Genomic DNA, 70706 nt, shown 5'->3' with positions numbered 1-70706 from the left:
TGTCCATTCAACTAGCCCCCTTATTTTAAGAGATAAAGAAAATCTGTTATAGGCGTTGTTGCCTTCCTAATTGTTAATACTAAGTCTTCAAGTTGGCATCAAAGTTCTGTGGTTCGGTATTCCAAAGTCGCAGAGTGTGTATAAAAGGATTATTAAATGAAACTTGTAGCATCTGTGAATCTATTCTGGGAAACTTACGACACATGTTGAGGTTCTATTTTGGTCAAATTTGATGAATACATGCTGCGTGAACCCCCTCGGAACCTGTTCAATTCTTGAAGGAGTTGCTGTGCTTAAATGTAGAAGTCCATTGTGTTGGTTAAGTTACATATCAGTTAGTTCCTATCTATATTTGTAAGAGGTCTTTAATAGTTAATTTCTTCTTAGCAGATATATTTTAACTCCACGCTTTTGAATTGCCAAATTGTTTTGAATAACATTCGAATATGTATCTGTGTTTAATGGAGCCTATTGTATCATGCTTTGTGTTTTTTTTTACTGTGATACCATGACTCATATTCTATTAATAAAACTAGCTGTACGATGCATCTTTATCAACTCAATGACTCATATTTCCACTATTCCTTTATGTTCTAGAGATTATATTTGTAGCTTTAATTTAGTTGCTTAGCCTCATTTTCTCTTATTGTCTGAAGTTGTGTCTGGTGTGAAAATTAGTCTTAGTGTGTTAAATGTGCTTTAGTTTCCAATTGGTTGAATAGACGAAAATGTATATTTATTTTTATCATCCTTCGGCATGCTATTAGACTTACAAGTGTATTTCTAATCTTTATTTCTCTTTTTATGCATGACCATCGCACATGAGTCCGAAGGATTCATCTTCTTCCGCATTCGGAGTCGGGCAAAAAGCCCAACAAAACCATCTCCGCCCAGCCCAATCCGCAGCAAAAACCCAAAAGAACGAAAAAAATGGAAATTCTGGGCCAAAGCCCAATAGCGTGGACAGTTCCCAGCAGTAAAAAAAATGGGCTGGCCCATTCGATATTTATTTACCTCTTTTATTTTATTTTGTGCATTTAATTTGTATTATGCAACTAACTTTTGTTTGTTTTGTTTTCTTAGTCTAGATAAATCCTAATGAATTAGTAGGTTTAGTTTTAGCAACGGGTAGTTAGTTTAGGGAAAACTAACAATCAATTCCATAAGTTTTATCCTCTTCTTTTCATGTTAAAACTATTTATAAGGTCTAACATTTATTTCATTTGGAATAATTTATTTGTAAAATGGCATGACTATATATTTTAGGTAAAAGGAATCATGTGTTATTCTTACTATCACATACCTTTTAAAATGACACTAATACGCAAATATAAACTCAAGTATGTTTCATAAACATTATTTTCAAGATTCATCCAATTATACATATTTTTTAGCCAAGCATAATTAAATAAAAAGATAAAGAAAATTCATCTTCTTTTGCATTCTATTTATAAAATAAGTTTTAGATTTTCTACACTACTACTCATATAATGTAATTTTATTCTAAGTTTAAATTGGCTAGGTCTTCTCTTAAAAATTTCTATTTATATGCGAATCATTATATTTTGCAAGTCTCATTTTTAAAAAAATAACATTATTAGTTAAAGCTTAGCAATATTTATAGTTTACTTTAAATAACATTCAAAATCTCTTTTTGTGCAAATTATCTTACGAATCTTGTTCTAAAAATAGCATTTTATTTAAAGCCTTATCATATTTCTAAATTTTATTTTAAACAGTGTTATTATATTTTAAAGCCTTAGTAACTTTACAAGACATTTTCTTAAAATTTAAGCACCTTATTTAACTCTAATTAATTAACTTAAGTTTGGTCGGATAACCGTAGTTAACGGATTCTAAAGGATGCCTAACCCCTTCCCTTTAGGATAATATAGAGCCCTTACCTAGAATCATATTGGTTAAGCAGACTATTAATTGAGGTTTAGTTTTAACTTTGCCTTAGTTAATCTCTAGGTGTCCTAATTCACCGTTAAATTAATTAGGTGGCGACTCCTTAAAACAAAAATAAATAGGAATCACCAATACGTCATACTCTTAAATCAAACCCGGTTAAAATGGGGTGTGACATGTGTCGTGAATCGGTTAGCGATTGCATAGTGATTGTCTGGTCCTTTAGGATCTACTGTTCTGTCTTGCTCGAATTTAGATTGAATATTGGCTTAGAACCCTTCTAAGGACATTTGCCTAAGTGTCGTGTTCGGTCCAAGTTACATCTGGTATAGTTCATGTTTCTGTTGGAATACCCCATGATATATTAAATATTGTGTTCAAATAATGCGCTATGTTGACTGAGATTGGAACTGGTACTGCTGGGCTGAAAATCTGTATTTTGGAGAGAAAAGAATAATTACCCCTTTGTATTTTAGTCGAGCATAATTATTAGCTATTGGCAGGAATGATATTGTGCTGCAAATCTACCATGTTTAGACTCAGTACCCGCTGTGTGTTGCTAGTGCATTTCTTTAAAACTCTGCCTGTGCCATATATGCAAAATGCCCTATTTAAATTATTCAAATGGTTGAATATGGTGAATATACTTGGTCTATATTTATGTGCATCATCGTGGGAGTGAAACATGCGTTGTCAGATTCCATGTACAGTCCAGTTTCATTCAAATGTGGGTTATGTTTATTTCTGAATTCATGTGCAGTAGGTATTCCTATATGTGAAATGTGTATACATGAAGTATACTTGAATATACACAATATGTACATAATCTATTGAATCGCCTTAAGTTTACATTTTTTTTATATACATAACTTTTTCATTGATTAGATATTAATTCTTTTCCTTTCGTTTTTTTGCATGATCACCGCATACGAGTCCGAGGGACTCGTTCTTCTGCCATATTCGGAGTTGGGCTAAAAGCCCAACAAAACCATCTCCGCCCAGCCCAATCTGCAGCAAAAACCCAAAAGAAAGAAAAAATGAAAATTCTGGGCCAAGGCCCAATAGCGTGGACAGTTCCCAGCAGTAAAACAAAATGGGCTGGCCCATTCGATATTTATTTACCTCTTTTATTTTATTTTGTGCATTTAATTTGTATTATGCAACTAACTTTTTGTTTGTTTTGTTTTCTTAGTTTAGATAAATCCTAATGAATTAGTAGGTTTAGTTTTGGTAATGGGTAGTTAGTGATAAGGGGTTGTGTACCTGTCGAGATATTAGGAGCTTCATCAACACCTGTGGAAGTAGTTCAAGCACCAAATCAGTTACCAGTGCTCGATACCAAAGCCGTACCATGGAATTATCAACAAGCTGTGATGGAATGTCGAGAAAAGGACACGATCACTGACAAGATTAAGACATCAGGAATGACAAGGTCTGGAAGATGCTATTCCCCAGAAGAGCTAGCTAGATTGGGGCAAGCTAAGGAAACCAATGTACCTCCCAAAAGGGTCGTGACAGAATTCGAAGTAGAAGAATTTTTGAGGAAGATTAAGGCCAGTGAGTACTCAGTTGTGGATCAGTTGAAAAAGACCAATGCCCAAATTCCTATTCTCTCTTTGCTTTTGAGTTCGGATGTGCACAGAAATGCACTCTTGAAGATTTTGAATGAAGCATATGTTCCAAGTGAAACAACTAGTGAGGCGTTAGCTGGGACGATCGAGCGCGTGCTTGACAGTCATCGAATCAGTTTCGATAATGAAGAACTGCCGCCAGAAGGATGCATGCATAACAAAGCTCTCTATATAACTGTCAAGTGTCGTAACATGTTTGTGGCTAAAGTGTTGATTGATGGGGGTTCTGGACTTAACATCTGTCCATTAACAAGTCTGAAGAAGATCGGATATAATGTTAGTGAGCTCAAGACAAGTGATGTGAATATTCGAGCATTTGATGGGGCTCAAAGGCGCCCTATTGGAGAAATAGAGTTGAAAGTGTTGATTGGTCCTGTTGAATTCATTATGGATTTTCAAGTACTGGATATTTCCACGACATACAACATGCTGTTAGGAAGACCGTGGATACATCTGGCTGGGGCTGTACCATCTACTTTGCACCAAACTGTCAAATTCGAGTGGGATCAGCAACAAATATGTATACATGGAGAAGGGGATACGTCTTTCTATCGAGAGCAATCCATCCCATTCATCGAGGCAGAAGGAGGGTTCGACGGAGCAGCTTACCACGCTTGGGAGATTGTGAATGTCACTAAAGTGGGTGAAGTCTGTCAAACCCAAGAGTTTAAAAGGTCATGCGCCGCGATTATGGTTGCAAAAGAAATGCTGAGAAATGGGTACCAACCTGGATTTGGGCTAGGGAAGACATTAAATGGGCGGGTTGAGCCAGTCGTTCTCCCTACGCAACAGTTTACATTCGGTTTGGGATATGAGCCAACTGAGGAAGAAGTGAAGAAAGCACGAAAGAATAAAAAGAAAGAGGTTCCATTGCCAAAACCTATTCCTACCATTGATCAAACTTTCTCAAAACCTTCAGATCTAATTATTGAGGTTGCCTATGATGATATCGTGGAGGGAATCAAGAACCTGTTCGTGGAAGAGGAAGATGATCATGCTGTGATAATCAAAGACTTTGCTGAAATATTGACTTTATAGGCTGTTGAGCCAGGACCTGAGTTGCAGAATTGGACTTTTATCTTAGCCCCAGCCCGCCGAGAGTTTCAGTAATTTAAGTTTAAATTTCCTTTGTAATAGGCCGGAGGCATCAACTAGAACACTTAGTTCCTTTTGTCATGCTGCCTCTATGTTTTGTTACGGCCTTTTTGAATTCAGAGTTTGTCATTTTTGTTTTGTAACGAACTACGTTTGGCCTGACTTCCTGTTGGATACGTAGGCAGCCCACATCGGGTTCGGCCACTCTTTTAAAATCATTTCAGTATCTTTGTTTATGGTTGGAACTACGTTTGGCCTGACTTCCTGTTGGATACGTAGGCAACCCACATCGGGTTCGGCCACTTTTTCAAAATATTTCAGTGTTTTTGTTGTATGGTTGGAACTACGTTTGGCCTGACTTCCTGTTGGATACGTAGGCAACCCACATCGGGTTCGGCCACTTTTTCAAAATATTTCAGTGTTTTTGTTGTATGGGTGGAACTACGTGTGGCTTGATTTCCTTTTGGATACGTAGGCAACCCATATAGGGCTCGATCCCCCTTTTTATCAAAAAAAAAAAAAAAAAAAAAAAAAAAAACTCAAAAGTCTTTATTTTTATCACGAACTACGTCTGGCCTGATTCCTTTGGGATACGTAGGCAACCCGAGGCGGGTTCGGCCCTTCTATTTTGAAATTTTAATATCTTCGGTTTGTCCAACCATTTTGGTTCCTATAAAATACATAAGGATTTTTATATAAGATTTTGGCCTTCCTACTTTTTAAATTCATATGTCCTAGTAACTTGAAACTGGGACAAAATTTTGAAATCGGTCAAATCGCTTCCAAAAACTTTCATTATAAGTTCTCACTTTTCAATCGTTTAGAGCCAAGTGTCTTCAGGACTGAAAACTGGGACAAATTTTTAGAAGTAGCATAAAAGTGGTCTTAAATGTTTAACAATTTTAAATAAAAGTCCATCCATATATTTCTAAAATGCGGATAAATTCAAAAATAGAGTCTTCCTAATCATTTTACCTATTAGAGCCACTAAGTATTTCCCTTCGAAATCATCCAAATCTCGTTATTCTTATTTTTGCAAAATACACTTTTATGACTGAAACTCCCCAGGCAAGGCAAAATATGGAATGAGGTATCGAAGAACGTGAACGCGACCGAAACAAGGATCAATTCAAAGGCCAAGTTCCCCGACCTGCACAAGTCAACCAATTTTCTTTTAAACTCACAATTTTTCTTTGATGAGACAGGTTCATTAACATGAATGTGGTGCATATTTGACTCTTCTTAAAATTTTAATTATGCACGTGATCAAAGAGTTAGCTTTCTTCAAAAGGCAAATATTCTTCAATGTGGATGTAAAGTCAGCCTGCGCTAAACGATGGACGTTGTTCCACTCTTTATGAAATTTTGATCGCAACAGTGGACATAAATTTATCTTCCCAACCAGGGACTGCGAGCGTAATTCTTTCAAACCCAGCTATTTACATATTCTTACCACTAACAGTTGTTTTAGCTCGTGGCATTTCTCGATGGATCAAGTGCACATAATCGTGGATTTAACCTTCTTCAAAGTGGATACTGACATTGGACACCTGTTATTGGTTTGAATTCCTCAACTTTGTCATCACTTTGTACATTTTTATTTATTTCAAGTCGCTAACAAGTTCTTTTAGAATGTGGTATTTTAATAAGATAACAAGATTGAAATCTTGCGTCGTATATTAAATTGTGGGGATAATTATGGATTTAACTTCCCTCACAAACGGAACACGGATTAAGATGTGGATATAAATGTGGATACCTTTCTACAATACTATTTTTTTTAGTGGACGTGGATTTACATTGTGGATGTGGACGTGGAAGTAGAAGTAGATTTATATCGTGGGAAAGAATGTGGATTCATATGAACATTGTGGACGTGGAAGTGGATTTATTTTTAAAGTTTGTGAAAGTGGAGGTGGATTTATTTTTTGTACAGTGAAAGTGGACGTGGATTTATATTTTTGCACCACGAAAGTGGACGTGGATTTATTTTTCTGCACTGTGGAAGTGGATGTGGATTTACATTTTTGTACCGTGAAATGCGGACGTGGATTTATTTTTCTGCACTGTGGAAGTGGATGTGGATTTACATTTTGTACCGTGAAATGCGGACGTGGATTTATATTTTTGCACTGTGGAAGTGGACGTGGATTTATTTTTCTGCACTGTGGAAGTGGATGTGGATTTACATTTTTTGTACCGTGAAATGCGGACGTGGATTTATTTTCTGCACTGTGGAAGTGGATGTGGATTTACATTTTTGTACCGTGAAATGCGGACGTGGATTTATATTTTTGCACTGTGGAAGTGGACGTGGATTTATTTTTTCTGCACTTTGGAAGTGGATGTGGATTTACATTTTTTGTACCGCGAAATGCGGACGTGGATTTATATTTTTGCACTGTGGAAGTGGACGTAGATTTATTTTTCTGCACTGTGGAAGTGGATGTGGATTTACATTTTTTGTACCGTGAAATGCGGACGTGGATTTATTTTTCTGCACTGTGGAAGTGGATGTGGATTTACATTTTTTGTACCGTGAAATGCGGACGTGGATTTATATTTTTGCACTGTGGAAGTGGACGTGGATTTATTTTTCTGCACTGTGGAAGTGGATGTGGATTTACATTTTTTGTACTGTGAAATGCGGACGTGGATTTATATTTTTGAACTGTGGAAGTGGACGTGGATTTATTTTTCTGCACTGTGGAAGTGGATGTGGATTTACATTTTTGTACCGTGGAAGTGGACGTGGATTTATATTTCAGTTCAGGCACCCACCTCCGAATGCGGGTATTTTATATTTCAGTTCAGGCACCCACCTCCGAATGCGGGTATTTTATATTTCAGTTCAGGCACCCACCTCCGAATGCGGGTAGTTTATATTTCAGTTCAGGCGCCCACCTCCGAATGCGGGTATTTTATATTTCAGTTCAGGCGCCCACCTCCGAATGCGGGTATTCTATATTTCAGTTCAGGCGCCCACCTCCGAATGCGGGTATTCTATATTTCAGTTCAGGCGCCCACCTCCGAATGCGGGTATTCTATATATCAGTTCAGGCACCCACCTCCGAATGCGGGTATCTTATATTTCAGTTCAGGCACCCAACTCCGAATGCGGGTATTTTATATTTCAGTTCAGGCACCCACCTCCGAATGTGGATTCAACTTTCAAAACAGAGGTTGCAAGTGTAACTTCTCCAACCCTGTCTTATTTACACATATATTTCTTTATTGCTAACATTTGTTTTTAGCTGTTGGCTTTGAACAATATCGAAGTTGGCATCACACATCAAATCGTGAAACTTTTTCTTCGGCAGCGAACTGGGGTAATTTGTCGGGAAGGATAATCAGACTTCCCGACACGGGTCAAAGATCTACCTCGAACACTCGTCTCTAATCACAAGTATTCTTTTGCATTCCAGCAATTGAATTCTCAAGTTTCTATCATAATACCCAGTGTTATCATAATTCAACACTGGGACAATATTTTGCAAGATTCAGGTGTCGTAATTATTCCAGAACTACACTCGACCTGATTCTCGTGCAGCCCGAGATATGTAGGCAACTCAGAGACCGGTGTTCGGTCATAATCCTCTCAAGTTTCCTTTAGCCGGGACAAAATAGGCTATTGAGTCAACGTCTTTGCCCGACAACTCTTTTCATCATTACCGGGCAAAGAGGGACAAGTTGTTGACACCCAATTTTGTCCCGCCTCTCCTCCGAAATACCTATTTACGCTTTTAATATTTTTAGAAAAATTAAAAAATATATATATTTATTTTTTACTATAATTATTAGTCTCTTATCAATATCGGCGTTTCATTATTATATTACAGTTACTTATTATTATTATTATTATTATTATTATTATTATTATTATTATTATTATTATTATTATTATTATTATTACAGTTCACAATTTTTATCATTTCAGTATTTTACCAGCTTACGCACACGCATCGCATTTATCTTTGCATAATTAAATAATAGTATTTATCTTACTGTGGATTTTTGAAATATTATTGCACGACTATTACAACGCCATTTTTTATCTGAGCATTAATGTTTGCATATTTCATGTTGAGCAATATTTTAACACAAGTTATTTAAATAGGTCTCTTATTCAAATTTAGAAGCCAAACTATTTCTTGCACTCGGTCCGTATTTTGACTTACCGGACCCAAAATTAAAGTCCGATTAATCCCTAATATCTTTTGGACTAGCCCATATCTTTTATCTCAATTTTTTAAAACCAGTCTATGTTTTTAATTCTAGCCCATTCTTTCAATACTCAGTCCAAAAATGGACCCAGTCCAAAAAGAACCGGGTCCGGCCCAATCTTGCTTAAGGGAAACCCTTTAGGTTTCCCCTTCTCATTTTTCCCTCATCTTCACTTATACTCCACCGCCGCTCCCTCTCATCTTCCTTTCCCGCCTCTCGCCGCCGCTCCCATTTCCCCCTTTCCTTCCTTCTTCTCCGCTCCCCACTCACCCTTGTCCCCCACCACCGCCGTTTCCTTCATCATCTTCATCCCCCACCACCGCCGCTCCTCTTCCCTTTTCCCCACCACGCCTACACCCGCTCCCACTTCCCTCTGTTCCCCACCATGCTCTGTTCCCCGCTCCTCTTCTCCCTCCATTCCTTTTATCATAGTTTTTTTGGATTCAAAAAGCCCTATAAAATGGGATTGAATCGTCTAGTTTAGGGCAGGATTTTTGGATGGGTGAAATCCCTCAAGAACAGAGGATCTTTGTTCGTTTCATAAAATTCCTCCAAGAATCCGTTTTCTTTTAGCCGTAGAAACCCCCTGAAAATTAAAGATCTTGAAACCCCAAAATTCTCCAAATATATATATATATATATATATATCAAGTTTTCAGTAGTCATAAGAAAATTCTAAACGTCGAACCGAGAACATTAAATCAATTTTATTTTTTTTTACTTGCCTCTGGGTCGCTCTTAATCCGAGCATACGCAAGTTCGAATTTCAAAGTGTTCGAGTGTAGATATCGAAACCTTCGCCCCACTTCGCTGCACTCGGAGAAGGTATCTTCTTTCCTTTAAGTTATTTTAGTATTCGTTTGAGCGTTTGAAACTGTTTTAGGTGGTTTGTTTGCTTAGTTGTATTTCAATTTCGTTAGCAGTTATTTTAGTCGTATTAAGCATATTTAGTCCCTGTTTAGTTCAGTTCTGTGATGGTGTTAACTTTATATGCAAGTTTAGATTAACCTGGTGCTTTAAGTTTACATTTGTCGACTGGTATGTCATTGGATTAATCATGTGTTGATTTAAATTAGGCGACCTGTTAATCGTGTTTGTGTGTATTAGCCTTTTTCCATGATTAGTTAGTCTGAATCTCATCTGATCAGGATCTAATAAGGACCATTATCATGCCTATTCTATTTGCTTCTACATACTGTTTAGAAGAGTGATGTTAATCCTCGCTTGTATTCTAAATCTGGGTTTGTTGGTTCACTGCTATGACATCTAATGAGTTTTATATTCAGTTATGATCCAGAAGTCTACCAATCCTGCCCATGTGGTTAAAATTTGTTATGATTGGTCAGCCTATTAATCGTTTATGTCAAATCTGGATTATTGAGTGTTGGATTTGATCATTATGGCTAAATATACATTGGGTAATGCATAAAACTTTTCCTATTTGACACCATGATTAAATGTATTGGTTGCCTGAGATATGTCTGTGCCAGTTTAAATTAAGTTAGAGTGAGCTGAAACTTAAGTGTTCGACCTACAAAAATGACTCGTCTGTGGTGGGTTGCTGGAGTCAAGAAATGTTCCTGAATTGTTGTTACGTTAGCTTTGCTAGTTGAGTAGACTGTTGCTCCCATTTTCGAAATTAGAATTAAGTGCACTTTGGTTTAAGTACAATTCTTTTCTTTGAAATCTGTGTTTGTAATTCCCATGTTCAGCCACTTTGAGGTGGTCAGTTGATGATTACATTTAAGTAGTAAATGAACTTAAACCCTACAGATTCCCTTTTGGTGTTACATTGTGCCATCAGCTGCCTCCCACTTCTGAGATTGGTCTTAGTGTACAAGCTTGAACATGCATTTTTATCTATGTTTAGTTCCAGTTTTCTTTCCTCGTGTGTCACAAATTGCAGTCTGGTCATCAGTTGATCACACATCATAAGTATTAGAGCTGAGTAATTTCAAGTTTATGACACCTCTTCATAAATCATTTTCAAATACAATGATTACTATGACACTCCGTCTCTCAAGCATGTTTACTTTACAGTTTTAAGCGCAAGCTATTTTTTATGTACCGTTATTGGGTTTGTTTTTACGTGGTGGTGTATTTTTTGTTTATTGTGACTTTGGGTTGAATAGCCTTCCTTACCCTTCTTAATTTTGCCGGAATGGTTAAATAATAATCCATATGGTTGATTGTAAGTAATAAACTTTGTTTGGTTAAGTTTCTTTTCTTGTTTGAGATCTCAGAACTATATGATAAGTCCTAGATTAGTCTTGATAAACTTGCTGCCGGATATTAATGTTTAAAACTGTTGAAATGATAAAATGAAACTAGATATTAGATTGTAGCTGGTAAAATTTGGATATTTCGTCAGGACATGAAGTTGTTTTATGTGCTCGTCTAAACCTTGCCTGATATGTTAAAACTTGACTAAGTTGTGACAATTACCTAAGAAATGAAATGATTTTTGCTACCACTTCGTTGAATCTGCTCTTTGGGATGCTTAACGGACCACTAAACTGTTCCTTCTCCATCAGTTTATAAAGTTATCCATCCCTGATTAAATCGTCTGAATTTTATTGTTGAACTTGCTACTCTTCAATCATTCTGCCATTGTGAGGTTGCTAACCAGTTCGTTTAGTATTAGAGTTTTCTATAAAAAAAATATATATATATTTTAAATCATTGTTAACACATGTCTTGAAACTAAAAAAAAAAAAAAAAACAAGCGTAGGAGGAGGAGTGTCACTTGTGTTAATACCTCCTCATAGAACCATTTTGCCTGAATAATGATTACAAATGCATTCCCTGTTCTGGTGCGGCTTTAGCAGGTCAAAAGTCAGTCATCATTTCATACACTTAAAATGAAAAGAGAGAGTGTTACTTCTACTTTCTTGTTCCCCCTTCTGTCATCATCTTATCCCTGTTTCGAATTACCAGGTTTGGTATGAAATCTTTTATTTGTTTGGCATGTTATGTCAATGCTCGAATGAATTCCCTTTTGACCCTCGAGTTTGGGAAATCTCTGCCTAATGTGAAATTTGCGTGAATGATGTTTCATTTAGTGTATGAAATTTTAGAAACAAGAAAAGGGGATTAGAAAACAGTAATTGCATTTAAAATTTGTTTGTGTGTCGTGAATCGGTTAGCGATTGCATAGTGATTGTCTGGTCCTTTAGGATCTACTGTTCTGTCTTGCTCGAATTTAGATTGAATATTGGCTTAGAACCCTTCTAAGGATATTTGCCTAAGTGTCGTGTTCGGTCCAAGTTACATCTGGTATAGTTCATGTTTCTGTTGGAATACCCCATGATATATTAAATATTGTGTTCAAATAATGCGCTATGTTGACTGAGATTGGAACTGGTACTGCTGGGCTGAAAATCTGTATTTTGGAGAGAAAAGAATAATTACCCCTTTGTATTTTAGTCGAGCATAATTATTAGCTATTGGCAGGAATGATATTGTGCTGCAAATCTACCATGTTTAGACTCAGTACCCGCTGTGTGTTGCTAGTGCATTTCTTTAAAACTCTGCCTGTGCCATATATGCAAAATGCCCTATTTAAATTATTCAAATGGTTGAATATGGTGAATATACTTGGTCTATATTTATGTGCATCATCGTGGGAGTGAAACATGCGTTGTCAGATTCCATGTACAGTCCAGTTTCATTCAAATGTGGGTTATGTTTATTTCTGAATTCATGTGCAGTAGGTATTCCTATATGTGAAATGTGTATACATGAAGTATACTTGAATATACACAATATGTACATAATCTATTGAATCGCCTTAAGTTTACATTTTTTTTATATACATAACTTTTTCATTGATTAGATATTAATCCTTTTCCTTTCGTTTTTTTGCATGATCACCGCATACGAGTCCGAGGGACTCGTTCTTCTGCCATATTCGGAGTTGGGCTAAAAGCCCAACAAAACCATCTCCGCCCAGCCCAATCTGCAGCAAAAACCCAAAAGAAAGAAAAAATGAAAATTCTGGGCCAAGGCCCAATAGCGTGGACAGTTCCCAGCAGTAAAAAAAAATGGGCTGGCCCATTCGATATTTATTTACCTATTTTATTTTATTTTGTGCATTTAATTTGTATTATGCAACTAACTTTTTGTTTGTTTTGTTTTCTTAGTTTAGATAAATCCTAATGAATTAGTAGGTTTAATTTTGGTAATGGGTAGTTAGTTTTAAGGAAGACTAACAATCAGTTCCATAAATTTTATTCTTTTTTTTCATGTTAAAACTATTTTATAATGTCTAATATTTATTTTATTTAGCATAATTTATTTGCAAAATAGCATGACTATATATATCGAGTTAAAAGAATCATCTTTTATTCTCACTATCCTAGAAATTTCAAAACGTGACTAATATGCAAATATAAAATTTAAGTATATTTTATGAACACACTTTTAAGAGCCACCCAATTATACATATTTTAGCCAAATATAGTTAAATAAAGAGGAAGAAAACTTACTTTCTTTGCATTCTATTTAAGTCTAGATTTTCTACACCGCCATATTCACATAACATAATCTTGTTTCAAAGTTACTAAAACGTCACTTATATGCAAATTGTTATATTTCTGCAAGTCTTATTTTCAAGAACATTATTACATTTTCATTCAAGGGTTTAGCATGTCCAAGTTTTTATTTTAAATAGCCTTTAAAATCTTCTTTTATGCAATACATCATATTTTCTACAAGTATTATTTCAAACGACATCATTATTACTTTCATATAAAGCCTTAGCAACATTTTAAGCTTTATTTAAATTGCATCTAAAATCCTCTTTTATGCAAACTATCTTTTATAAGTTTTATTTCTAAATAGCATTTCATTTAAAGTCTTAGCAATATTTATCAGTCCTATTTTAAAAAAAATGGCATTTTAAGTTTTCTTTTATATTATATTTTCTGTAAATCTTATTTCCACTAATACTATTTTCCATTTTTAAATTTAAACATTATATTTTACTCTCAATTAATTAACCTAAGTTGGCGGATAACCGTAATTTAACGGATTCTAAAGGATGCCTAACCCCTTCCCTTTAGGATAATATAGAGCCCTTACCTAGAATCATCCTGGTTAAGCAGACTATTAATTGAGGTTTAGTTTTAACTTTACCTTAGTTAACATCTTGGTGTCCTAATTCACCGTTAAATTAATTAGGTGGCGACTCCTTAAAATAAAACAAAATAAACAGGAATCACCAATACGTCATACTCCTAATTTTGACTCCGGTTAAAATGGGGTGTGACAGTATGTTGCTGTACAATAATTCCATTTGCTCCCTCTAATGGGTTGATACGCATGTGGCAATGAATCCATCAGGCTATATGGGCCCACAATTTTTTTTTTCAAAAATTGGAAAACGGATATATATATATATATATATATATATATATATATATATATATATATATATATATATATAAGTATTTTAAGTATGTTGCTGTACAATAATTTCATTTGCTCCCACTAATGGGTTGATACACATGTGGCAATAAATCCATCATTATTGATTTAATTGTTTGATTTTCTAAGCATTTTTGTATTTTAAGTATGTTGCTGTACAATAATTTCATTTGCTCCCTCTAATGGGTTGAAACACATGTGGCAATGAATCCATAATTATTGATTTAATTGTTTGATTTTCTAAGCACTTTTTTTTAACATTGTTTATTTTTTTAATATGGGACTCATTTTTTTTTAATATTGCTTGATTTTGTTAATATGTGATCCACTTATTTTTTTCCCGTGAGTTTGGATGTGTTAGGTTCCACTTTTTATTTTTATTTTTTATTACTGGTTGGTGTAATATAGGACCCATAATTTTTTTTTTAAAATATTAGTAGTTGTTTAAAATATGTGGGCCACAATTTTTTTTTTAAATATTAGTAATTATTTAAAATATGTGAGCACACAATTTTCTTTTTGAGCCCACAAACGGATGACAAAAAGTGCTTTTTACCCACCTTTCTATATAGTAGTAATTATATTTTTACGAGGGAAATTTTTTACTCACATTCGATAAAATAATATATTAATTAACTAGAATTAAATGATGACATTGCATGTAAAGACATATGTGTTATGTATTCAGTGGATTTACGGATGTGAGTGAGTTCTTATCAAAGTTTGCAGTTAGCAGTTTGCGTAATTAAAGGGTTAATTACCTCCATACATACGTACTCAATGTAAGGAAGTTTTGGATCTTTTCTCTAAACGGAAAAGTTCAAATTCATAGAGCTTAGTTATTAGATGTATTGTGGATTACATAATTGGTTTTTCCAAACCCTAAAACCATTAATCTTTAGTTTCCACATCCCCAAAAAACCTTTTAACAAATCTCCACCAAAACTGATTCAATATCTAAACAAAACCAAAAGAGTACTTCATTTGCTAAGTGAACCTGGAGACTTTAATTTATAACTGTATATTGTTCACTTTTGTTACTAAATATTTTCTTAAAGAAATCATGATATGAGTTCGTAACAAAAGCGTGAGTAAAGTCTATTTTTTATAGTAAAATTTACTCATATTCAATGTCTACACCAAATTAATGAATGGAAGACACACACTTTTATATACACTTTAATCGCTCAATCATGGTTAAACTACATATATTTTCACTTTACTTTTTAATTACTAAGATTACATTATTTGATTTAGAGTAGACATTTAGTAAGTATTAAACATTTTTGGCACTTTAAGCACACCAAGAGTATTTCATTTGCAAAGTGTTACCTTAGTAAGAATTCGCACAGATAAAATCGTTTGAAAATACTATATATGAAACTATTCTGAAAATAATAGCTAAATGCAATACTATGTAGTTTCTTATTGAAAAAAATAAAATAAAAATCTAGCGTTGTGAGTACATATGCAATATTTCCCCGGTTTGATAGTTCGAAACAAACCAATAGTTTAACGGGATTTGACTTAAGACAATTCATCCAACAGGAGCTTCACCTTAATTACTAAGTTCATCTTCAATTAACACCAAACGAATTAAATACTGGTTAAAAAAACCAATTTATATATCTTTTTTTTTTCTTTTTTTTTTTCTAATTATAGCAAAGAGTGCTTGATGTTTGAAAATTATTAGGCAAAATCACAGAATCTCAATTCATCAATTCTATAATACATATACACCTATAAGATTTCATAAGGTTAAGATATTTATATATATGATCGTTATACAGGGAATATGCTGACAAATACACAAATTAAAAAGACAACATAATCTTTTCAAACAGAGATAACGGAAGGTATTACAACAAACAGAACAGGTCTCGATTTAATATTCATGTATTTCAGCCACTTCACCATTATTTTACAATTATGCTTATCTTTAAAGAATATTGTTTGGTAAATTGATGATAAAAGTCCCACGGATTCAAGATCTATGACTATATCTTATTGATTAAGCTAAGGCAGGTGGAATTACTATAATATCAGCACTAGAATCATATGCCATGATGGGGTTTTCCATCAGGAAGTTTCCAAGAAGATGGGTGAATTTTGAAAACGGAAAAGGTCCAAAAATACCCCATCTATTGGTCCAAAAATATCCCTCCATCCACCTATTTGGTCCAAAAATATCCCTCCATCCACCTATTTGGTCCAAAAATATCCCAACCTATTTTTTTTTACTCAAGAATACCCCTCAAACTAACACCCTAATTTTAATGGTATTTTTCCAATTTTAAAATGCCACGTGGCTTGTTTTGATTGACCACATGTATTATTTAATTTAAAAATTACCCCACCCATTTAATCTAACCGTCCTCCTTATAACCTCTTCACGTTGGGCCATGCTTGACCGAACATTCGTCCTTCTCCTACCAAGACCATAGCCATTTCTCTTCTGCCAGGGCATTTCAACCTAAATTGTTAGCCACAACTCCATGACAGTGATCCATTACAAACAAGTTTACAAAAGGTAAAATGATGGACAGAGAGAAACATAGAACGCCCTCCATTTTAGACCTCAATAACAACTATATCCTCCTCAATATATGTTTTTGCATAATATCAACTATGAAATTTCCGAGTATTAGTTATGGATTAAATTTACCATACAAATAACAAACCGGAGAACCTAACATTTGCATATACACCATTTTTCAGTTGCTACTAAATGAAAAAACAAGATAAATTCATATATGGGTTTAATTTTTAAATTAAATAATATATATGTGGCCAATCAAAACAAGCCACATGGCATTTTAAAATTGGAAAAATACCATCAAAATCAGGGTGTTAGTTTTGAGGAGTATTCTTGAACCAAAAAAATAGGTTGAGGGTATTTTTGGACCAAATAGGTGGATGGAGGGGTATTTTTAGACCAATAGGTGAATGAAGAGTATTTATAAGCCATTTCTCATACGGTTGGGATATTTTTGTACCTTTTCCGTTTTGAAAATTTGAACAGAAGTACTAGTCTTGGTACTAGTTCTAGTACTAGTCTCAGTCTCATTTTCGACAACCAACTTTTTTGTCCAAAATTGATGGATAAAGAAACGAATGATTGGGGTAACTTTACAGATAGTCACGAAGCTTCTATTTTATTATACCGAATGAAAGTTACAAAATTATTATTTGTAAGAAAAAACACTCATTTAGCTTAAGTTTCCAAAAAGACAATTAACTAATAATTCTTTTATAACAAAAAAGTCATTCAACTGCCTAAGTATCATATTCAATGTTTTATTGTTTTCCCCTAAGATTTTTTTGTGATATTTAGACAAAATTGAGTGATGTTTTGGTAAGAAAGAATAACACAGTGACTCTCATGATACTTAAATAAAATTGACTGCATTTTTTGTTATAAAAAATAAATTACTGAGTTTAGCACAACAAAATTAAATTAAGTGACCATCCATAAAATTAATCTCAAGTTATTGCCTTTCTCTGACCAAACGACGAAGAGAGTCAAAAGGTCATCTTGTTGATTGGTTTTCGTGTTCCTCTCTTAACCAAACAACTTTTCTAATTTCTAATATTGAAGAATTCTTGGTGATGCTGATTGCTGTCCCACCATAATTCTTCAATTCCAGTTGAATCGTGGACAGCACTACTTTCCACATCAACTCCAAGAGTTGTTCGTTCTCTTAATTAGGGGCAAAAGAAAAAAGAAAATCCAAAAATAGTCGGTATGAAAGCATAATTTGCAACTGAATGATGAAAATCAAGATAAACGGCTTGTTTCTATATGTTTTTTTTTTTTTTTTTTTTTTTTTAAAATTACTTATGAATATCATTTGGTCAATTGGCTCTATTAGAAACATACGAGGGTTAATTCACAAACAACAAATTTTCAGCTTATGTAATTGGAAAATATTCATTGTCATGGAGTTTCAAATTTTATAGGCGAAATTCCAGGACATTATCATGTACTTTCACCTATAAAACTCTATAACAATAATTATATTTCAAAGACTGAGCAAGAAATGGTCAATTAACGCTAAAATCTGATAAACTGCTTGCTAGGAGAATAGAAAATACTAAACGAAGGAATACAATAAAGAGACGTATTGAACTTGGTAAAAATTAGAAGTATAGACCAGCTTTGCTTGAAATATCAATGCCGTATGAGAAATTTACTTAGAGACCAAATGTATCCAAAAATGGGTGTGTAGAAGTACTCTTCAAGTATGAAATCTCAATGCTGTATCAATTGTTCCTGATTTTACACACTATACATTACTGACAAATCAAATAAACCAATATAAATACAAAAGTGACATATTTTTTACTTAACTTTATAAAATAAAGACAACTCAAAAGTCAAATAAGCCAAATTAAAGACAAAAGTGTCACTAAATGAAAAAGAAACATCGAGAAAGACTTTTTGGAATTGAGGTGACATGGAACTCCACCTTAAATAAATGATTTTTTTTTAATATTCGAGTCAGCTTGTGTGTGCTATCTTCCACTTACGCAAATATTCATTAAGGCTTGAAAATAAGAAGAAGTTATTTTCTCCGCCGGAGTTTAAACATGAGATCTTATAATTTTCAATCCACTTCATTAATCACTAGGTCATACGCTTAAATGATAATTAAAAATTAAAGTAGTGTAAAGTTCAAATCTAATGTTTTCTCCTATTCACTCATTGGTCCATCCAAAAGAATGCTTCAAAAATTGCGTCAATTTTATTGTCAAGGTTCAGGGTTAAAAATTTGAAAGAATTTGTAAAAGATTTTAAAATACGTTAGGAAAAATAAATAAATAAATAAATAAACAGGAATACAAATTAGGTGCGTATGTACATACACAAACAATACATTCAAGATTCGCGTACGGCTGGCTACTTGTCTCCAACTACTACCACATAAAAGTCAAACTCAAATTAAGGACATTATGGTAAATCCATTATCCACTTCGATTTTAAAAATCATAACTGTTCCAAAAATGCTTTACATGTAAAATCAAAAACTACTTTTGTCTAGAGGTTTGAATCAAAAAGCAGTTATTATTCCAGTCTTTATAAGTGTTCTTCAGTCTTTCTTTTTCACTAAAAAAAGAATATTAACTTAATTGAATGCCTTTTGAAGCAAGAAAATTTTGAGCAGTGAGTTTCCAAGAATTTTCTTCCTAAGCATACTCTGTCCGATCTGTCAGTTACTTTGTCTCAAAGCCATTGTTTTTGTTCCTTATAAGAGGTACAGCATTTCTTTAACTCATTGTATTATTACTTGTCCCTTTCATTTTTGGGATTTACTGTTTCTTACTTGCAATTGGTAAGCTTCAATCTTTTTCATGTTGGTACTAGTGACATGATCTATTTTGATTCTTCTTTGTAAGGCTGTTATTCTTGTCTCATATGTAAAGTTGTTTGCTTTGCATGGTTTTAGTTTCCATATTGCTGCATAGCAGTTTCTGGGGTTGTTTATTTTCCGTCATTTCTTAGTTCTACTTCTGATCCATAGATGTATAGGTCTGTCGTAAAAGCTATCTAGTAATTACTTGATAGAGTTGTAGTTGGAGACTTGCTTCTTTTTACCTCTTATATGTACTTACTCTGTAATTTTTCTTCTATTTGGTCTTCATGTTTGCTCTAGGAGTTATTTTGTTTGGGAAAAGTCTAATTAGATGTTGTATCTAGCTTTTGATGATGTTAATTTAGCTTTTCAGTCTCTATTATTTGCCTAAATTTTATAGTTCCAGGGTTGCACAATAAAGTTACTTGTAATTCCTTGCTCATACTGTTATTTTCTTGTATGTTTTTTCAGAATGAGATGATTGAGGACAATTTCTGTCGAATTTAAGTTAGAGTGAGGATTCAATTCGCAATGGAAGAAAAACCGTTCCCTGCATGGTCCTGGCCTGTCGATCAGTGTCTGAAAGAGTACCAAGTAAAATTAGAGAAGGGACTAAGCACTTATGAAGTGGAAAAAAGGCGAGAAAGATATGGTTTGAATGAGCTTGAGAAAGAAAAGGGAAAGCCTTTGTGGAGGCTTGTTTTGGAGCAGTTTGATGATATGCTTGTTAAGATCCTCCTTGGTGCAGCCTTCATTTCATTTGTTCTAGCTTATCTGCATCAGGATGAGACTGGAGTTTCAGGGTTCGAGGCATATGTAGAACCCTTAGTAATCCTCTTGATCTTAGTACTCAATGCAATCGTCGGAGTTTGGCAAGAAAGCAATGCTGAGAAAGCATTGGAAGCATTAAAAGAGATGCAAGGTGAATCTGCAAAGGTATTCAGAGATGGATATTTAGTACCGGATTTACCAGCAAGGGAGCTTGTCCCAGGGGATATCGTGGAACTGCGAGTTGGTGACAAAGTGCCAGCTGATATGAGAGTTGCCACTTTAAAATCCTCAACCCTAAGGGTTGAGCAAAGTTCTTTGACAGGGGAGTCAATGCCAGTTACTAAAAGCACCGATTTCCTTGCTGTGGATGATTGTGAATTACAGGCCAAAGAGAACATGGTTTTTGCTGGAACAACAATCGTTAATGGTAGCTGTATCTGCATTGTTGTGAACACGGGGATGTGCACAGAAATTGGTAATATTCAAAAACAAATCCATGATGCGTCATTGGAGGAGAGTGACACCCCTTTGAAGAAGAAACTTGATGAATTTGGTAATAGGCTTACAACTGCTATTGGCATTGTTTGCCTAGTTGTGTGGGCGATCAACTATAAATATTTCCTTTCTTGGGAGGTTGTGGATGGCTGGCCTTCAAATGTCCGTTTCTCATTTGAGAAATGCACATATTATTTCAAGATAGCTGTTGCTCTTGCAGTGGCTGCAATTCCTGAAGGTCTTCCTGCTGTAATTACTACTTGCTTAGCTCTGGGTACAAAAAAAATGGCACAAAAGAATGCAATAGTGCGGAAACTTCCAAGCGTGGAAACCTTAGGATGCACAACTGTGATTTGTTCGGATAAAACAGGAACCTTGACTACCAATCAGATGTCCGTGTCAGAATTCTTCACATTGGGAGGGAAAACTACAGCCTGTCGAAGTTTTGGTGTCGAAGGGACAACTTATGATCCTAAGGATGGGGGAATAATGGACTGGAATTGCTACAATATGGATGCTAACTTGCTACTGATGGCTGAAATATGTGCAATCTGCAATGATGCTGGTGTCTTCTGTGATGGTCGTCTGTTCAAAGCAACTGGATTGCCTACTGAAGCAGCTCTTAAAGTTTTGGTGGAAAAGATGGGAGTACCAGATAACAAAGCGAGGAGCAAGATCCGCGATGCCCAGATTGTATCGAGCTACTTGATTGATCGCAACACAGTTAAATTAGGTGACCATAACTTTACTTCACTCATCTATCTATTTGGAGTACTATTTGCAAACCAGTGTATTGAGATTTTTTTTAAAAAATATAGGATGCTGTGATTGGTGGATGAAAAGATCAAAAAGGGTTGCAGCATTGGAATTCGACCGTGTTCGCAAATCCATGGGTGTTATTGTGCGGGAGCCAAATGGGAGCAATCGACTACTTGTCAAGGTTGTTTCATGTCATTCAATAGTAATTGAATCAGCGTAATAACATATTATAATTTGTATAACTGGTCTCTGAACTACATTAGACACTGGTGATAATGGTCTCTAAAATATTTTTCTTTATTTGTCTGTTGGCTTTGATATACTCAGTTTGCCAGAAAAGTTCTTATTTTGAGTCTAATTCTCGTACTCTTGTTGGCTTGCTGTAGGCTGTATATATCTAGAAAATTTCAATTGGCAAACAACTGAGTCTGCATTATCTTCATCTCTAGAAGTACGTTGTTCCTTTACAAGATGTGTCAGTTTAACTGCTTTTTAACGTTCTTCAGTTTCCAAAAGTGGAAAAATAGGCATCAACAATTTGAAGTGTTATCTGTCCTTTCGGCAAAAATTGCTTCTGTGGAGTTCAGTTCCACAGCGATGTCATTAGTCACTTGTTCACAAGTTGAGCTTGGTAATCTGTTGACGTCTGATTAAAACTTGTTTTGTCTAGGGTGCTGTTGAGAGTTTGCTAGAACGTAGTACATATGTTCAACTCGCAGATGGATCAACTGTTCCGATTGACGAATCTTGTCGGCAACTATTGTTGTTGAGGCATTTGGAGATGAGTTCAAAGGGTTTGCGCTGCTTGGGATTGGCATACAAAGACGATTTAGGTGAGCTTTCAGGATACTATGCTGAGACTCATCCTGCCCACAAGAAGCTACTTGATCCATCCTGCTACTCCTCCATAGAAAGTGATCTAGTTTTTGTGGGAGTTGTTGGTCTAAGGGTGAGTAGGTTTAAGTTTCCAAGAATAATTGAATCACTATCTAGAAAACCTTCATTTTCCTTATAGTTTGACTAAATGACTAAAATGCAGGACCCCCCACGTGAGGAAGTTCACAAGGCAGTGAATGACTGCAGAAGAGCTGGGATCAAAATTATGGTTATAACTGGAGACAATAAATCCACTGCTGAGGCCGTTTGCAGGGAAATTCAGTTGTTTTCTGATGGTGAGAATCTTAAAGGGAGCAGTTTCACTGGCAAAGAATTCATGGCACTTTCTTCTGAGCAACAAATTGAGATATTGTCAAAAGATGGAGGCAAGGTCTTTTCTCGTGCTGAACCTAGGCACAAACAAGATATTGTAAGGATGCTGAAGGAGATGGGTGAAGTTGTTGCAATGACTGGAGATGGCGTCAATGATGCACCTGCACTAAAACTTGCTGACATTGGAATAGCCATGGGCATTACAGGAACCGAGGTGAAATAAACTTTTCTCGTGCGGTCATTACAACTCATTTTGTGAATTGTTGCACGAATGCTCTCAGTCCAATTATTTAACTGTGTACTACCTGAAATACACTCTTGGAGTAGGAAAGTAATGAGGTCTTCTGAGGGATTGCTCGTTGTGCTGTGACACTAAGTTTATCATCTTAATATTCAGAAGTACCCATGATTGTGCACCTTGCATGTGAAGTTTTCCTGAATATGTTAAACTTATTGGTCATTTGATTAATTAGCTGATCAGAGAATAATATGTTTAGGTTGCAAAAGAAGCTTCCGATATGGTTCTGGCGGATGACAATTTCAGTACTATAGTCTCTGCTGTTGCAGAGGGACGTTCAATCTACAATAACATGAAGGCCTTCATCAGGTTAGTCCTTTAATTCAGGTAGCGAGTATATGATTATTCCTATATTTAGTCATGCTACTACTTAATTTCATTTTTATTCTTTGTGATGCAGATATATGATATCATCTAACGTTGGTGAGGTCATCTCGATTTTCTTGACTGCTGCTTTGGGCATACCAGAATGTTTGATACCTGTGCAGTTGCTCTGGGTAAATTTGGTAACAGATGGCCCACCTGCTACAGCTCTCGGATTCAACCCTGCTGATGTCGACATAATGCAGAAACCACCTAGGAAGAGCAATGATGCTCTCATAAGCTCCTGGGTTTTCTTCCGCTATATGGTCAGTTTGGATCACTACTGCTTTCCGTTTCCTCCCTCTAAATTCGTTTAATTACTTCTTCATTATTCTCCAATAGGTAGAAATAAATCTGCTTTATTTCTTTCCTTTTCGCCCCAAGTTTTTGCTACACTTTGTTCTCCTAAGTACGTTCAGAAAGTACTAGTGACTGAGGATGCCTCATTTGACTAGAAGTATCAACGGGACAGACTGTGCTTACTGCAGCACTTTCCTGACCATGTGGCGCACCCTTGTTATACTATATTAAGAAATCAGCTTGACGTTCAGCTTTTGAAATTCTCTAAAAGTAACATGTGCAATCAAGGAAAATATGTTTAACCATTTAGACAATTCCCTGCATTATCTTCCAGAAATGAAATGTAACATAAGCTGCCTAATAAAAGAAGTGGATGCACCAAAGAGAGAAATGAGATGCTCTGTTGTCTAAGCAACCAAGTATAACTTTTTATCACATGTTCATCTGATCTTTAATATAAATAAACTTCTTGACAAGCTAAGCTGCATCTCACATTCTGATTTCTGTGATAATTTTCAGGTCATTGGTTCTTATGTGGGCATTGCAACTGTCGGCATATTTATAGTATGGTATACTCAGGCTTCTTTCCTTGGTATTAATCTTGTGAGTGATGGCCACACACTTGTTGAACTATCACAGCTTCGCAACTGGGGTGAATGCTCGGCATGGACAAATTTCACCGTGAGTCCATTCAAGGCTGGTAACCGCCTGATTACCTTTTCTGACCCTTGTGAGTACTTTACTGTTGGTAAAGTGAAGGCAATGACACTGTCACTCTCTGTCCTGGTGGCAATTGAGATGTTTAATTCTCTCAATGCCCTCTCTGAAGACAACAGCCTGATCAAAATGCCACCTTGGAGAAATCCTTGGCTTCTTGTTGCAATGTCAGTCTCGTTTGGCCTACATAGCCTGATACTCTATGTTCCTTTCCTAGCAGATATATTTGGTATTGTCCCACTAAGCCTAAACGAATGGCTTCTAGTCATCTTGCTTTCTGCACCTGTTATTCTTATTGATGAAGTCCTCAAATTTGTGGGGAGGAGAAGAAGACAAAGAACTAAACTAAAAGCTGCATAATGTATTCTTCTAGGATATGCTCGATTTTATTGATTAAAGGTTGTTTGCTTTGAGCTGATATGCAAGTTAGGTGGGAATTAAATGTATATTGTTCAGAATTGAAATCTTTTTGGGATGAACTCTGGAAGCTTTATAGCTTTTGATCACATGCCTTGTAAGGCTTCTTGTTATCACAAATTCAAGGATTCTGAAGCAAAACTACTTGTTTTTCCCGTGATCCTTTCTAGGAGGGTTTCATGTATTACAAGTTCTAGTTTGTATATTCATTTATTATTGACTCCGTCATCTTACAGTAGATTTTGATGAACTTAAGCGACCTTTTCTGGTGTGGTGCTCGAAATTATATATCTCTCAGCCAAAGCTGTTGTTTTTTTCTTTATTTTCATATGAGGATATAAAATGAGCTTACATGTAGAAGTGAGGATTCATATAGCCGACCCCAACCAGGATCGGCTATATGAACCAGGAGGGAGTTGGACACATTTAGCCTTACCATTCCCTGATTTTCAGAAACACGTATTAGCTTAATTTGTTAATCAAGTTTTAATTACATTATCTTGTGTAATTCAAGTTAATCACTTCACTCTAGACAGAATAGTAAGGAGAGAAATGTAGGCCCAAAAACTATTCAGATTGTTGCTAAAATTCATTCAACAATAGAATCCAAATCAATATCAATGGTGCTTACATTAAGCTTTAATTTAGTTGTGACTAAATCAAGCATTGCATATATCTCATTTGATTTTGGATGGGATTTATCCTCTACTATAAACTTATGAATATCACCTCCCTCCTCAATGAAGCTGTACCCTGCTGCTTTTGTAATCTGGGAGGACTTCATCAGTTTCCTTAGCCTTGCAACACCATCCCATCGACCAGCTCTTGCATAAATATTTGAGAGAACAACATAATTCCCAGGATTCCACGGTTCCCACACAGAAAGGAATTCGGCTGCTTTCTCAGCTAGTTCAACATTGCCATGGAAACTGCAGGCACCAAGCAGAGTTCCCCATATAACAGAGTCAGGTCTCATTGGCATGCTTTGTATAAGATCATAAGCTTCCTGCAATTTCCCAGCCCGGCCTAAGAGGTCAACCATACAGCCATAATGTTCCAACTTTGGAGCTATGGAAAATCTTTGCTCCATCAAATTGAGGAGTTCCCAGCCCTTTGCTACCATGCCTCCATGTGTGCATGCTAAAATTGCTCCCACAAATGTTACATCATCAGGTGCATTTCCTTCTCCCTGTGTCAACAGTAGGACAATCATGTAAATTCCACTACAAAAGCTCATTCTTGCTGCTGTAATTCGATAGACACAATAACGAGAAGGAAGAACGGAGAGAATATTTGCAAAGGCTTACCAGCATTTGGTTGAAAAGCTTTAGAGCCTCATCACCTTTTCCATGGACAGCTAACCCCATGATCATGGTATTCCAAGAACACAAGTTCCTCCTCCTACCAATCTCATGAAACAGTTGCATTGCCCTATCAATTCTACCACATTTCGTATACATTTCAAGCACAGCATTGCAAACAAACATATTCTTAAAGTATCCATTCACTCTTGCATAAGCTTCAATCTTCTCCCCAACCTCCAGCGCCCCGAGATTCGCACAAGCTGGAAGAACACTAGCAATTGTGACTTCATTCGGCTTTACCCCTCTCTCTTTCTCCATTTCCTTGTAGACAGCTAGTGCATCCCCATACTTCCCATTTTGCGAATACCCTGAGATCATAGCAGTCCAGGAAATCACATTCCTTGAAGGCATAACTGAAAACAATTTAAAAGCTTCTCCCACATTTCCATTCTTGGCATACCCTGCAATCAAAGAATTCCAAGTGGGCACATCCTTCATTTCCATCTCATCAAAGAGCTTTCGCGCGAAAGGCAACAACCCCATTTTAGCATACATGTCAACAAGTGCAGTTAAGGTATAAATATCAAATTCAAAACCCCATTTGATGAAATGGACATGGAACATTTGGCCTTGAATAGGGCTCGTTTTGGTGCACGCGGCGAAGAGAAATGTGAAGGAGTGTGGGTTAGGGGAGCAGCCTTGACGGCGCATTTGAATGTATAGAGAAAAACACTGGCTTGGAATGCCATGCGAAGAATAAGCTTGAATGAGCTTGTTGTAAAGGAAAACAGTTGGTTTGGTAATATTGTCGAACACTTTGTGGGCGTATGGGATGTTTGGGATTTCAAGAAGCTTGGTGATCAAGAACTGGGTAAAGTCAATGCCATTTCGGAGAGTATGGGCGTGTATTTGTTTCAGTTGGTTCATGAGAAATGTTTGATGCGTCAATGCACCATGCAAAAATCTACCTTATAAGATATTCTTTTGAATAATTGCTATTGCACCGTTTGAAATAAAGTGGACAAATGAAAATAATAGAAAATCTACGTAATAAGAGATTTAAATGGGGTTAAAAGTATGACATTTATGAAATCAGTAAAACTTAGAGATTCCAAGCAACTGCAGTTTTGTGCTTTGGATATGAAGCACTCCCAAGTGCAGCTTAGTACAAAAAATAGAATGAAAGTTGGACATGATGACTCGCTAAGACCAAATTAAATTATTGATGAACTATGTGGCATTGACACACCTTGATTACGCTTACTTATTTAATTATTTTTAGACGGGAGTATAAATGTAGAAATATGGTCAATGACAATTCATATAAGCTGATGTTAACTTGTTTGAGATTGATGCGTAGTTGTTTTGTTGTAGGGACAGACTAACACTCTGTTTGGATGGTTGTTTCCCGTGGTTCATTAACGTACAATATGGTATGGTATAGTATGGTGTTGTATTGTATTAATGAACATAATGTTTGGATAGACTGTATCGTTTGTTGTGGTTTAATAACATTTGTATTATTTGGTTTGACTGTATCGTACTGTATAGTAACTTGTAAGTTTACTAAAATACCCTTAACTCTTAATTAGAAATTAGTTAATATATATCAATAAAACTCAAGTAAAGGATAAAATAGGAACTTTAAAAAATAAGTAGGTGTTGGGTGGGGGTGATGGAGGGGTGTGAGGTGGGTGGTTGTGGGATAAGGGTGGGGGTAGTGGGTGGTAGGGTGGGGGTGAGTGGTTGTGGGGTGGGGTTGGGTGGTGGTGAGGGGTAGTGGGTGTGAGTGGTGGAGGGGTGGGTGGTGTGAGGTAGGTAGTTGTGGGATGAGGTTGGGGGTGAGTGGTTTTTTGGGGTGGGGTTGGGTGGTGGTGAGGGGTCTGTTACACCCCATAATAATCCTTGCTACTTGAATTAAAACAAGAAAGAATGAGTTAAGAAGGTTCAAGGAAAATTAATCTAGTTAGCAAGAATATCGTTATATATGTGATTGCCTTAAGTATCCCGATGTGACATGGTAACCTAAAGGATTTGAAATCGCGTTATGAGTATGTATATGAGGTAATGTGAGTGACCTTTTAAAGTACTTTAGATATTTAGTAATGATATAGAAGATGGACAAAAGATATGAATATATTTTTGCGATTGGAGTTTCGTCGAAGATTCGTAAGTTCTCTAGTTACGTTTAAGGTTATTGTGATTCTCCGGACCCTTCGAGGCGCGTATATGAATTGTTATGGATGTATATGAGTGTGTATATGCATGTATAAGAGGTCACATGAGGTTGGAAGAGGATTAGAAGTTAAAGAAAATGAATCGGAACAACTTTAGTAAAATTTCGGACCAGATTTTTAGCCTATATTGTTGGAGGCATATCTCCTAGTATATAAGGAGTTTTAAGGTGTTTCAAAAGCCTAAAATGAAGTTCATCGAATCTAGGTTCCAACGCAACAAACCGCTCGTCAAAATGATATCGGGGTAAGGAGATATGGACGATGCAAGTTGGATTATTAAGTGGGGATTAAGACTTAAATGTTCACAAATTTTTCAATAGTGGCAATGTGGGCCCCACCCGAAAAAAAAAATGAAAGCATCAAAAATCTGAATATTTACAAAACATAGTGCAAAGATGACTCACAAGGAGGGGTGTACGTGTATCACCCTTGGAAACTATACTTATATAATAAGGTATAGTGCAAAAGACATTCTCCCAATGCATTTGTTGAAAAATCAGTTTTCAAGAACAAGAAAACCAATGTATGGATTTTCGGCCAGGTTGGTTTTTCAAGGAGAAAAACTGATTTTTGTGCTTAATAAAAAGATTCTAGAGTGAAGACATTCAATAATGTGTAGTAGTTGGTGGAGAAGCAAGAACAAAACAAACCAAAAGAAGAGTGAGTTGTTGAAGGAGAAAGTCACGGCCAAGTTGAAGGAAAAAAAATAATAATTCAGTTTTGTTGTTCAATAAAATTCTATGGAGAAGACAAGGATAAGGAGGAAGAGAAGCAAGAATAAGTATAAGAATTTAAGACACAAATTGGATCCAAGTATTCAAGGTAAGATTGGTCATTTCTTTTACATTTTAGAATGAGTTGGATGCATTGTGAATATGTATAAAATGGTGCATGTTGGTATTGAATGTTGTTGTTGAAATTTGAAGTTAGCCGTGCATGATAGGCTTATGTAAACCAATGTTTAAATTTCTTGTACATGAATTAAAAATGGTTTGAATATGGTAGTGTGTATGAAAGGAATGAAAATTATGGAATTTTATATATAGTTGTGTTGAAGCCGTGTAGGAGATGATTTAGGGAATTAATGGACTGTTTTATGTGATACTTTAGTTGTTGATTGTTATGGACATGGTAGTGTGTTGTTGAATTATAAATATGTGAGTTAAGATGTAAAAGAAGTGATATATGTGGAAGTGGGAAAAACAGTCCAACCGTGGACTGTTTTGTGTAAAAGGATGGGCTAATTTATCTTGCATGTTGATTGTTGTTGTCATGGGTTCTAAAATAAGAATGAAGACATTGATGGTTAAAAATTGGAGACGAATAGTGGGCTGTTATAAGAATAAATATGATGCTGAAACAGTTCCGATAATTGCATAAGTAATGTTGTAAACGTGTTGTTGTCGTTGTAATTGAAGTTGGAAAATTGCGAAATAGAAATTGTAGTGTTGTGTGTGTTGTTTGGCCGTGAGTATGGGACAATTTTGAATGATGTATGGACTGTCCAAAGTCCCTTAAATCATGTTTAAACAAGTTTGGATTGATACATGAAAGAATGACTAGCAATGTTAGCTTGTAGCACTAGTTGGTTTGAATGCGAACGAAACGTCGTTTAAATGTTAGAAAGGGATTGTGAGCGTCAAAATACGTATTAAATTCCTTTGTAGACTAATTGTAGCTCTTGATATCTTGATATAGGATAAGTGTTTTTGGGAAGCAAGTACAAGTTATAATACGACTAAACGCAAAAGGTATGTAAAGCGCAACTCTTCTTTCTTTTGGCATGCCTTAGTTTTCAATAGGCTATATCACGAGCCTCGAGAAAATTCCAAATTCGAAATCCGAGCACGTTATGATCCTTATATATATTTCTTGGCATTCTTATGTATGTTGTGATGAAGTATGAACCATTATGTCTTCGAAAGCATTGATTTCCAAACTTTGTACAAAAAGTTGTTTTAAAGAATTCCGTAACTACGAAATGCCATATCTTTGGCATAAAGGCTCGGATTGCTCCAATATTTTTATAGGAGTTTGCATGATGTATAATGAGTATGTTTTCCATAGGCGGGCCCGACTCGGGTCAATGCCTGTCCGTGGGTCCCGCGACTTTCCTTTATGTAATTCGGACGACTTTTGAAAGACTTTGGTATGATTATCATTTCGAATTTTCAAGTATGGTTATTTATTTATATTTGAGTCTATGATAATGATTTTATGCATATGGTTACTCATGACTCTGCTCGTGCGTTCTGTTATATCTTTCGCCGGTTCCCGGGCCGGTTCTGTTGTCGTGCGCACTTTGATATACTCCGGAGTTATGCTGTGTTTATGGTTCACCGAGCTACTCGCAAAAGAGGGTCGGGTTCCACATATATTTGGTGTTATGCTGTGTATGGCGTTATGTTGTGATGTCATATGTGACGGGGATACGGAGATTTGAAACCTTCTGGTGTTATGCTGTGTTATGGCGCCATCGACGGGCGGGCGACCATATTTCCTGTGCCCTATGCATGACTTATATTTTGAAAGTAAATATTTTGATATTTTGAACTTGTACTTATTTTTTTGTATTTCGGTTTCGTTATGCCTCAGATTTATCTTCTGTATATTCTGCTTTGCATACTCAGTACATATTTCGTACTGACCCCCTTTCTTCGGGGGCTGCGTTTCATGCCCGCAGGTACAGATGCACAGTTCGGTAATCCACCAGTTTAGGACACCCTCTTCTGCAGTTTGGAGTGCTCTTCTTATTCCGGAGCCTACATGTTGGTATATATTCGTTCGTTGCATATGTATATATTTGTTCAGGGGTACGGCGGGGCCCTGTCCCGCCATATGATTCGGTTGGTCTGTTTAGAGGTCTGTAGATGTATTTGTGGGTGTGTGTGCCTACTTCTGTTCAGATGTGTTCGTATGATCCTATTCGCTATGGCAGCCTTGTCGGCGTGCAATTTGTATATGTTTTGGGGCCGTGGTGCCATTTGATAGCCTTGTCGGCTTTTGATATATATATACGTATGCATATGGTTGTGTCTGAAATTCGTTTGAAATAGTTTGGTATAATTTGAGACGGCCTATAGTATTTATGGCCGCATATATGGACAGGTACGTTTGGGTGCCCAACTCGGGCACCAGTCACGGCCTACGGGGCTGGGTCGTGACAGAAGTGGTATCAGAGCAGTTCGTCCTTGGAGTGTCTACAGACCGTGTCTAGTAGAGTCTTGTTTATCGGTGTGTTGTGCACCACATCTATAAACAGGAGGCTACAGGGCATTTAGGATGTTACCTTTCTTTCACATCTCAGATCGTGCGATAGAGCCGAGTCATAGGAAATGAAATTCCTTATACTAACCCTTGATTTTAGCTGAAGAACGGCATCGACAGAAGAAAGTGATTGATGATATTGGAAGTTACAAAGTACGCAGGTAAGCAAAGGTACAAAAGGTATATATCGAGTAAGGTATGGAAGTACGATTGAAATGTAAAGTTGAAAATTGAAAGAGAAAGTATAACAGGTGCAGTTTGAGTTGGGCAAACGAGGTATGTTCATCATTTTTATATTGTTGTTGATATTGGGAGCCCTGTGTGACTATGATACGATATGATATATACGTATAAATGTTGGCCCTGTAAGGCATTGTTGGTATTTTCTGCGTGCAGGTTTTGGGATAGTAAGATGTACAGAGAAAACTCTGCCCAAATTTTCCCAGAAATAGAAAAAAAAAAGAATTAGATATAGGTTTGTAATATGTTTTGAAAGGTTGTGTAAATAGTAAGGATAGGATTTGACTAAGTTGCCAATACGACTGACTTCGAGAAATAAGTTGACTGCTGAATAGGTGGTAATAGTAATGAGGAAGTCGATATCGATATGGTAAACAGAAGAATTTGGAAAGGGTTTATGATACTAAGAGATGATTTAGAAAAGGCTGGATAATCTTGATAAAGTGTTATAGTAAGGTACCGGCTGAATTGATAAAAAGGGATAAATTATGATGAGTTTATAGTAAAAGAAGTAGTAGTATGATTAAGATGAGAGTACAAAGGAAAATGAATTGTGACGGATGCGAATGTATTGGTAAGACAGGCTGTGAGGTAGTGAAGGATAAGATTTACTAGAAAGGGTAAAAGGTTAAGTATGCTTATACAACACTAATGTAACATTCGAGGACGAATGTTCCTAAGGGGAGAAGAATGTTACACCCCATAATAATCCTTGCTACTTGAATTAAAACAAGAAAGAATGAGTTAAGAAGGTTCAAGGAAAATTAATCTAGTTAGCAAGAATATCGTTATATATGTGATTGCCTTAAGTATCCCGATGTGACATGGTAACCTAAAGGATTTGAAATCGCGTTATGAGTATGTATATGAGGTAATGTGAGTGACCTTTTAAAGTACTTTAGATATTTAGTAATGATATAGAAGATGGACAAAAGATATGAATATATTTTTGCGATTGGAGTTTCGTCGAAGATTCGTAAGTTCTCTAGTTACGTTTAAGGTTATTGTGATTCTCCGGACCCTTCGAGGCGCGTATATGAATTGTTATGGATGTATATGAGTGTGTATATGCATGTATAAGAGGTCACATGAGGTTGGAAGAGGATTAGAAGTTAAAGAAAATGAATCGGAACAACTTTAGTAAAATTTCGGACCAGATTTTTAGCCTATATTGTTGGAGGCATATCTCCTAGTATATAAGGAGTTTTAAGGTGTTTCAAAAGCCTAAAATGAAGTTCATCGAATCTAGGTTCCAACGCAACAAACCGCTCGTCAAAATGATATCGGGGTAAGGAGATATGGACGATGCAAGTTGGATTATTAAGTGGGGATTAAGACTTAAATGTTCACAAATTTTTCAATAGTGGCAATGTGGGCCCCACCCGAAAAAAAAAATGAAAGCATCAAAAATCTGAATATTTACAAAACATAGTGCAAAGATGACTCACAAGGAGGGGTGTACGTGTATCACCCTTGGAAACTATACTTATATAATAAGGTATAGTGCAAAAGACATTCTCCCAATGCATTTGTTGAAAAATCAGTTTTCAAGAACAAGAAAACCAATGTATGGATTTTCGGCCAGGTTGGTTTTTCAAGGAGAAAAACTGATTTTTGTGCTTAATAAAAAGATTCTAGAGTGAAGACATTCAATAATGTGTAGTAGTTGGTGGAGAAGCAAGAACAAAACAAACCAAAAGAAGAGTGAGTTGTTGAAGGAGAAAGTCACGGCCAAGTTGAAGGAAAAAAAATAATAATTCAGTTTTGTTGTTCAATAAAATTCTATGGAGAAGACAAGGATAAGGAGGAAGAGAAGCAAGAATAAGTATAAGAATTTAAGACACAAATTGGATCCAAGTATTCAAGGTAAGATTGGTCATTTCTTTTACATTTTAGAATGAGTTGGATGCATTGTGAATATGTATAAAATGGTGCATGTTGGTATTGAATGTTGTTGTTGAAATTTGAAGTTAGCCGTGCATGATAGGCTTATGTAAACCAATGTTTAAATTTCTTGTACATGAATTAAAAATGGTTTGAATATGGTAGTGTGTATGAAAGGAATGAAAATTATGGAATTTTATATATAGTTGTGTTGAAGCCGTGTAGGAGATGATTTAGGGAATTAATGGACTGTTTTATGTGATACTTTAGTTGTTGATTGTTATGGACATGGTAGTGTGTTGTTGAATTATAAATATGTGAGTTAAGATGTAAAAGAAGTGATATATGTGGAAGTGGGAAAAACAGTCCAACCGTGGACTGTTTTGTGTAAAAGGATGGGCTAATTTATCTTGCATGTTGATTGTTGTTGTCATGGGTTCTAAAATAAGAATGAAGACATTGATGGTTAAAAATTGGAGACGAATAGTGGGCTGTTATAAGAATAAATATGATGCTGAAACAGTTCCGATAATTGCATAAGTAATGTTGTAAACGTGTTGTTGTCGTTGTAATTGAAGTTGGAAAATTGCGAAATAGAAATTGTAGTGTTGTGTGTGTTGTTTGGCCGTGAGTATGGGACAATTTTGAATGATGTATGGACTGTCCAAAGTCCCTTAAATCATGTTTAAACAAGTTTGGATTGATACATGAAAGAATGACTAGCAATGTTAGCTTGTAGCACTAGTTGGTTTGAATGCGAACGAAACGTCGTTTAAATGTTAGAAAGGGATTGTGAGCGTCAAAATACGTATTAAATTCCTTTGTAGACTAATTGTAGCTCTTGATATCTTGATATAGGATAAGTGTTTTTGGGAAGCAAGTACAAGTTATAATACGACTAAACGCAAAAGGTATGTAAAGCGCAACTCTTCTTTCTTTTGGCATGCCTTAGTTTTCAATAGGCTATATCACGAGCCTCGAGAAAATTCCAAATTCGAAATCCGAGCACGTTATGATCCTTATATATATTTCTTGGCATTCTTATGTATGTTGTGATGAAGTATGAACCATTATGTCTTCGAAAGCATTGATTTCCAAACTTTGTACAAAAAGTTGTTTTAAAGAATTCCGTAACTACGAAATGCCATATCTTTGGCATAAAGGCTCGGATTGCTCCAATATTTTTATAGGAGTTTGCATGATGTATAATGAGTATGTTTTCCATAGGCGGGCCCGACTCGGGTCAATGCCTGTCCGTGGGTCCCGCGACTTTCCTTTATGTAATTCGGACGACTTTTGAAAGACTTTGGTATGATTATCATTTCGAATTTTCAAGTATGGTTATTTATTTATATTTGAGTCTATGATAATGATTTTATGCATATGGTTACTCATGACTCTGCTCGTGCGTTCTGTTATATCTTTCGCCGGTTCCCGGGCCGGTTCTGTTGTCGTGCGCACTTTGATATACTCCGGAGTTATGCTGTGTTTATGGTTCACCGAGCTACTCGCAAAAGAGGGTCGGGTTCCACATATATTTGGTGTTATGCTGTGTATGGCGTTATGTTGTGATGTCATATGTGACGGGGATACGGAGATTTGAAACCTTCTGGTGTTATGCTGTGTTATGGCGCCATCGACGGGCGGGCGACCATATTTCCTGTGCCCTATGCATGACTTATATTTTGAAAGTAAATATTTTGATATTTTGAACTTGTACTTATTTTTTTGTATTTCGGTTTCGTTATGCCTCAGATTTATCTTCTGTATATTCTGCTTTGCATACTCAGTACATATTTCGTACTGACCCCCTTTCTTCGGGGGCTGCGTTTCATGCCCGCAGGTACAGATGCACAGTTCGGTAATCCACCAGTTTAGGACACCCTCTTCTGCAGTTTGGAGTGCTCTTCTTATTCCGGAGCCTACATGTTGGTATATATTCGTTCGTTGCATATGTATATATTTGTTCAGGGGTACGGCGGGGCCCTGTCCCGCCATATGATTCGGTTGGTCTGTTTAGAGGTCTGTAGATGTATTTGTGGGTGTGTGTGCCTACTTCTGTTCAGATGTGTTCGTATGATCCTATTCGCTATGGCAGCCTTGTCGGCGTGCAATTTGTATATGTTTTGGGGCCGTGGTGCCATTTGATAGCCTTGTCGGCTTTTGATATATATATACGTATGCATATGGTTGTGTCTGAAATTCGTTTGAAATAGTTTGGTATAATTTGAGACGGCCTATAGTATTTATGGCCGCATATATGGACAGGTACGTTTGGGTGCCCAACTCGGGCACCAGTCACGGCCTACGGGGCTGGGTCGTGACAGGGTCGTAAGTGGTGATTGGGGTGGAGAGGGGTGGGGTGGGGTGGGGGTCGGGGTGGGTGGGGATGAGCGGTAGCGTGGGGGTGGGGTGGTGGAGGGTGGGGGTATAATGGAGAAATGAAATACGTAACCACGCAAAAATCACCAAATCTGTGGTTACAAAAATTAAACTTTTTCATGGTTATATAACCACGGAATTACAACGGGTTTATAACACTATACCTCATAATTTTAAGAACAATGGATACAAACATGGTTTCATAAAAAACCATACATTAATGAATCACGGGAAACAACCATCCAAACAGGGGGTAAAGGTTGTAGAAAATTGACTTTGATATAACGTCTCAATCCCAAGCGGAATTTGGAGTAAGACTATATGGCTTCTCACTGACCAACTCACTTAAGTTAATCTCTTCTTTAGATCCATAATTGTATTGTGAGGATTCAGTCAATAGACTAGTTTTACCATGATTTTCAGCCTACTGCAATCCCATCATTTATCCGGGCTCAGGACTGAGCCCGACAATATGACCAAGCTGATACAGGTGAAGTTTTAGAAACTGAATTTGATATAGCGAAATTTAGTTTGTAATGCTTATAGCTATTGGCAACTTTTTGGAATGATCAAAGATTTCTTCAGTTTTTAGTTCACGAGTTCATGTAAAAGGAATATCCCGTTATAACTTCTAGTAATATACAACAGCACTCCCAGTGGCCCGTGTAATCCCTAATATAGTTAGGCAATTTTCTCTTATATTAGGAGTAAAAACTATTCAGTCTTGCTATTCCTTCCGAGCACTGAATTCTTAAAGGTTATAGACTTGAATTGCTGTATAAGAGAGAAGAATTGAATTGCTATTCCAGAGAAGAGAAACATAAAGCATAGTATTGTTCAACCTGACGGAGAGGGGGTCCAGTTTCTTCTGTTTCTACAACTACGTAGACACCCGAGAGATCTTCACAAGGCAGGCTAAAATAAAAGATCAAGAGGCGCTGCAAGCGAGCAAAGAGTTATGCTTTCATTTCTTTGTAATAATCTGAAGAGGTAACAGACCTTACAACTAAGTATAGTGAGATTCAAACTTGAGTGGAATGCTAACTGATGAACAATTTTCTAAAAGAATGATACAACAACAACAGCCCAGTGAAATCTCAAATCTTGGGGTCTGGGGAGGGTATAATGTACGCAGACCTTACTCCTACCAAGGTAGGATGGCTGTTTCCGAGAGACCCTCGGCTCAATAGAAGCATAAAAAGGGGGTCAGATAAGGTTAAAAGATTTAAAACGATATTGCAATGAAATAATGCAAGCGACACAGTAAAACAGGATAATCAAGGAATTCAAAGCGATATGGAAATGCAAATCACGAAAGCGGCACAGATAAAATAGAGTAATCAAAGTACAGAAAGTAGCAAATAATAACATAAATCAAAGCACAAGAAATTATAATGCGCTAATGCGCCTACTAATAAGGAAAGATAACGAGACTTATATACTAGCCTTCTACCCTAATGTGGGTCCTCCACACCTTCCTATCTAAGGTCATGTCCTCGGATAGAGAGAGAGAAGACTGCCAGTTAGCGAGGATCCTGTCCTCTAAGCTCATGACAACCAAGTGTAACAAGAAACCAAAGAATCAATAAGCTATTACTTTCATCAGTAAAGAATTCAGAATATATTACAGCTGAATCAATTGGCTACGACTTAGATGACTAAAGAATACATATTATACAAAAAGGGCATGAGCGACCACTCTGTCATGGGGAGGTCAGAGCAAATTGCTTGTTTCCCGCTGACACATAAATCAGGTTTTATCAAAGATAAAGAATCAAAACCTGAAGTATTTGATTGTTACTAAACCCCTATTCTTAAAAATGCAAAAAATTCAAAAGAAAAAAAATTATGTTGCCTGCGGTTCTTGAGTCTAACTGTAACCAATTTCTTCATCTACATGGACTGTGTGCCCGTAACGATCATGGTTCTGCTGTTAGAAAAAAGAGGACTGATCATGAAGCACCTTCAACTGAGCAAGTACCTTTGCTGCTAAAGATTTGATGTTGCTAGTTCCTCGTTGTGTCAAGTCAACTAAAGGCATCTGAGCAGAGGATCCATACATCTGCTTGTATTCCAGCAACCTAAAAATTCTTTCTAATGAGTTCAGAACCTTTTGTTGCAGTTCGGGGGAAGGACTACCTAGTAGCTTTATCATTGATGGTATGGCATTTTCTTCAGCAAGAACTTTAGCACCACTTTGAAGTTTTTCATCCTTAATTAAAGTCAATAAGGCATCTAAAGAAGCTTCACAGGCTCCAGGATCTGGATCCCCAAGAACCCTCACCAGAGGTCCCACCGCCCCAGCCTCTACCAAACAAAATGAAGTTTCCAGTGTGCATATCCCTCGGTGAACAGGGCAAAGTTCTACTTGTGAAGGTGAGAAGCACCATAACCTGTTACTCCTTGGGATTGGACGACTCAGTGTTTGTGAATTCTCTGAAAGCTGTGCAAGACAAACTGCAGCTCGTTTTTTTGTCAAGCTTGTTCCCAGGTCTAGCAGCCGCACCAGCTTGGGAACAAGGCCAGCTACCCTCTGTGTTTGCTGGTTTATTGAGACGGTGAAATGACATAATGCCCCAACAGCATTTTCTACCAACTGAAGCTTACAGGAACTCTTATGCTTTACCTCAGGAAGAAATCTGGAAAACACTGGAAGTCCTTCCGCTGCAAAAAGCCACTCAGAGACTAGAGGAGATTGGGGAAGGTTAGAGATGATCCCCATTGCACAAGCAATCTCTTCTTCGTCCTCAGAAGTCTTGATGATCTTAAGTAATATTTCAATGAACTTTTGGCCCACGTGCTCCTGGATCATAGTTTCATCGCCATTTTCAATCAAGCAACAGAATAATTTGACTGCATCTGACCGAACAGTTGAATTGCCATGCTCACAGAATTGCACTAGCACTTGGACAGCTGAGCACTGTGGATGCAACATTATCAGTGTTGAGTGGGATTTTTTTTTAGAACTAGACATAAAATACTTAAGGAGCTACCATCAACACCAAAGCTACCACTATTTTAAGTGGGAAGCATAAAGATAGCAGACAACGTCGTGTCAAGTGCAGAGCACAACTTACACGTTAATGTGTTTAACATTTAGGAAGGTGCATAAGTGGGTTGTTTTAACTATATAGTATTATGAAAAAGTAGAGCAGCAATTAAGTTTTCAATTTGGGAAATGGTCAGCTTTTGCATTATGAAATAAACCCCATGTTTGCAAGAATGGGCCTTATTTTAGAACACATCATTCCATTCAAATGAAGGGAGTCATCAAGACTTCCAAGTTCAACTTTGTGAGTGTAGGAACCAATTGCTGATATTCTCTGATTGACAAAACTAAAGAGAAGAACAGAAAATGATTTTACATTTGTAGGTTCCGAGCTTTTGAACGGAAAATTTCATAGATTTCATGAAATATTTGTGTAGAAATATCCAAAAATCCTTCAGCATCAAGGAGCTTGACAGCAGGAGCACTAAATAAAATCCTAAGAGGTGAATACCTGTACTAGCTTTGCCTTGACACTAGCAGCAGATGGAGACTTACACATGGCGCAGAAAGCCTGGAGAATGTTTTGCTGCACAGCTGGGCCATTCACGTTAACTAGGGAAAAGAGTTCATAAATGTCTTCATCAGCATCAAACAGTGAAACCTGTATTTCAATGCTTGCTGAGAAGGCAAGTTTTGTAATAGTGGCTGCTACAAGTTCCCGCAGACTTTGGGAAGATGTGTGACGGTACAACGTATCAAGCAGTGGACGCATAACACCTTTCCTGATCATTTCCTGTCCATTCTTTGGTAAACTAGAGAGGTTTAGAAGGGCTTTCACACCTGCTTGTTTTACTTCAATTTCACCATGTGACAACAAGGAAAGAAGGGAATCTAGAACTCCCTCTTCAAACAGAGATGACTTATTGTGATCTGTCAACTCCATCTCTCCTAAGGTTTTTGCGATTCGGAACTTAACATCACTGGATCCTGTTAGGTAAGGAGAAGAAAGTGAGTAATGGTAATGATTGAGTATACTTCATAACTAAGAAAATATTAGAGCGACTCTGATACAAGAAGATGTTGAATGTAAATTTTGCTTTTCTACTCAATTGTGTGTCCAAGTATCTATTTTGAATTCTTTTGTCATCACTCCTATTAGTGGACATAACTGTATAATTTCTACATGTATTGGGAACTTTCAGCAACATTATATTGAGAAAAAAACAGATGCTGTTGACAAACTTATAACTGATACCTTACTACCATTACAAAGAAACAGAGAATTCTTCTATGCTCAGCAACAAGTACGGAAACATTGTGACATTATGGAAAATCCATTATCCACTTCGATTTTAAAAATCATAACTGTTCCAAAATGTGTTACAAGTAAAATCAAAAACTACTTTCGTCTAGAGGTTTGAACAGAGGCAGATCTAGGATTTAAACTCTTGCGGTTCAACCTTTTAAATTTTTTAACATTGAACCATTATATTTCTAAAATTATGGATTCATATCTACTATTTATTGTAAATTTAATAAATTTTTACATATAAGTTTGTACACCGCATCGAAAGTTTGGGGTTCAATTGAACCCCAAATTATAATGCTCCATCCGCCCCTGGGTTTGAATCAAAAAGCAGTTATTATTCCAGTCTTATAAGTGTTTTTCAGTCTTTCTTTTTCACTAAAAAAAAATTAACTTAATTGAATGCCTTTTCAAGCAAGAAAATTTTGAGCAGTGAGTTTCCAAGAACTTTCTTCCTAAGCATACTATGTCCTATCTGTCAGTTACTTTGTCTCAAAGCCATTGCTTTTGTTAATTATAAGAGGTACAACTACAACATTTCTTTAACTCATTGTATTATTACTTGTCCCTTTTCATTTTTGGGATTTACTGTTTCTTACTTGCAATTGGTAAAGCTTCAATCTTTTTCATGTTGGTACTAGTGACATGATCTATTTTGATTCTTCTTTGTAACTTGTAAGACTGTTATTCTTGTCTCATATGTAAAGTTGTTTGCTTTGCATTGTTTTAGTTTCCATATTGCTGCTTAGCAGTTTCTGGGGTTGTTTATTTTCCTTCATTTCTTAGTTATATTTCTTTGAGGCTTAATGCTGCTTGGCTTCCTTGCTTTGCTTTTATATGTGGTTTTCTGATCCACAGATGTATAGGGGTGTCATAAAAGCTGTCTAGTTATTACTTGATAGAGTTGTAGTTGGAGACTTGCTTCTTTATACCTGTTATGTACTTAAATCTGTAATTTTTCCTCTATTTGATCTTCATGTTTGCTTTAGGAGTGTATTGGTTTGGGAAAATTCTATTTAGATGTAGTATCTAGCTTTATTGATGTTAAGTTAGCTTTTCGGTCTCTATTATTTTGCTTAAATTTTATGGTTCCAGGGTAGCACACTAAAAGAACTAGTACTTCTTTTCTCAAACTGTTAATTTCTTATATCATTTTCTTTTCAGGCAATGAGGTGATTGAGGACAATTTCTGTGGAATTTAAGTTAAACTGAGGATTCAATTCACAATGGAAGAAAAACCATTCCCTGCGTGGTCTTGGCCTGTCAATCAGAGTCTGAAAGAATACCAAGTAAAACTAGAGAAGGGTCTAAGCACTTATCAGGTGGAAAAGAGGCGAGAAAGATATGGTTTGAATGAGCTTGAGAAAGAAAAGGGAAAGCCTTTGTGGAGGCTTGTTTTGGAGCAGTTTGATGATATGCTTGTTAAGATCCTCCTTGGTGCAGCCTTCATTTCATTTGTTCTAGCTTATCTGCATCAGGATGAGACTGGAGATTCATGGTTCGAGGCATACGTAGAACCCTTAGTAATCCTCTTGATCTTAATACTCAATGCAATCGTCGGAGTTTGGCAAGAAAGCAATGCTGAGAAAGCACTGGAGGCATTAAAAGAGATGCAAGGTGAATCTGCAAAGGTATTCAGAGATGGATATTTAGTACCGGATTTACCAGCAAGGGAGCTTGTCCCAGGGGATATCGTGGAACTGCGAGTTGGGGACAAAGTGCCAGCTGATATGAGAGTAGCCACTTTAAAATCCTCAACCCTAAGGGTTGAGCAAAGTTCTTTGACAGGGGAGTCAATGCCAGTTACTAAAAGCACCGATTTCCTTGCTACGGATGATTGTGAATTGCAGGCCAAAGAGAACATGGTTTTTGCTGGAACAACAATCGTGAATGGTAGCTGTATCTGCATTGTTGTGAACACGGGGATGTGCACAGAAATTGGTAATATTCAAAAACAAATCCATGATGCGTCATTGGAGGAGAGTGACACCCCTTTGAAGAAGAAACTTGATGAATTTGGTAATAGGCTTACAACTGCTATTGGCACTGTTTGCCTAGTTGTGTGGGCAGCCAACTATAAATATTTCCTTTCTTGGGAGGTTGTGGATGGCTGGCCTTCAAATGTCCGTTTCTCATTTGAGAAATGCACATATTATTTTAAGATAGCTGTTGCTCTTGCATTGGCTGCAATTCCTGAAGGTCTCCCTGCTGTAATTACTACTTGCTTAGCTCTGGGTACAAAAAAAATGGCACAAAAGAATGCAATAGTGCGGAAACTTCCAAGCGTGGAAACCTTAGGATGCACAACTGTGATTTGTTCAGATAAAACAGGAACCTTGACTACCAATCAGATGTCCGTGTCAGAATTCTTCACATTGGGAGGGAAAACTACAGCCTGTCGAATTTTTGGTGTCGAAGGGACAACTTATGATCCAAAGGATGGGGGAATAATGGACTGGACTTGCTACAATATGGATGCTAACTTGCTACTGATGGCTGAAATATGTGCAATCTGCAATGATGCTGGGGCCTTCTGTGATGGTCGTCTGTTCAAAGCAACTGGATTGCCTACTGAAGCAGCTCTTAAAGTTTTGGTGGAAAAGATGGGAGTACCAGATAGCAAAGCGAGGAGCAAGATCCGCGATGCCCAGATTGTATCGAGCTACTTGATTGATCGCAACACAGTTAAATTAGGTGACCATAACTTTACTTCACTCATCTATCTATTTGGAGTACTATTTGCAAACCAGTGTATTGAGATTTTTTTTAAAATATAGGATGCTGTGATTGGTGGATGAAAAGATCAAAAAAGGTTGCAACATTGGAATTCGATCGTGTTCGCAAATCCATGGGTGTTATTGTGCGGGAGCCAAATGGGAGCAATCGACTACTTGTCAAGGTTGTTTCATGTCATTCAATAGTAATTGAATCAGCGTAATTGCATATTATAATTTGTATAACTGTTCTTTGAACTACATTAGACACTGGAGATAATGGTCTCTAAAATATGTTTCTTTATTTGTCTGTTGGCTTCGATATACTCAGTTTTCCGGAAAAGTTCTTATTTTGAGTCTAATTCTCGTACTCTTGTTGGCTTGTTGTAGGCTGTATATATCTAGAAAATTTCTATTGGCAAAAAACTGAGTCTGCATTATCTTCATCTCTAGGAGTACGTTGTTCCTATACCAGATGTGGCAGTTTAACTGTTTTTTTAACGTTCTTCAGTTTCCAAAAGTGGAAAAATAGGCATCAACAATTTGAAGTGTTATCTGTCCTTTCTGCAAAAATTGCTTCTGTGGAGTTCAGTTCCACAGTGATGTCATTTACTTTAGGAAATGCTAGATTTTTTCTGATGATGTTGAACTTAGTCACTTGTTCACAAGTTGAGCTTGGTAATCTGTTGACGTCTGATTAAAACTTGTTTTGTCTAGGGTGCTGTTGAGAGTTTGCTAGAACGTAGTACATATGTTCAACTCGCAGATGGAGCAACTGTTCCGATTGACGAATCTTGTAGGCAACTATTGTTGTTGAGGCATTTGGAGATGAGTTCAAAGGGTTTGCGATGCTTGGGATTGGCATACAAAGATGATTTAGGTGAGCTTTCAGGATACTATGCCGAGACTCATCCTGCCCACAAGAAGCTACTTGATCCATCCTGCTACTCCTCCATAGAAAGTGATCTAGTTTTTGTGGGGGTTGTTGGTCTAAGGGTGAGTAGGTTTAAGTTTCCAAGAATAATTGAATCACTATCTAGAAAACCTTCATTTTCCTTATAGTTTGACTAAATGACTAAAATGCAGGACCCCCCACGTGAGGAAGTTCACAAGGCAGTGAATGACTGCAGAAGAGCTGGGATCAAAATTATGGTTATAACTGGAGACAATAAATCCACTGCTGAGGCCGTTTGCAGTGAAATTCAGTTATTTTCTGATGGTGAGAATCTTAAAGGGAGCAGTTTCACTGGCAAAGAATTCATGGCACTTTCTTCTGAGCAACAAATTGAGATATTGGCAAAAGATGGAGGCAAGGTCTTTTCTCGTGCTGAACCCAGGCACAAACAAGATATTGTAAGGATGCTGAAGGAGATGGGTGAAGTTGTTGCGATGACTGGAGATGGAGTCAATGATGCACCTGCACTAAAACTTGCTGACGTTGGAATAGCCATGGGCATTACAGGAACTGAGGTGAAATAAACTTTTCTTTGCGGTCATTACAACTCATTTTGTGAATTGTTGCACTAATGCTCTCAGTCCAATTATTTAACTGTGTACTACCTGAAATACACTCTTGGAGTAGGAAAGTAATGAGGTCTTCTGAGGGATTGCTCGTTGTGCTGTGACACTAAGTTTATCATCTTAATATTCAGAAGTACCCATGATTGTGCACCCTGCATGTGAAGTTTTCTGAATATGTTAACTTATTGGCCATTTGATTAATTAGCTGATCAGAGAATAATATGATTAGGTTGCAAAAGAAGCTTCCGATATGGTTCTGGCAGATGACAATTTCAGTACTATAGTCTCTGCTGTTGCAGAGGGACGTTCAATCTACAATAACATGAAGGCCTTCATCAGGTTAGTCCTTTAATTCTGGTAGCGAGTATTTGATTATTCCTAGATTTAGTCATGCTACTACTTAATTTCATTTTTGTCACGACCCAACCCCGTAGGCCGTGACTAGGGCCCGATCTGGGCACCCGAACCCATCTATCAAATATTATCTCAAATTCTATTAACTCATTCTAGTATATGGCGGAAGCCGACAAGGCTTTATTTCAAATTTAGGTAATTTCCAGAAAAATTTCGACATAGTTTCCTTTGTTTTACGAACTATCCAATATACCCTGCACGCAGAAAATACCAACAAAAGCCACACAGGGCTAACCAAGCAATATATAAACATATGCGGACCGGCCGCCTTGGCGTATAGGATCGCCCAAACAACATATGCGGACCGGCCGCCTCGGCGTATGGGATCGCCCAAACGACATGTACATGCATCCATACAGAAAGACCCTAACCCACAAACATGTCCACAGACCTCTAAACAGACCGACAGAATCATATGACGGGACAGGGCCCCGCCGTACCCATGAACGAATATATACAAATGCACTAATAAATATATATACCAAAAGTATAAGCTCCGGAAAGAGAGGAGCACTCCGAATAGCAGAAAGGGTGTCCTAAACAGGTGGATCACCAGGCTGTGCGTCCGTACCTGCGGGCATGAAACGCAGCCCCCGGAGAAGGGGGTCAGTACGAAATATGTACTGAGTATGCAAAGCAGAAGGTACAGAAATAAATCTGAACAATAATCGAATCAGATATATAGAAAATAATACATATCAAAAAAATGTCAAAATGTTTATTTCCAAAGTATAAATTATGCATAGGGCACAGGAAAATGTGGTCGCCCGCTTGTCGATGGCGCCACAACACAGCATAACACCAGAAAGTTTCAAATCTCCGAATCCCCGTCACACATCACAACACAGCATAACGCCAAGCACAGCATAACACCAAACATAAGTGGAACCCGGCCCTCGAGCGAGGAGCACGGTGAACCATAAACACAACATAACACCGGAGTGTATCACAAAGCGCACGACAACGGAACCGGCCCAGGAACCGGCGAACGATATCATAGTAGGCACGAGCGGAGTAGTGAGGAATCATATGCATAAAATCATTATTATAAATCCGAAGGATAAGTAAAATAGTCATATTCGAAATCGGAATAATCATTATCACTTTTTTGCTTCATAGTTGTCGAATTTACATAAAAGGGCGTCGAGGGACCCACGGACGAGTATAGACCCGAACTGAGCCCGCCTATGAAAAACATACTCATTTTATATCATACAAACTCCTACGAAAATTTCAAAGCAATCCGAGCTTTTCTGAGGAAATTATGGGCGTTTGAAGTTTTGAAATCGCTAAAGAATGAACTTTAAAACAAAAATCAGCTTTCGTGTAATCTTTACAAATTATGGATTCCAAGAACATAAGGATCAATGTTTTGCCATGAAAAGGCAAGGATGCCAAAGAACAAATGCGATTCATAAACATGCTCGGATTGTGAGAATAGAGTTTCCTCGAGGCTTATATCAAGCCTATTTTAACTAAGGCATGCCGAAGAAGGAGGATTACTTTACATACCTCAACCGCTCTCCAATACGATCCAAACTCAAGCTAAATCCAACCTATGATTCGGGCTGCCCAAGGTCTACAAACAAGCCATAAAATGCCAAACATTAGCTAAAGACTTTTTGGGCATTAAATTCCAAATTTGCCCTTAATTCTACAGAAATTTGGGTAGCATTTCCCCTGTAAATAGGTCACCCCGAGAATTTAACTCAGCCAAAATAATCAACAACAACAACAATAACCAACCTAGCAACATCAACAACCAATCCGGAAAGCAATACAACAATAATAGCTTTCTTTTCCATCATTCAACAACTTACATAAATTCACTTTGATGACTTGCATTCAAGCCAACGTCGACGCTTATACATTCACATACTAACCCGAACCCATACCAACAATATTTAAGGACGTTCTAAGTAATTCATACAACATTCCCAACAATCCAAATTTTTCTCCAACTTGGCCGAATTCAGCCCCTAAACCCGAGACACCCCTATAACCTTTCCTTCATTTTCGAATCATGATTTGTATCCACAATTCACATTCTAACAATGCTATTTTCATCAATATACAAAATACATTAAATGTACAATGATCTCCAAATCAGTTCACAACAACTACAACATCAATTTGAGTCATTAGACATTCATTTCCAACATAGAATTCACAATGACGATGACTAAAACATTAAGCGATATTCATTCGTTCATTGTCATATAATATGACCCATTTCGACCAACACTACACATATACATATGTTGATGATTCTTAGCCATCTTACACACTACAACAATTTAACATGCTACAAGGAATTTATTCAACAACCCAATCACAATACCCATTTACACGGCTAGCACACCCATCACACAACCCACTTCCAATCATACTATATTTCATGATTTCCAACCACTATAAGATACTACAACATGAATATAACCTTCATAACACAAAAACATAATGAATGCTTACCTTCCTTCTTCAACTTTCCAATAGCCTAGGGTTTCCAAAAGATGAAAATAATGGGTTGATCGCTCCAACGATGCTTCCACGCTACTTAGGGACCTCAATATAGTGGGTTTACATCATCAAAATAATTTTTGAAGGACAAGAAATGGAAGTTGATCTTTGTTGCTGCTGCTGGCCGTGAGCCTCCTTGAAGGTTTTCAGCTTTGCCCCTTTTTTTTCCAAGTGTGGTGAATGAAGAATAATGACTAGAAGTCATCTTTTATCTAATATAAAGAGTGTACAATATCCCTTGGCCCACATTAATGTGTTGTCCCAATTAAAAGATGACACAAAATTGTGTGGGCCAACCATGGAAGTTGTGGATGATTTTCTTCTTCCAATTTTTCACTTTTGGTCCCAAATTTTCCTAATTGTTCCATACCAATAAATTCATGCACAACTTATATCTCAAAATAAATTCGAAGGTCAAGAATCCCGACTTTATATCCCAAAATAATTTTGTCCTTAGCTTATCATAAATAAATCCGGATTATTCCACTGTACAAAAATACGGGTTCTAACATTTTTATTCTTTGTGATGCAGATATATGATATCATCTAACGTTGGTGAGGTCATCTCGATTTTCTTGACTGCTGTTTTGGGCATACCAGAATGTTTGATACCTGTGCAGTTGCTTTGGGTAAATTTGGTAACAGATGGCCCACCTGCTACAGCTCTCGGATTCAACCCTGCTGATGTTGACATAATGCAGAAACCACCTAGGAAGAGCAATGATGCTCTCATAAGCTCCTGGGTTTTCTTCCGCTATATGGTCAGTTTGGATCACTACTGCTTTCCGTTTCCTCCCTGTTAATTCGATTAATTACTACTTCATTATTCTCCAATGGGTAGAAATAAATCTGCTTTATTTCTTTCCTTTTCGCCCCAAGTTTTTGCTACACTTTGTTCTCCTAAGTACGTTAAGAAAGTACTAGTAACTGAGGATGCCTCATTTGACAAGAGGTATCAACGGGACAGACTGTGCTTACTGCAGCATTTTCCTGACCATGTGGTTCACCCCTGTTATACTATATTAAGAAATCAGCTTGACTTTCAGCTTTTATAATTCTCTAAAATTAACATGTGCAATCAAGGAAAATATGTTTAACCATTTAGACAATTCCCTGCATTATCTTCCAGAAATGAAATGTAACATAAGCTGCCTAATAAAAGAAGTGGATGCACCAAAGAGAGAAATGAGATGCTCTGTTGTCTAAGCAACCAAGTATAACTTTTTATCACATGTTCATCTGATCTTTAATATAAATAAACTTCTTGACAAGCTAAGCTGCATCTCACATTCTGATTTCTGTGATAATTTTCAGGTCATTGGTTCTTATGTGGGCATTGCAACTGTCGGCATATTTATAGTATGGTATACTCAGGCTTCTTTCCTTGGTATTAATCTTGTGAGTGATGGCCACACACTTGTTGAACTATCACAGCTTCGCAACTGGGGTGAATGCTCGGCATGGACTAATTTCACCGTGAGTCCATTCAAGGCTGGTAACCGCCTGATTACATTTTCTGACCCTTGTGAGTACTTTACTGTTGGTAAAGTGAAGGCAATGACATTGTCACTCTCTGTCCTGGTGGCAATTGAGATGTTTAATTCTCTCAATGCCCTCTCTGAAGACAACAGCCTGATCAAAATGCCACCTTGGAGAAATCCTTGGCTTCTTGTTGCAATGTCAGTCTCGTTTGGCCTACATAGCCTGATACTCTATGTTCCTTTCCTAGCAGATATATTTGGTATTGTCCCACTAAGCCTAAACGAATGGCTTCTAGTCATCTTGCTTTCTGCACCTGTTATTCTTATTGATGAAGTCCTCAAATTTGTGGGGAGGAGAAGAAGACAGAGAACTAAACTAAAAGCTGCATAATGTATTCTTCTAGGATATGCTCGATTTTATTGATTAAAGGTGGTTTGCTTTGAGCTGATTTGCAAGTTAGGTGGGAAATTAATGTATATTGTGCAGAATTGAAATCTTTTTGGGATGAACTCTGGAAGCTTTATAGCCTTTGATCACATGCCTTGGACGGCTTCTTGTTATCACAAAATTCAAGGTTTCTGAAGCAAAACTTGTTGTTTTTCCCCGTGATCCTTTCTAGGAGGAATTCTAGTTTGTATATTCATTTATTATTGACTCAGTCATCTTACAGTAGATTTTGGTGTACTTAAGCGACCTTTTCTGGTGTGGTGCTTGAGATTATATATCTCCTCAGCCAAAGCTGTTGTTTTTTTCTTTCTTTTCATATGAGGATATGAAATGAGCTTATATGGAGAAGTGAGGATTCATATAGCCGACCCCAACCAGGATCGGCTATATGAACCAGATCGGCTATATGAACCAGGAGGGAGTTGGACACTTTAAGCCTTACCATTCCCTGATTTTTAGAAACATGTATTAGCATAATTTGTTAATCAAGTTTTAATTACATTATCTTGTGTAATTCAAGTTAATCACTTCACTCTAGACAGAATAGTAAGGAGAGAAATGTAGGTCCAAAAACTATTCAGATTGTTGCTAAAATTCATTCAACAATGGAATCCAAATCAATATCAATGGTGCTTACATCAAGCTTTAATTTAGTTGTGACTAAATCAAGCAGTGCATATATCTCATTTGATTTTGAATGGGATTTATCCTCTACTATAAACTTATGAATATCACCTCCCTCCTCAATGAAGCTGTACCCTGCTGCTTTTGTAATCTGGGAGGACTTCATCAGTTTCCTTAACCTTGCAACACCATCCCATCGACCAGCTCTTGCATAAATATTTGAGAGAATAACATAATTCCCAGGATTCCACGGTTCCAACACAGAAAGGAATTCGGCTGCTTTCTCAGCCAGTTCAACATTGCCATGGAAACTGCAGGCACCAAGCAGAGTTCCCCATATAACAGAATCAGGTCTTATTGGCATGCTTTGTGTAAGACCATAAGCTTCTTGCAATTTCCCGGCCCGGCCTAAGAGATCAACCATACAGCCATAGTGTTCCAACTTTGGAGCTGTGGAAAATCTTTGCTCCATCAAATTGAGGAGGTCCCAGCCCTTTGCTACCATGCCTCCATGTGTGCATGCTAAAATTGCTCCCACAAATGTTACATCATCAGGTGCATTTCCTTGTCCCTGTGTCAACAGTAGGACAATCACGTAAATTCCACTACAAAAGCTCATTCTTGCTGCTGTAATTTGATAGACACAATAACGACAAGGAAGAACGGAGAGAATATTTGCAAAGGCTTACCAGCATTTGGTTGAAAGGCCTTAGAGCCTCATCACCTTTTCCATGGACAGCTAACCCCATGATCATGGTATTCCAAGAACACAAGTTCCTCCTCCTACCAATCTCGTGAAACAGTTGCATTGCCCTATCAATTCTACCACGTTTCGTATACATTTCAAGCACAGCATTGCAAACAAACATATTCTTAAAGTATTCATTCACTATTGCATAAGCTTCAATCTTCTTCCCAACCTCAAGGGCCCCAAGATTCGCACAAGCTGGAAGAACACTAGCAATTGTCACTTCATTCGGCTTTACCCTTCTGTCTTTCTCCATTTCCTTATAGACATCTAGTGCATCCCCATACTTCCCGTTTTGTGAATACCGTGAGATCATTGCAGTCCAGGAAATCACATTCCTTGAAGGCATAACTGAAAACAATTTAAAAGCTTCTTCCACATTTCCATTCTTGGCATACTCTGCAATCAAAGAGTTCCACGTGGGCACATCCTTCATTTCCATCTCATCGAAGAGCTTTCGCGTGAAAGACAACAACCCCATTTTAGCATACATGTCAACAAGTGCAGTTAAGGTATAACTATCAAATTCAAAACCCCATTTGATGAAATGGACATGGAACATTTGGCCTTGAATAGGGCTCGTTTTGGTGCACGCGGCGAAGAGGAAAGTGAAGGAGTGTGGGTTAGGAGAGCAGCCTTGATGGCGCATTTGAATGTATAGAGAAAAACACTGGCTTGGAATGCCATGTGAAGAATAGGCTTGAATTACCTTGTTGTAGAGGAAAACTGTTGGTTTGGTAATATTGTCGAACACTTTGTGGGCGTATGGGATGTTTGGGATTTCAAGAAGCTTAGTGATCAAGAACTGGGTAAAGGACTAAAGTCAATGCCATTTCGGAGAGTGTGGGCGTGTATTTGTTTCAGTTGGTTCATAAGAAATGTTTGATGCGTCAATGCACCATGCAAAAATCTACCTTATAAGAGATTTAAATGGGGTGAAAAGTATGACATTTATGAAATCAGTAAAACTTGGAGATTCCAAACAACTGCACTTTTGTGCTTTGGATATGAAGCACTACCAAGTGCAGCTTAGTGCAAAAAAATAGAATGAAAGTTGGACATGATGACTCGCTAAGAACAAATTAAATTATTAATGAACTATGTGGCATCCACACACCTTGGTAACGCTTAATTATTTAATTATTTTGAGACGGGAGTATAAATGGAGAAACATGATCAATGACAATTCATATAGCTGATGTTAACTTGTTTGAGATTGATGCATAGTTGTTTTGTTGTAGGCACAGATTAAAGGTTGTAGAAAATTGACTTTGATATAACGTCTCAATCCCAAGCGGAATTTGGAGTAAGACTATATGGCTTCTCACTGACCAACTCACTTAAGTTAATCTCTTCTTTAGATCCATAATTGTATTGTGAGGATTCAGTCAATAGACTAGTTTTACCATGATTTTCAGCCTACTGCAATCCCATCATTTATTCGGGCTCTGGACTGAGCCCGGTAATATGACCAAGCTGATACAGGTGAAGTTTTAGAAACTGAATTTGATATAGCGAAATTTAGTTTGTAATGCTTATAGCTATTGGCAACTTTTTGGAATGATCAAAGATTTCTTCAGTTTTTAGTTCACGAGTTCATGTAAAAGGGATATCCTGTTATAACTTCTAGTAATATACAACAACACCACACACAGTGGCCAGTGTAATCCCTAATATAGTTAGGCATATTTCTCTTATATTAGGAGTAAAAACTATTCATTCTTGCTATTCCTTCCGAGCCCTGAATTCTTCAAGGTTATGGACTTGAATTGTTGTGTATGAGAGAAGAATTGAATTGCTATTCCAGAGAAGAGAAACATAAAGCATAGTATTGTTCAACTTGACGGAGAGGGGGTCCACTTTCTTCTGTATCTAAATCTACGTAGACACCCGAGAGATCTTCACAAGGCATGCTAAAATAAAATACTAAGAGGCACTGCAAGCGAGCAAAGAATTATGCTTTCATTTCTTTGTAATTGTTGGCTATTGAAAGAAAAGAATTACAGGAAAATAGAGAGGAAGAAAAATTAGAACTAGAGTTGAATGCAGTAGAGTACAATAAAGAAGAGAGCTTATGAGCTGAAGTTGAAAGTTCGATATATTTTCACGGCGATCTAAGACTACAATTTATAATAGAAAATACTAACTTCGAAACCTAAAGATAAGCAGAAAATCTGCTGAAAATAACAAAGTCCTAAAGACTAGGAAATACTATTTATTCAAAATTCAAATAGAAATCAACTCCTAAATACTAGGTCTAACTAGTTAGCTGGGTAAAACTTAATAAATTACTGCAGTAAAAAGATTTGAAGTTCTAAAGAAAATATTCAACACTCCTCCTTGCTTTAGGAACTGCAAAATTTTGGTCTTCTGTCTTGGAATCTTCACACTTGATAACTAAAAGTGACCTTGTGAATAAATCTGCAGATTCATCTTTGGACTTGTAGTGAATTAAATTCACTTTTCTACTTGATTACAACTCTTGACAACTAAAAATTTCTGGCATGTTTTCCTGCTCCGTTTGCATCTTGACTTCTTGTCAATTTTATTTTCCTAAAACATGGACAATTCCTTCATTGCTTCAATTCTTTTTGGAACATTGAAAGCTTTTTTAAGCCTCGCAGGTTCACGTTTTGCTTCTACTTTTTCAATTGGAGTATCATCTTCCAATTTTTTTAGCCTTTGATCTTTTGCTTGTTCTACAGGAACATCTTCCATTGGACCAAATGAGAAATTTTTACCTCTCATCTTAATTTTTGAAATTTCTTTTCCAGCAATATTATGATGAAACAATGCTTATCCTCAAAGGATACTTTGAATCCTTTTTCTACCAACTGACAAATACTCAACAAGTTCTGATCAATATTAGGTACATAAAGAACATTTGAAATTGTCTTATTACTTGAATTTGTTTTAATGACGACGGTTCCTTTTCATTCAACAAGAATCTGGTCACCATTACTGATCCTAACTTTGGATATTTCAGTGGACTTTAACTCTTTGAATAAACTCGTCATGGGTTATATAGTTAGTGCAACCGCTATCAATCAACCAAGCATTTGTTGAAACCTTACTGGATATACACTTTGCAACAAAAAGATGGACGTCTTCTTCTTCTTCATTGTCGACACGTGCATCTGTATCATGGTTCTGAGATTCGTTTTTGCAAATCACTGCTTCATAACCAAGTTGATTGCACTTGTTGCACTTTGCGTTTGGACTCTTCCAACATCTGAATGGTGGATGACCCATTTTGCCACAGTGCTGACAAGGTGGCTAACTTTTCAAATTTCTACCCCTGCTTTGAGTTTTGTGGCTGGCTGCTAAGGCTCCTTCAACCATACCATCTTGCCTCATAAGCCTCCTTTGTTCCTGTGCCTGGAAAGAATTTAACAACTTTGCCAAGGTAATCTTGGACAAATCTAGTGTGTTTTTCAAGGTAGTTATACATGTTTCATATCTTTCGGGCACTGTTACAAGAATATTTTCAACAATTCTTGAATCTTTAAATTCAGTGTGTTACACTCCATAATAATCCATGCTACTTGTATTAAGACAAGAAAGAATGAGTTAAGAAGGTTCAAGGAAAGTTAGTCGAGTTAGTAAGAATATCGTTATATATATATGGTTTCCTTAAGTATCCCAAGGTGACACGGTTACCTAAAGGATTTGAAATCGCACTATGAGTATGTATATGAGGTAATGCGAGTGACCTTTTAAAGTAATTGAGATTATTAGTAATGATATAGAGGATGGGCAAAAGATATGAATATACTTTTGCGATTGGAGTTTCGTCAAAGCTTTGTGAGTTCTCTAGTTATGTTTAAGGTTATTGTGATTCTCTGGACCCTTCGAGATGTGTATATGGATTTTTATTGATGTATATAAGTGTGTATATGTATGTATAAGAGGTTACATGAGGTTGGAAGAGGATTAGAAGTTAAACGAAATGAATTGGAATAACTTCAATAAAATTTCGGACCAGATTTTTAGCCCATATTGTTGGAGGCATATCTCCTTGTATATGAGTAGTTTTAAGGTGTTTCAAAAGCCTAAGATTAAGTTCATCGAGTCTAGTTTGCAACGCAACAAACCGCTCGTCAAAATAATATCGGGATAAGGAGATATGGACGATGCAAGTTGGATTATTAAGTGGGGATTTAGACTTAAATGTTCACAAATTTTGCACTAGTGGCCGTGTGGGGTCCACTAGCACATAACAAAATCAGATTTTCTTGCCCATGCTTAGTTGGGGGAACGTGTATGACTATATTGGGCAGCAAAATGGTCTCCTTGTTGACCAAAAGTTGCATGCCAACTCATTTCCCAACTAGACAAAGTGAACTTAGAGAGAGAGGCTCTCATCTTCACCAAGTGAAGGAGAGAGAGAGCCACGGCCAGCCATGGCATTTCCACCACCATTGCACGGCCAGCCCTTCTATTTTTCTTACCATTAAACCCCTAAAGTGTTCTACACATTCACCATTAAATTTCAAGTGAAGAAGAAACCATAAACATGCCATTCAAGCTCCTATAGCTCACGGCCAGATTTGGGTTCTTCAAGTAGATTCAAAAAATATATTTTCTTCAAGTGTTTCAACCCTTATCAAGGTGTATAGCAACGTGGAGTATCCATTGGAGCAACAAGAACAAGTATTAGTTCATTTCACAAGATTCTAGCAAAGTTAAGAAGCCAACTTGTTAAGGTAAGAGTTGATCATTTTCTATGTGTTTGATGATGAAGTTGAATCGTGTGGACTGTTTTAGGACGAATTTTGAGGTGTTGTGAATATGTAAATGTACATTGCATGTATGAAATTATGAATGTTGGTGTTGAAATATGATTATAGCCGAAGGGGCTGTTTTAGAGGTGAAGTTGTGTTGATATGAACATGTTGTTGTTTTGTTGAAGTATGGCCGTGTAGTGGACTGTTTTTGTGGAAAATAGTGAACTGATTTTACTTGGTATTTTGATGGTTGTTGTCATGAATTTTATGATGGGAATGAATTGAATGTGTTGCAGTATGGATAAATGAATGAAAAGCATGAAGTTGTTGTGGTTGTGTTGAAGCCGTGTAGGGGGCTGTTTTAGGAGAAGTTATGGACTGTTTTGTGCCATATTTTGATTGTTGTTGTTATGGACATTGTGGTGTATTGTATGCATGTTGAATATGTGAATTAAGGTGCTAAAGAAATGAATTATGTTGAAGCATACAAGCAGTCCAAAACAGTGGACTGTTTTAGTGCTAGAGGTGAATTTGTATGTGTTGAGTGCTGATTCTTGTTGTGAACGTTTAGTGAAAGTGAAGTGCAATGATTCAGGTCAAAATTGGAATGATTTGTGGGCTGTTATAAGAATGGAAATGATGCTAAAACAGTTCCAAGAATCATGAAAGTAATGTCATTAAACATGTTGTTGTCGTTGTAAGGTTTTAGTGTCGACAATGTAGTTATTTGCGTACGAATTTGGTGATATATTTATCGTGTGACTGCTGGTCGCATTTTACTAAAATTATATGAAATGAAGACATGAAATAATGTGTAAGAATCATATGTGGTTTGCTTGGTATGTTCGTAAACGTTCGCAAGAATTCCGGGCACCTTTATGTTGTTGGTTAGGGACTGTTTTGGGCGTGTTGTTGGTTAGGGACTGTTTTGGACGTGTCGTGGTTAGGAACTGTTTTGGACATGTTGTCTTCTTTAAATTTGAAAGACTAATGATAGTTAAGAATATATATTGTATTTACGTTGTTTGGGTTGTTGTAAAGTTGCTACACGAAAACGTTAAGGCTACGGATTATTAGGAGTAACTAGAGAATGTAATAGCCGTATGTGAATCGTTATGGAACGTTGTGAATGTGGGCTATTTGGAATGTTATGTGGGCTGTCCGGATTGGTATTGAACATATGATTATTGATGTTGGATCGGTTGTATGTAGTTGGTTTGAATGCGAACGAAACGTGGTCTAAATGTTTGAAAGGGATTGTTAACGTTAAAGTACGTATTGAATTCCCTCGTAGACTAATCGTAGCTCTTGATATCTTGATATAGGATAAGTACCATTGGGCAGCAAGTACAAGTATAATACGACTAAACGCTAAAGGTATGTAAAGCCTATTCCTTCTTTCTTTTGGCATGTCCTAGACGTAAGTATGAAATGGTATGAACCTTGGGGTAAATTCTATTCTCTAGTTCCATGCATGACTTATGATTCTATATTTCCTTAATGCTATTGTCACGAGCCTACTATATGATTGACTAATGAATGATGTATAGAAGTTCCTACTCTTAAAAGAATGGCATGAATAGAAGCATACTTGACTTTCAAAAACTACATCATGGAAATTGATACATGTGCATGAAAGCTGAAACGTTCCTTGCTATGGCTTGTAATGAGAGTTGTAAAGAATTGAATATGATTATTATCCTAATACTTTCGAGCTGGTTAGTTGCTTATCTATTGAGTCTCAAAAGATGAATTGCATCTATGTGGTTGCTTATTATTCTGCTCGTGCTTACCGTTATTGTCACGACCCGACTAGGGGGCCACGACGGTGCTACCCCACCCGGGCACCCCCTTATCATGCATATCATAACATCTAGGTGAACCATAATTCATTTCATGCATTTTAAATCATTAATCAAGCTAGTCCCATTGGACGACCATCATCAATTAACATATCATGGGCATCTATGCCATGTCAAATATACAAGGCCGACGAGGCCAACAAAAGATATACAAAACATAGGCCGACATGGCCAAACATCTCTACCCACATACACATGACTACGAGCCTCTAAGAGTATGACATATCATGAGCGGGACAGGACCCCGCTATGCCCATAGTTATATACACAAAAGAATGAGTACCCAAAAGATATGGCTCCGAAGGAAATGGAGCTCTCTATGAAATCTTCAAATAGGCAGCTATGGGTCAAGTCTGTCTCCCTGTGCACCTGCGGGCATGACGCAGCGTCCACAAACAAAAGGACGTCAGTACGAAGAATGTACTGAGTATGTAAAGCATGATTAACATTGATATACAACATAATGAACAATATATGGAATAGCATAGGAGGGGAGACAATAATATCATCATCATCATGTCGCTTACTTACTCACATCGTCATTCGTGCCCCATAATAAAACTCGTACCATGCTTGTGCTCGTATTAGTGTACATATCCTCATTCGTATTCTTATACATAGTCTCATCACATTCTTTTACATAATATATATACATACATAATCATTTCGTATACATGGCATTTACATAGCGTACCCGACCTCATTGGATCAGTATTTCATATACATACTTGGCCAACCAAGGCTCAATGTTACTCATACCTGGCCCTACCAAGGCTTCAGGGTTATCCGTACCATCTGCAGATGTGTGCGCGCGTTTCGAAATCGTATACATATTCTATACATATTCATACACATATATTCTACCCGGCGTTATAAGCTCGGGGTTTCATTATAGCCCTTCATGGGCACGTATGAGCATAACAGCCCGTAGGCACTTTTAGCATCATTATTATCACCATCATCATTACTATCATTATCGTTATTGTTACTTCTATATCGTAGTCCTACTCGTCACCTGAGGTGCGTAGCGCATTCGTAGTACCAATCAAGGATAGTGAGCTTATGAGCTCGGAATGTGAAACATTTGTAGTCAACATGCTCATATAGAGGGATTAGGAGTTTGGCCAAAGAACCATGCCTTATGAAAGAAGGGTTAGCCTTACATACCTCTTTGTCGAATTATTCTACACTTGCACGTACTCCTTCGATGCTCACGTTTCTACCTTCATTAAGGCCATACTATCATTAGTATCGATAACTAGTGCACATGGCTAGAACTAGAGAAAATTGGACAGCATCTCCTTTATCTATACAACATTTGTCCATATCATAATTCAACCCCAAACGTCAACAACACATTTATAATATCATTTCCATGGCCATTAATCATCTACATTATCCACATTCTCAATTCACTTCCATTTGTCCCTATTTAGGGTCACAACACCCAACTTCGTTCATCCATATACAATGTTTATTTCATGATCTTAACGTCATTTATAACACACTCATATCACAATACAACAACAATCATGATTCAATTCAAACTATGTCTCAAAAACGTCACTATTCATCATTCATGTCCTAGTGGACCATGTTTTCTACAATCCATGCATTTTAATTCTCCAACACCGTAAACATCATATAAAAATCATGAATCTTACCTTAGAAGTTGTAGGGACAAGCTTTTGTTGATAATACTCCACTTTGAGTAAAACCCTAGTTTTTCTCCATTTGGGTTTCTTGACTTTAGATGATCCTTGATGGGTTTCTACCTTGGATTTACTTGTTTAATGTGGTTGATGGATTAATACCCTTGAAAACTTGTACAAAAGTTGTAGAGAGATGTTTTAGAGAGAGAGAGGAAATGTGGAAATGATTTTCATGAACTTGGTCTTTATTTATTAAATCATCACCGAACTGTCGGGTTCCATTATACGGTCCATTATACGGTCCGTATAATAGACCGTGAAATGGGTCTGCCCAGCACCCCTTCACTGTGACTACTTGACGGTCCGTTATACGGTCCGTAAAACAGTTTTACGGTCCGTATAACTGACCGTAAAACGTTACCAGTGAGCAACCTTTCACTGTGACCATTCGACGGTTCGTTATACGGTCCGTATAACTGACCGTAAAATTCCACCAGCAACCAACCTTCACTGTGATGGTTTTACGGTCCACTATACGGTCCGTATAACATTCTACGGTCCGTATAATGAGCCGTAGAACTCATCAGTCACTGAACTTAGTTTCGCCACTTCGTTTGATCTCCGATCCTCATGGAACCTTCTTAACACTTGTTTAACACTTCAATACTAATCTAAGGGACGTTATAACTCTTTCCCAAAATGCCCTTAAGTCATCATTAACCCGATACTCGTATTTCGCTAGTTCATTCACTTGCGTACCAACGGAAGATTTTTCCGAGGTGTAACAGTTATATCCTTCACTGAGTCCCGGGCCAGGACACGTTTTCGTGCGCATATTTACTATATTAATCACCGAGTCCCTCACTAGAGGGTCGGGACACGTTATATATATATATATATATATGATATGATGATGTGATGATATGATGATATGGAGATGGTGGCCAGGAGGGCATATTCCTTATTACCGAGTCCCTCAGGAAAGGGCCGGGACACGTCTATGTTTATGTTTATGATGCTATGATTTTAATTACCGAGTCCCTCACTAAAGGGCCGAGACACGTCTATGTTTATGTTTATGATGATATGATTTTAATTACCGAGTCCCTCATTAAAGGGCCGGGACACGTTATACATGTTATATACAGAATGATTATGCAGTATTGATTACAAAACACTATGATGATATTGACATGAGAATGATACAGATGAAATATGTTCAAAGGCAAGTTTTTATGAAATTCTGTTGGTTGCATTGAGTCCTATACACCTTATCTCCATATGAGTCTATCACTATGTTTCATGCTTTACATGCTCAGTACATATTCCGTACTGACCCCCTTTTCTTCGGGGGGCTGCGTTCATGCCCGCAGGTACAGACGTTCGTTTCAGAGATCCGCCAGCTTAGGATACCTATTCAGCTATTTTGGACTGCTCCTTTGTTCCGGAGCCTAGCTGGTGGTATAACTCCCTTATGTTGTATCTATAAGTATTTATTCGGGGTACGGCGGGGCCCTGTCCCGCCATATGATACGGTCATTACTCTTAGAGGTCTGTGGACATCTGTGTGGGTCTGTATATAGTTGTTGTTGCGTTATATGAACATGACTTATGTTTGGGGCGTACCCATTCATAATGGCAGCCTTATCGACTTGCATATATATGTATGTTTGGTATGTTGCATATCGTGGCAGCCTTGTCGGCTTGCGTATATATATATGTGTTGTTGTTGAAAAGTTTTAACTCCTCAGAAGACATGTGCATATGACATACAGAATTGTGACAACTTTAGAATAACGTCTTGTCTTTTCTAAACAAATGAGTTCATGATATGCTAGCTGTAAATGACTATAGTTAACAAGTGACATGAGTGTCCAATTCGGGCACTAGTCACGGCCTACGAGGTTGGGTCGTGACACAGTGTCTAGCAAGGATTGTTAACAATGCCAAGCAATCTGTCCGTGTACTCTTTGACAGTCTCAGACTCTTTCATTCTCTGCAGCTCGAACTCCCTTATCTAATTTAATACTTGCATCCCTCGTATTCTTTCATCTCCAGTATATTCTTTCTTCAAATAATCCCAAATTTCTTTTGGTGATGTGAGAGACACAATTCTCGTGAAAATAGCTGTTGAAACAGCAGGAAACAAAGTTGCTTTCGCCTTGGACTTCTTGGTTTTCTTTTCCTTGTGACTCTTGATTTGGGCCATGGTGGGATTGTTTGGCAGCGGATTAGTTTCATTATCCTCTTCCATGGCTTCCCAAAGATCAAGGGCCTCCAAGTAAGTTTTCATTCTAACAGCCCATAATTGGTAATTTTCACCATCGAAAGCAGGAGGAGCCATTCGTGAAAAATTATTTTCGGAATCCATTTCTTTACTCACAAGTCCTTTAAGAAAAAAGGCTCTACATACCAATTGTTGGTTTTTGAAAGAAAAAAATTACAGGAAAATAAAGAGGAAGAAAAATTTAACAATTAGAGTTGAATGCAATAGAGTATAAGAAAGAATAGAGCTTATGAACTGAAGTTGAAAGTTTGATATATTTACGCTGCAATCTAAGACTACAATTTATAATAGAAAATACTAACTTCAAAACCTAAAGATAAGCAGAAAATCTGCCGAAAATAACAAATTCCTAAAGAATAGGAAATACTATTTATTCAAAAATTCAAATAGAAATCAACTCCTAAATACTATGTCTAACTAGTTGACTGAGTAAAACTTAATAAATTAGCAAATATTCAACAGTAATAATCTGAAGAGGTAACAGACCTTATAAATATAGTGAGATTCAAACATGCGTGTAAAGCTAGGTGATGAACAGTTTTCTATAAGAATGATAGAAACGAAAAAATAATAAGATAGAGAGAGAGAAGACTGCCAGTTAGCGAGGATCCCGTCCTCCTAAGCTCACGACAACCAAGTGTAACAAGAAACAAAAGAATCAATAAGCTATTACTTTCATCAGTAAAGAATTCAGAATATATTACAGCTGAATCAATTGGCTACGACTTAGATGACTAAAGAATACATATTATACAAAAAGGGCATGAGCGACCACTCTGTCATGGGGAGGTCAGTGCAAATTGCTTGTTTCCCGCTGACACATAAATCAGGTTTTATCAAAGATAAAGAATCAAAACCTGAAGTATTTGATTGTTACTCAACCCCTATTCTTAAGAATGCAAAAAAATCAAAAGAAAAAAAAAATTATGTTGCCTGCGGTTCTTGAGTCTAACTGTCACCAATTTCTTCATCTACATGGACTGTGTGCCCGTAACGATCATGGTTCTGCCGTTAGAAAAAAGAGGACTGATCATGAAGCACATTCAACTGAGCAAGTACCTTTGCTGCTAAAGATTTGATGTTGCTAGTTCCTCGTTGTGTCAAGTCAACTAAAGGCATCTGAGCAGAGGATTCATACATCTGCTTGTATTCCAGCAACCTAAAAATTCTTTCTAATGAGTTCAGAACCTTTTGTTGCAGTTCGGGGGAAGGACTACCTAGTAGCTTTATCATTGATGGTATGGCATTTTCTTCAGCAAGAACTTTAGCACCACTTTGAAGTTTTTCATCCTTAATTAAAGTCAATAAGGCATCTAAAGAAGCTTCACAGGCTCCAGGATCTGGATCCCCAAGAACCCTCACCAGAGGTCCCACCGCCCCAGCCTCTACCAAACAAAATGAAGTTTCCAGTGTGCATATCCCTCGGTGAACAGGGCAAAGTTCTACTTGTGAAGGTGAGAAGCACCATAACCTGTTACGCCTTGGGATTGGACGACTCAGTGTTTGTGAATTCTCTGAAAGCTGTGCAAGACAAACTGCAGCTCGTTTTTTTGTCAAGCTTGTTCCCAGGTCTAGCAGCCGCACCAGCTTGGGAACAAGGCCAGCTACCCTCTGTGTTTGCTGGTTTATTGAGACGGTGAAATGACATAATGCCCCAACAGCATTTTCTACCAACTGAAGCTTACAGGAACTCTTATGCTTTACCTCAGGAAGAAATCTGGAAAACACTGGAAGTCCTTCCGCTGCAAAAAGCCACTCAGAGACTTGAGGAGATTGGGGAAGGTGGGAGATGATCCCCATTGCACAAGCAATCTCTTCTTCGTCCTCAGAAGTCTTGATGATCTTAAGTAATATTTCAATGAACTTTTGGTCCACGTGCTCCTGGATCATAGCTTCATCGCCATTTTCAATCAAGCAACAGAATAATTTGACTGCATCTGACCGAACATTTGAATTGCCATGCTCAAAGAATTGCACTAGCACTTGGACAGCTGAGCACTGTGGATGCAACATTATCAGTGTTGAGTGGGATTTTTTTTTAGAACTAGACATAAAATACTTAAGGAGCTACCATCAACACCAAAGCTACCACTATTTTAAGTGGGAAGCATAAAGATAGCAGAAAACGTGTCAAGTGCAGAGCACAACTTACACGTTAATGTGTTTAACATTGAGGAAGGTGCATAAGTGGGTTGTTTTAACTATATAATATTATGAAAAAGTAGAGAAGCAATTAATTTTTTAATTTAGGAAGTGGTCAGCTTTTGCATTATGAAATAAACCCCATGTTTGCAAGAATGGGCCTTATTTAGAACACATCATTCCATTCAAAAGAAGGGAGTCATCAAGACTTCCTAGTTCAACTTTGTGAGTGTAGGAACTAATTGCTGATATTCTTTGATTGACAAAACTAAAGAGAAGAACAGAAAACGATTTCACATTTTGTAGGTTCCGAGCTTTTGAAGGGAAAATTTCATAGATTTCATGAAATATTTGTGTAGAAATATCCAAAAATCCTTTATTAGCATCAAGGAGCTTGACAGCAGGAGCAATAAATAAAATCCTAAGAGGTGAATACCTGTGCTAGCTTTGCCTTGACACTAGCAGCAGATGGAGACTTGCACATGGCGCAGAAAGCCTGGAGAATGCTTTGCTGCACAGCTGGGCCATTCACGTTAACTAGGGAAAAGAGTTCATAAATGTCTTCATCAGCATCAAACAGTGAAACCTGTGTTTCAATGCTTGCTGAGAAGGCAAGTTTTGTAATAGTGGCTGCTACAAGTTCCCGCAGACTTTGGGAAGATGTGTGACGGTACAACGTATCAAGCAGTGGACGCATAACACCTTTCCTGATCATTTCCTGTCCATTCTTTGGTAAACTAGAGAGGTTTAGAAGGGCTTTCACACCTGCTTGTTTTACTTCAATTTCACCATGTGACAACAAGGAAAGAAGGGAATCTAGAACTCCCTCTTCAAATAGAGATGACTTATTGTGATCTGTCAACTCCATCTCTCCTAAGGTTTTTGCCATTCGGAACTTAACATCACTGGATCCTGTTAGGTAAGGAGAAGAAAGTGAGTAATGGTAATGATTTGAGTACTCCATAACTAAGAAATTATTAGAGCGACTCTGATACAAGAAGATGTTGAATGCATTTGAATTCTTTTGTCATCACTCCTATTAGTGGACATAACTGTACAATTTCTACATGTATTGGGAACTTTCAGCAACATTATATTGAGAAAAAACAGATGCTGTTGACAAACTTGTAACTGATACCTTACTATTATTACAAAGAAACCGAGAATTCTTCTATGCTCAGTAACAAGTATGGAAACATTCTGACCGGAAAAGAGTCAATGTAGCACAGATTACATATACATTTGTTAAAAGCAGGAGAACTTTACAATTTAAAATTGTCATGACAGGACATAAGAAGGCATTACAAACTCAATTTGTGCCAAGGAACAATTTGTCATACTACACAATCTCAAATATCTGCAGTGCTTGCTTAAAAGGAGTACAAGATCTACATAACAAATAATAATGCTATTGGTTTAATGTGGAAAGTTTTCTGGTGCCATCCTCCATTAAATTGGTTAGGTTTATCACAATATGTAAGGATCCCGAATTTAAACAAAGAAAAGAAACAACTGTTCTAATCAAGCTCCCAAATCTTGGTAATTGCCATGCAAACTGAGAAAGATTCGGCAGCAGCGACAAAGTTAACTATTCTCAGGTGTCTGTATATTCAACAAGTTAGCTAAACCAAAAACTAGAAGCTACATCAGAAAAGTGTAGGTGTTCTTAGAGGTCAAAGAAGGTAATATGATTGAGAAACTAACCTGAAGAAAGACGTTGCAACAAGTACTTGAAATAGTTAGCCTTGGCCATCAGGATAACATTGTCATCAGAAAATGAAATGTTCTCCAAAACGTCCCTTGCATCTTTGGCGGCTTTGTTGTCATCACAGCTTGACATAGTAACTAACAGAAGTATGCAACCTTGAACTTTCCCAATGGACTCCTGAACTGACTTACAATTTGACAACTCCAGTAACAATGCTACTGCTGACTTCCTTTCACCAATGCGACGTCCAAGTGAGTGAACAATAGATTCCAATGCACTATCAGCTTCAGCAATTCTTTCCTGCAATACACCTCATGTGAGAGCCTTCACCAACTCTTTAAACTATCAAGTTTGCAGGTATGTGATATTATACACTGAGAGTGATACAAATACGGAGTAATTGATTTTGATCTTATTCCATATGCAAGTAATAAAAAATGACTTCATGCCCGTTTACTAACTAATGTTATTGGATGTCAAAAAAATAAATGAGCTCTTATTTGACATTGTATTGGACCTAATTCCAGTCTCTGCGAGAAGCATGACATTTCAACATCACGCGTCTGAAACCATAAGTATATGTAGGAAAAATACAGAAAAGCACCGAGATCTAAATACCAAAAAAGCAGGGTTCCAGGTCAAGGGAAATACACATACATACACGTGGAGAGTCATACTCTCCTCAAGGGTGTTAATTGAGCAGAGGTTTGAACTACACAATTTTGCATTATCATATCAAACTTGACAGGATTTTTAGTATGGTAGATGTGATATTTTCCTGCATACACATCAGCTCAATGGGTAGGCCTATGAAACTGTCAGATCTAGAATCATACAAAACTGTTAGAAAAAACGTATCACATTCCTAACAAAAAGCATGGGAAGCTACAAATAATGAACCATCAAATTTCTACATGCTAATTTCCACAAGCCCAAAAATGCACTTTTTAACCTAAACGCAAATGAGATACTATATAGGTTCTCTCTCTCTCTAAAGAAAATAACTTGTCTAGATTTTCAAATGCATTTCGGCAAAAATATGTCTAACATCAGCGATTAACTGGGAGAGATCCTCATTGCGCTAGAAGTCTAGTACTGCAGTTAACTTGAACTAACAGCCGTTTTTACTGTCAGTACCCTCTTGGGCTTGCCATGATACTCAAATTTTTTTGCCCCAACCATGGTGACATTGTCGGATGAATATGAACAAAGTCAATATCTTTGGTCAGCTATTTTCACAAAAAATTTAAAATTAAGACTTGAACCTAGTGACAACTCTCAACACATACACTGTCTTCAAGTTCCATTTCCCAACAAGTTGAGAGTTTAATAATCTCACTACATAGAGAAAGCAGAGATAAGGTGATCTTAGTAGGCCCTCAAAGTAAAGAGGACCTATAATTTTTCGAAAAGAATAAAAGTACCTTAGTATCATCACCATCCTTTGCTAGTACGCAGAGCACCTCAAGAACAAGATTCCTGATATCCCTACTTTTCAAACCCAGTAGCTTGATTAGATTAGGAATATAGTCCTCCATAATAACCCATTCTCGATGTATTTCTCTCTGCTCACAAATATCCCTTAGCTGTTCCAGGCAATTGAGAACTTCTTCCTCCTTGGTGGATGATAGTTTCAATTTCAAGGAAGCAATAGTGATCATTGTATTTCGGTCTTTCCATTCCTCAATTGACTGTCGCAGAGTTTTATTCGGCCGCAACATTGTATTGTTCAAAGGTGTAGATGTCATAGGACACAAATTTCCCTCTGCCAACCACTTCTCTATTGCACACCTTTCAAAAGTATGCCCTGAAGGAGTCTCAACAGGATCAGTCATAACCTCACGAGTGATTGGGCAATAGAATGACAAAAGTGGTTCCAAAGGTTGATTGCCCAATGATTTCCGCTTTGTGAAGTACTTCTTTTCTTTTTCCTGGCGAGATGTTGCAGCGTCCGCCCTTTCTAGCAGAGCAATTATTTGGTCCATCTGCAACGCTTCAGCCTGATCTTTCCTTAACCGTGCATTATCTATTTCATTTTTGAATTCTTCAAATTCTCTTCTTAAAGCTGAGCTTTCAGTTGAAACTCCAACAGCCTCCGCAATTGAAACAAACAATTTGTTGGCATAGGAGCGATCAACATTTCTCTGTTGCATACCTGACTCTATCTTCTCTAAAATCTCTTCTTCAGCTATAGCTGTTTTAAACTCCGCTGTACGCATACTATCGATCAGCTGGACAATCTCTTCCTTTATACCCGAAGAAATGTCAAGAGAAGCTAAAGGAATGCAACTTAATGCACGGCTAATTTCCCTGGTGATATTTTCTATCCGCTTTGAAATAGACCGACAACTCAATAAGAGATAGACCTTGTTTTTCTTACTGCATTCTGAGATAAGTTGCCTTGCCTCCACTGTCTGTCGGTTAAGAATTTCTATAACATTTTCCCAGGGTGTGGAATCATTAATGTTTTTCCTATTGATCTCCTTAAGAAAAGGAACAATACGATTCAGATAAGCTGAAAGTTCTGCAAAACTCTTTTTCTCTATAAAGACATTCTTGGAAGTAAGTACTAACTCAATGATGACCTCTATAGTTGAAGAGAGGAGTCCCGCAAACGGACCAAAAGAAGGACCCCCAATCACATCTGGCGCCATGCTTCACCCACGAAAAACAGTCAAGGACCAGAATGGAGGCTATCCCATGTGAATCTGATCAATCTAGGAAGTCTACAGTCAATCTAGCAAGTAATAGTTCCACTGGAGGAAAAGCCTTGACTTTGCTTCATCTTGCCTCAAGAAACCTTCATTATAGTTTCCAAGCATCCAAATCAGAACAGCCACTTAAAGTTGGAAACACACACAAAATATTCTAGCCACATCTCAGGATTAAAAGTTAATGGGGTTGGATTTCATCTCCAAACTATATATATGCTTGTGAATTCAAAGCAAGGCAGGCAAACTATCTTTTGGTTTTAGCTTGAAAACTCAAAAGGCTGGAATTTTGGTAAAAGTTTCTCAATTTTAAACCTTTTCAAGAACATGAAATAAAAAATGCTAAAGATCAAGAAAAGGAATTTATGGGTTATGTTTATACATTCATCTGAAGCAAAAATGAACAGAAACAGCAGCAACGAGACTTGTCTAAGTCAACGAAAATCATAGTAAGAAGATGACCTGATTAAGGGTTACAAAGTCTTGGCAAGAATTGGAAAATTTTGACAGCCCAACTCAAAGGATCAGAAGCTTTGTTGACCTGAAAAAACCAAACGGAAAAAATGGAGACCCAACTCCAAGATACATGGTATTTTTTAGAGTTACCAAGAAACAAAATGCAGGCGAAAATTCCAGGAAGTTATAATAAGACCATTAATAATTCACAGAAACATTGGCTTGAGGAAAAGCCACAGGATTGGCCCAACAGAAGCAGCTTAACTAACTAAGTATATGAGAAATTGCATTGAACATTCCAAGTGGTCCAGTACATGACTTGGTGGTAGTAGTAGTAGTAGTATTATTATTTAGGGTGTATTTTTGCATTGACTCGTTCCCATTAAATATTGTAATTGCTCTGATTGGGCAAGTTTCTGTAGGGCATCTTCCATATTTTTTCTTTTTTTTTATTTTTAAATATCTAATTACATATCTAATTATTGCCTCCGTTTAAATTTATTTTGTCTTACTTTCTTTTTTAATCTGTTTAAAAAAAATATCTATTTTTTTTTACAACTCTTCAATCTCAACTTTTGATATGTCATGTTTAAGACCACAGGATTATAGAATATTTTTGGTACATTTGACATATTTTTATTTTAAGATCACAAAATTTAAAAATATTAATTATTTTTTAAACTCTGTGTCAAGTCAAAATTAGAAAACAAATTGAAACAAAAGAAGCATTAATTTCTAATTATCGGAATTTTGACCTTTTCACGTCATGAAGTTACTGGAAATGCTTTGTTTGGACAGTGGACTCGAGCTGTTGACTTATGAAAGGGGGAAAAAACATCCTATTGTGTGTCGTAGAGGCAGAAGGTCACGGTCGTGTTTCAAGGGGAAAAGCGCGTTCATGATTTGGCTTAGATTTCCTCTGGAAAATCTTTAATATTTATCGGAATGGACGGTAGTTTCTCACCTTATTTACTTTTGAGCATCTCTAGCCATGTCTGAAAAATTGAGAACAGAAAAATGGGACAATAACATATTATAACAAGTTGTATTATGTATTTAATTTTACGAGGGTTACAATCTTTAAAGAATTTGCAATTTTAGGAGTCCCTTACGAATCTTCTCTTCATAACTAAGGGGTCGTTTGATAGCTGATTTGGAGGTGAGTTATGCAGGTAGTAAATTCTATAAGTTATGAGAAAACTTATGTATTAATTTATGCAAGATAGAGGTGGAATAACTAAATCTTACATAAAATAATACATAAATTCCCTCAAAACTAATCCTTGTATTACTAATACATGCATAACTCTAATCAGCTACCAAACGACCCCTAAATTTAAGAGCCTTTCAACTTGACCTTAATTTGATGAAGTTAGTTTGATTCAAATGTCTGAAAGCTTGATCTCAAACTTGTATTAGCATCACAAACATTTTAATATAATCGTCACGAACAAGGTGAGATTCAACTGTCGCAAAATAGATGGGTTGAACTCACAAGTTTGAATGTTCCTTTAAATCTTGGCTTATTTCTTAATTTTGGAAATTTGAAATATTTATATAAAACGCTTGAAACTTATGGAGAAAAATACTTGAAGTATTTATTCTTCAGACCTCTCACTTGTGATTTCTAATGATCCTTTGAGCTTAAGCAGAACTCTATTTTGTAGTTGTGAAAGATAAACTGTGATTAGAACAAATTGTTTTTCTTTAATTTAATTGGTCTACAGATCAAGTAGATTGAACCAGTAATAAAATCACATCTAATTGGCCAAACCCCCGAAACATGTCACTTGTAATTATCCACTTTTATTTGATTTGGCACGCCACGTATATATATAAAAGAGAGACAGCCCGGTGACATGGCGCTCTTCTATGCCAGACTGCCAGTATTGTTATTTATCTTTTTTCACATTTTTTTTGCCTTTTATTTTCATTCACTACAAAAAAAAGGGGTAATTTGAAGAGGTTGAAAGTTGCAATTTGCGGGGGTTTTAGCCTCCACTAATTGCTTAAAGAGGCTAAAACCATGCGAATTGCAACTTTCAACTTCGACAAATTAATCATTTTTTTGTAGTGATTTTCCTATTCGTATCAATTTAAAAAGTTTCAAA

At 37.0% G+C, this 70706-nt stretch overlaps 5 protein-coding genes, 3 long non-coding RNA genes and 1 pseudogene across 12 annotated transcripts; 4 read left to right on the top strand and 5 right to left on the bottom strand.

Moving 5' to 3' along the window:
• Positions 1-19311: 19311 nt before the first annotated feature.
• Positions 19312-25254, top strand: LOC132645412 (calcium-transporting ATPase, endoplasmic reticulum-type). 3 transcript variants are annotated; one of them, XM_060362377.1, is made up of 8 exons: positions 19312-19543; positions 20114-21641; positions 21727-21848; positions 22338-22616; positions 22707-23090; positions 23374-23483; positions 23575-23803; positions 24357-25254. In XM_060362377.1, exons 2-8 carry the CDS (start codon positions 20174-20176, stop codon positions 24912-24914), a joined length of 3150 nt encoding a protein of 1049 aa, XP_060218360.1. In that variant the 5' UTR covers positions 19312-19543; positions 20114-20173; the 3' UTR covers positions 24915-25254. The 3 variants fall into 3 exon arrangements, with proteins under 3 accessions (XP_060218360.1, XP_060218361.1, XP_060218362.1); XM_060362378.1 differs by having other exon boundaries at positions 19541-19621; XM_060362379.1 differs by lacking the exon at positions 19312-19543 and adding an exon at positions 19799-19818.
• Positions 25255-25526: 272 nt separating this feature from the next.
• Positions 25527-27595, bottom strand: LOC132645411 (pentatricopeptide repeat-containing protein At5g08510-like). Its single transcript, XM_060362376.1, has 2 exons — positions 26279-27595; positions 25527-26160 (listed from the first exon to the last, which is right to left on the bottom strand). The coding sequence occupies exons 1-2, from the start codon at positions 27200-27202 to the stop codon at positions 25561-25563; spliced, it is 1524 nt and encodes a 507-aa protein (XP_060218359.1). The 5' UTR covers positions 27203-27595; the 3' UTR covers positions 25527-25560.
• A 1322-nt stretch (positions 27596-28917) lies between these two features.
• On the top strand, positions 28918-31417 carry LOC132645410 (uncharacterized). Its single transcript, XR_009584103.1, has 3 exons — positions 28918-29334; positions 30211-30263; positions 31196-31417. It is a non-coding gene; the product is annotated as an uncharacterized LOC132645410 (long non-coding RNA).
• Positions 31418-33468: 2051 nt separating this feature from the next.
• On the top strand, positions 33469-35968 carry LOC132645409 (uncharacterized). Its single transcript, XR_009584102.1, has 3 exons — positions 33469-33885; positions 34762-34814; positions 35747-35968. It is a non-coding gene; the product is annotated as an uncharacterized LOC132645409 (long non-coding RNA).
• Positions 35969-37865: 1897 nt separating this feature from the next.
• LOC132644366 (U-box domain-containing protein 44-like) lies at positions 37866-41210 on the bottom strand. The gene is made up of 3 exons (XM_060360959.1): positions 41180-41210; positions 39786-40261; positions 37866-39205 (listed from the first exon to the last, which is right to left on the bottom strand). The coding sequence occupies exons 1-3, from the start codon at positions 41208-41210 to the stop codon at positions 38219-38221; spliced, it is 1494 nt and encodes a 497-aa protein (XP_060216942.1). The 3' UTR covers positions 37866-38218.
• LOC132645406 (calcium-transporting ATPase, endoplasmic reticulum-type-like) lies at positions 41120-50117 on the top strand. Of its 3 annotated transcripts, none has more exons than XM_060362372.1 (8): positions 41120-41188; positions 41745-43274; positions 43358-43479; positions 44012-44290; positions 44381-44764; positions 45045-45154; positions 48282-48510; positions 49064-50117. In XM_060362372.1, the coding sequence occupies exons 2-8, from the start codon at positions 41807-41809 to the stop codon at positions 49619-49621; spliced, it is 3150 nt and encodes a 1049-aa protein (XP_060218355.1). In that variant the 5' UTR covers positions 41120-41188; positions 41745-41806; the 3' UTR covers positions 49622-50117. The 3 variants fall into 3 exon arrangements, with proteins under 3 accessions (XP_060218355.1, XP_060218356.1, XP_060218357.1); XM_060362373.1 differs by having other exon boundaries at positions 41165-41255; XM_060362374.1 differs by lacking the exon at positions 41120-41188 and having other exon boundaries at positions 41381-43274.
• On the bottom strand, positions 45438-48194 carry LOC132645408 (uncharacterized). Its single transcript, XR_009584101.1, has 3 exons — positions 47702-48194; positions 46742-46808; positions 45438-45800 (listed from the first exon to the last, which is right to left on the bottom strand). It is a non-coding gene; the product is annotated as an uncharacterized LOC132645408 (long non-coding RNA).
• Positions 50118-50200: 83 nt separating the features above from the next.
• Positions 50201-52626, bottom strand: LOC132645407 (pentatricopeptide repeat-containing protein At5g08510-like; annotated as a pseudogene).
• A 9592-nt stretch (positions 52627-62218) lies between these two features.
• Positions 62219-68931, bottom strand: LOC132645405 (U-box domain-containing protein 44-like). Its single transcript, XM_060362371.1, has 5 exons — positions 68602-68931; positions 66853-68228; positions 65425-65728; positions 64157-64632; positions 62219-63576 (listed from the first exon to the last, which is right to left on the bottom strand). The coding sequence occupies exons 2-5, from the start codon at positions 68080-68082 to the stop codon at positions 62590-62592; spliced, it is 2997 nt and encodes a 998-aa protein (XP_060218354.1). The 5' UTR covers positions 68083-68228; positions 68602-68931; the 3' UTR covers positions 62219-62589.
• Positions 68932-70706: the final 1775 nt, after the last annotated feature.

This window comes from Lycium barbarum, chromosome 6 (assembly GCF_019175385.1).
Source record: "Lycium barbarum isolate Lr01 chromosome 6, ASM1917538v2, whole genome shotgun sequence".
Lineage (NCBI taxonomy): Eukaryota > Viridiplantae > Streptophyta > Magnoliopsida > Solanales > Solanaceae > Lycium > Lycium barbarum.
This window is presented reverse-complemented; position numbering and strand designations above follow the sequence as displayed.

Bases quoted from the DNA above. Each gene is read 5' to 3' on its own strand.
- LOC132645412 (XM_060362377.1), top strand. From the start codon at position 20,174: ATGGAAGAAAAACCGTTCCCTGCATGGTCCTGGCCTGTCGATCAGTGT. The intron at 21,849-22,337 runs GTTGTTTCATGT...TGTTTTGTCTAG, and splicing joins GCAATCGACTACTTGTCAAG to GGTGCTGTTGAGAGTTTGCT. The intron at 23,484-23,574 runs GTTAGTCCTTTA...TTTGTGATGCAG, and splicing joins AACATGAAGGCCTTCATCAG to ATATATGATATCATCTAACG.
- LOC132645411 (XM_060362376.1), bottom strand. From the start codon at position 27,202: ATGAACCAACTGAAACAAATACACGCCCATACTCTCCGAAATGGCATT. The intron at 26,161-26,278 runs GTAAGCCTTTGC...CTGTTGACACAG, and splicing joins AGCTTTTCAACCAAATGCTG to GGAGAAGGAAATGCACCTGA.
- LOC132644366 (XM_060360959.1), bottom strand. From the start codon at position 41,210: ATGAAAAAGATTGAAGCTTTACCAATTGCAA. The intron at 40,262-41,179 runs GTAAGAAACAGT...CTTACCTAACAG, and splicing joins TGAAGCTTTACCAATTGCAA to GATCCAGTGATGTTAAGTTC. The intron at 39,206-39,785 runs GTATTCACCTCT...TTGCATCCACAG, and splicing joins TCAAGGCAAAGCTAGTACAG to TGCTCAGCTGTCCAAGTGCT.
- LOC132645406 (XM_060362372.1), top strand. From the start codon at position 41,807: ATGGAAGAAAAACCATTCCCTGCGTGGTCTTGGCCTGTCAATCAGAGT. The intron at 43,480-44,011 runs GTTGTTTCATGT...TGTTTTGTCTAG, and splicing joins GCAATCGACTACTTGTCAAG to GGTGCTGTTGAGAGTTTGCT. The intron at 45,155-48,281 runs GTTAGTCCTTTA...TTTGTGATGCAG, and splicing joins AACATGAAGGCCTTCATCAG to ATATATGATATCATCTAACG.
- LOC132645405 (XM_060362371.1), bottom strand. From the start codon at position 68,082: ATGGCGCCAGATGTGATTGGGGGTCCTTCTTTTGGTCCGTTTGCGGGA. The intron at 65,729-66,852 runs GTACTTTTATTC...GGTGTATTGCAG, and splicing joins AGGATGGTGATGATACTAAG to GAAAGAATTGCTGAAGCTGA. The intron at 63,577-64,156 runs GTATTCACCTCT...TTGCATCCACAG, and splicing joins TCAAGGCAAAGCTAGCACAG to TGCTCAGCTGTCCAAGTGCT.